The sequence below is a fragment of the Oryx dammah genome, unplaced genomic scaffold (genome assembly GCF_014754425.2).
Source record: "Oryx dammah isolate SB20612 unplaced genomic scaffold, SCBI_Odam_1.1 HiC_scaffold_21, whole genome shotgun sequence".
In the NCBI taxonomy this organism is placed as follows: domain Eukaryota; kingdom Metazoa; phylum Chordata; class Mammalia; order Artiodactyla; family Bovidae; genus Oryx; species Oryx dammah.
The window spans coordinates 41,389,746-41,446,074 of record NW_024070205.1 but is presented as its reverse complement, the minus strand read 5'-3'; the positions used below and the strand labels follow the sequence as shown (position 1 = coordinate 41,446,074).

Sequence of the window (56,329 nt, the reverse complement as noted above, 5' to 3'; positions counted from 1 at the left end):
AATAGGGGGTGTTAAATTTCAAATCTCGGCGGGGGGGGAAACAACTACTCATTACCAACTTCTTCCTCAGCAGCCCAGAATGATGTGGTTCAGGTGCTGTTTTTTTTTTTTTTTTTTTAACTTTCCTGCCAAAGGTACATTGAGGTATAATTAGGGAAAATAGAATGGCTAAGTAGGCCTCCCACACAAAGCAATCACTTTCTTAACCATAGGGAAAGGCACATGGGTACTCCTATGTATTCCAGGAATATCCCAAAAAAGCACCCAAGGCAGAAGTCAAGATCTTTTTATAACTTAGTCTTGGCAGTGGTGTTCAGTCAGTAAGTCATGTCCAACTCTGTGACCATATGCACCACAGCACGCCAGACTTCACTGTCCTTGGAGTTGCTCAAACTCCTATTCATTGAGTTGATGATGCCATCCAACCGTCTCATCCTCTTGTCACCCAGTTCTGTCTTCAATCTTTGTCAGCTCAGGATCTTTCCCAATGAGTTAGCTCTTCCCATCAGGTGGTGAAAGTATTGGAGCGTCATCATCAATCCTTTCAATGAATATTCAGGACTGATCTCCTCTAGCATTGACTAGTTTGATGTCCTTGCTGTCCAAGGGACTCAAGCACCACAGTTTGAAAGCATCAATTCGGTGCTCAGCCTTCTTTATGGTCCAACTCAAATCCATACAAGACTACTGGAAAAACCATAGGTTTGACTATAGGATCTTTGTTGGCAAAGTGATGTCTCTGCTTTTTAATACACTATCTAGGTTTATCATAGCTTTTCTTCCAAGAAGCAAGCATCTTTTAATTTCATGGCTGCAGTCACCATCTGCAGTGATTTTGTAAGCCCAGGAAAATAAAGTCTGCCACTGTTGCCGTTTTTTCCCCATATTTTTTGCCATGAAGTGTTGGGACCAGATGCCATGACCTTCGTTTTTTGAATGTTGAGTTTTAAGCCAGCTTTTTCACTCTCTTTCACCTTCATCCAGAGGGTCTTGAATTCCTCTTCACTTTCTGCCATTAGGATAGTATCTGCAATATTTTGGCCACCTGATGTGAAGAACTGATTAATTGGAAAAGACCCTAATGCTGGGAAAGATTAAAGGCAGTAGAAGAAGGGGACGATTGCCGGGGGCCAGCGTGAGGAACTCTGCCTATGGCAAAGGTCATGAGGAAGGAGGCTTGGCATACGCAAGGACGTGATCAAGCCTCAGAAAACCCCCTGTTCCCGAGCATCTACCCCAAAACCAGAGTCTGTTTTATGCTCTCCCCCATAACCGTTTCTCTCGGAGAAGGAGTAAACGTGCAGCTCCAAGGCAATAAAAATTCCTGGGCATGACAAGAGTGTTTCAGCTTACGGACTCCTCTGAAGGTTGTCTAGCCCACCTGTATAGGTTCGTCAGGCCACATGTGATTGTTTACAGCCTCCCAACCTGAGAGGCACGAGATGTTTCAGACTTTCTACAGGCAAATTCTTTTGGGGAGTTGGAAATTATTAGTATAGTGGGTTGGTTAGGAATTATATTGGTGAAGGGTTTTTCATTTGTTGTGCCAATAATTGCTGCTAATTCCCTACCCTGGGTGTGACAAGGGTGTTTCAGGTCAAACCTCTGCTGACAGACTAGCTTGTGTGACAAGATTATCCACACTCCTGCTACTACGCACATGATTGTTTACTACCTCTCAACCATAAACAGCACAGAGAGTTTTGGAGTATTTTGAGAGTCTTAATTAGCATAGAGCTTTTTCTTCTTGTTGAGTCAATGATTGTCGCCAGGCCTCCATATCCTTAGGCACCTGGGAATATATTAATCAATGTATTTGGAATATAGAAAAGGAAATATAGTAGTTTTTGATGTTAGCAATACTAGACTTTTTGAGTTAATATATTTTCTCTTTTGTACTAGATCACTGTGCTTTGTTATAAATCACTGTGTCCTTGCTATGTAAAAATGTAACTTTATCACTATCTTAAGACTAAATAGATCTTAAGGGGAACATTGGTGAAAGGATTTTCATTTGTTGGGCTGATGTTTGCTGTTAAATCTCCATATTCACTGCCCTTATAATGAATATAACTAGCATATAGGAGAAATAAGTATTAACCTTTAAGCATATAGGAGAAATAAGTATTAACCTTTAAGCATATAGGAGAAATAAGTATTAACCTTTAAGATTAATCATGTTAACCTTGGGTTAAATAAATTCCTTTCTTGATTGTAACTCACTACCCTCTCACCCTATAGGAATGCAACTTTATTTGGAGGGTGGTGCCTGGTTTAAGAAAAAACACCCTTGGAAAAAATAAGTTTTTTTGTTATCAGAAAGAAAGGATCATAAAATGTCAGCTGATCTCATGGCCAGAAGATGATGTAATATCCCTAAGACCTTTTTTTTTAGACATTTATGTGAAGCACCTGATTTTGATAAAGGTCAGGACTGCTGACCCCCGCGTGACTCTGTATTCATCCCTATATGTAACAAAAGGTATATAAGCAAACCCAAAAATAAAGAAATCGGATCAGTTTCTGGAAAGACGGATTCCCCCATGTCGCTTCTTTCTTGCTCCCCGTTTTTCTGGCTGACTTCCCATCTGGAACATGGATGCTATTCCACGTAAACCAAGTGATTCAGCCTCTTTTTCTCCACTAATTTTCCTACTACACTATCCGTTTCTAATCTCTCTATATATCTGTAATTAAATATATATTTTTCCAAGGACGCCGACTCCGTCCCCACCTTCGAATCACCCTGGATCCACCGGGGCTGGACCCCGGCAGACGATAGAGGACGAGATGGTTGGATGGCATCACCGACTGGATGGACATGAGTTTGAGCAAGTTCCAAGAGTTGGTGATGGACAGGGAAGACTGGTGTGCTGCAGTTCATGGGGTCGCAAAGAGAGCCGTGACTGAACTGATCTGCGTATCTGAGGTTGTTGATATTTCTCCCAGCAGTCTTGATTCCAGTTTGTGCTTCAGCCAGCCAGACATTTTGCATGGTGACTTCCTGGTGGCTCAGATGGTAAAGCATCTGTCTACAATGCAGGAGACCTGGGTTCCATCCCTGGATGGGGAAGATCCGCTGGAGAAGGAAATGGCAATCCACTCCAGTACTATTGCCTGGGAAATTCCATGGACAGAGGAGCCTGGTAGGCTACAGTCCATGGGGTAACAAAGAGTCGGACACGACTGAGCAACTTCACTTTCACTTTCTCTGCATTTAAGTTAAATAAGCAGGGTGACAATATACAGCCTTGAAGTACTCCTTTCCCAATTTTGAACCAGTCTGTTCCATGGTCGGTTCTAACTGTTACTTCTTGACCTGCATACAATTTTCTCAGGAGATAAGTAAGGTGATCTGATATTCCCATCTCTTTAAGAACTTTCCAGTTTGTTGTGATCCACACAAAGGCTTTAGGGTAGTCAATGAAGCAGAAGTAGATGTTTTTCTGGAATTTTCTTGCTTTTTGTGTGATCCAACGGATGTTGGCAATTTGAACTTTAGTTTCTCTGCCTTTTCTAAATCCAGCGTGAACATCTGGAAATTCTCGGTTCACGTACTGTTGAAGCCTAGCTTGGAGAATTTTGAGCATTACTTTGCTAGTGTGTGAGATGAGTGCGATTGTGGGGTAGTTTAAACATTCTTTGGCATTGCCTTTCTTTGGCACTGGAATGAAAACTGACCTCAGTCTTGTGGCCATTGCTGAGTTTTCCAAATTTGCTGGCATATTGAGTGAAGAACTTTAACAACGTCATCTTTTAGAATTTGAAATAGCTCAGCTGGAATTTCATCACCTCTACTAGCTTTGGTCATAGTAATGTATCCTAAGGCCTGCTTGCCCTCACATTCCAGGAAGTGTGTGTGTGGACTTCACATTCCACACTCTCTAGGTGAGTGATCACACCATCATGGTTATCCAGGTCATTAAGACCTTTTTTGTACAGTTCTATATATTCTTTCCATCTCTTCTTCCTCTCTTCTTCTGTTAGATCCTTGCCATTTCTGTGATTTATTGCGCCCATCTTTGCAAGAAATGTTCCCTTGGTATCTGTAATTTTCTTGAAAAGCTCTGTAGTCTTTCCCATTCCATTGTTTTCCTCTATTTCTCTGCATTGTTCACTTGAGGCTTTCTTATTTCTCCTACTATTCTTTAGAACTCTGCATTCCCCTTCTTTTTCACTTCTCAGCTATTTGCAAGGCTGAGAGATACCCTTGGTCTATGTTCCACACAACTAAGGGAGCCTAAGAGAAGTTTCAGTGCCCTTGTTGTAAAGTTAGTAATAATATTGATAGTTGTACATTTTTCTATTACGTTACAGAGAATATATATTCTCATGCTCTATTTTGTGAGTGGGAAACTGTAGTCATTAAATTTATGAGGAATTTGTGAGGGTTTGTGAGAAAAAGCTTACATTCATGGTAGTACATGAGGGGCAGTATGCATATATGTTCATATTCATCCTGGGTTTTATATATATATACACACACATGCACATATATATGGATATGTTTATATAGACATGCATTTAAATACTTAAGACCAAAACAGGGTTAAATTAGGGATTTTTACAAATGTTTTCTCAATTCTCACAACTGCCCTGGAAGAGAGTATTGCTTCTTTACTGTAACTGCAATATACTTGGTTTATCGTGTTAATTTCTGCAATACAGCAAAGTGATTCAATTATACACATACATATTCTTTTCCATTATGTTTTATCAGAGGATATTGAATATAGTTTCATATGCTATACAATAGGACTTCATTGTTTATCCATTCTTTATATTATACAGTGGTTTGTGTCTGCTAACCCCAAATTCCAGACCCCTCACTCCCCATCCTCCTCCCCCTTGGCAACCACAGTCTGTTCCTTATGTCTGTGAGTCTGTTTCGTAGACGGTTCATTCGTGTCATATCTGAGATTAGAGTGATATCATATGGTATTTATCTTTGTCTTTCTGACTTAGTGTGGCCATCTCTATGTCCATCCATGTTGCTGCAAATGGCATTATTTCATTCTTCTCTGTGGCTAAGTAGTATTCCGGGGTGTGTGTGTGTGTGTGTGTGTGTGTGTCTGTGTGTGTGTGTGTCTGTGTGTGTGTCTGTGTGTCTGTGTGTGTGTCTGTGTGTCTGTGTGTGTCTGTGTGTCTGTGTGTCTGTGTCTGTGTCTGTGTGTGTGTGTGTGTGTCTGTGTATGTGTGTGTCCGGTGTGTGTGTGTCTGTGTGTGTGTGTGTGTGACTCCATCTTTATCCGTCCCCTGTCGGTGGGCCTTTAGGTTGCTTCCATGTCTTCGTTATTATGAATAGTGCTGCTATGAATATTACTTCTCTTTTACAGGCAGAAAAACCTAACCTCATAAAAGCTAAAATTACTCGCTCCATATCATTTGGCTCAAAATTGAGAGTCATGAAATCAATCAACCCCTTTTATTTGAAAGCCAAAGCACCTACCACCTCAGCAGAAGTGCTGAGTCATCAGGAAGGAGGGGAAATCAATCATGGTGCTGCTGGGAGGAGGGGAGGACATGAATTAGTTTTTAAAATGTCAATAGGTAACAGGTCAAGATGTAATGCTTGCTGGCCTCCGTGCTTCCTCATTGCACATGTGGCTGAAGTCCCTTCCCCTGTTCTGCATTCAAAACCCGTCTCCTCCCTGCAACATCTTTGGGGATTTCTCATCAAGGTCACAGGGAACACCTGTGTCAGCTGTTACCTTCGAAGGGCATGAATCAATCTACTAACACAAGCTGCTGAGAAAGATTGACTACAAGAGGTTAAAAAGGTCCAGGAGGCAGTTGGCAGCAGTGAGCTGGTTTGGGCCTTTTCCTTCACGGAGGCTGTGGAGTAACTGATGTGTGGGAACAGAGTCTGTGCAGAATAAGGGTGTTTCTTTAAAGACCATGAGCTGAGGTATGGAAGGGGTCATATCCTGAGCTGATCTGACATCAAAGGTGAGTCTGTTGGGCTTCCTCCTAAGAACAGACTTTTGCAGGCTGGTGAGTTCAGGCCTTTGCAACTCCTCTTCTGAGAACAGCCATGTCATCTCAAGAGTGACCGGGTGTCCAGGAATGGAGATTCACTTCTCATTCCTTTGGAAATGGCTTGGCACTGAGGCAGAACTGGAGAGTTGCCTGGCTCTGCAGTGGTGTCTTTGAAGCCAGACTGACCTTAGGTTCGGACTATAGCTCTGTGCCCCTGGGGAGGCTGCCTAACTGCTCTGTTGCTGTTTCCCCATCAATTGCTTCAGTAGGGATCATAACAACTTATATTGCAGTTACTGTGGTTATCAAATGAGGTACTAGAAAAGGATATCCCACAATGTCTGACTCTTAAGAGCTCCCGCTGCTGCTGTTTCCCTTCTCAATATCAAGCCTCCAGTGCCTTTGAACAAGTAGCCTTGTCCACCCCATGTCCCTTTTTTTCCGGCTGTGCTAGGCCTTCGTTGCTGGGTGGGCTGCTCTCTAGCTGGGTGTGGGCTTCTCATTGCAGCGGCTTCTCTTGTTGCGGAGCACCACCTCTAGGGGTCGATGGCTTCAGTAGTTGTGGTGCACAAACTTAGTTGCACCGCGGTATGTGGGATGTTCCCAGATCAGGGATCAAACCCGTGTCTCCTGCATTGGCAGACAGATTTTTTGCCACTGAGTCACCAGAAAAGCCCCCTCTTCCTGTTCTTTAGAAGTGTTCCAGGAAGAGGGCTCTGTGTGCCTCAGTGATGCCAAACAGCCCTGTGAGGGAAGGGCTGTGAGGGAGTGGTGCTCGCGACAGGGGAAGCAGCCAGGACAAGGCCCAGCTGTGCAACCCCGGGAAAGACAGTTTACCTCTCTGGGCCTCTGTTTCCTCAGCTGTTCCCTAGGGGGAGCCATAGCTGCCCTCGATTTCCATATCACCAGGCTGGGGTAATAATACCGGCTGTATCTAATTGTGGGGAGACCTGGCTCTTCCCCAGGGCAGGGATTGGAATGGGAAGACATCTGCCTCATGATAGGGGTGGGGCAGGGAGTGGAAGAGGGGTGGGCCGTGGGAGAACCCACTGAGAAAACAGGCAGGGAGAGTCCTCTGCAAACCCTGACATGCTGGACCCAGACTGAGTCATTTCGACCCCTGAAGCAGCTTTGCTGGTGCTTTTGTTTTAGATTCGCAGGTGCTGGTGAATCTCAACCCTCTGAGTGCAAAGCCATGGCTGAGAAAGGCTCCACAGTGTACAGCATTAACCTCCCCTACAGAGACCTGGCCTCCGAGGTGAGGAGGCGCAGGATCACCATGACCAGGAGGTACTCCCAGGATCTGTGGTAGGGGCTGGGATGGAACACACATGCTGATGCCCACCAAGGGCCAAGGACTGCCTCTAGATTCAGGTTTATGTGAAGGCATCCATCCATTGCAGCAGGGCAGACTTTATGGATGAGAAAACACTTTGTCACCCACGGTGGGAAGCAGACCTTTGTCGCGTGGTCCTTCAGTAGACAATGATAAGGGTACTGGGATGGACTTCAGATCGGTGGCTCTTGACTGAGGGGTGAGGATCACTTTGACAACAACTTTGAAGTTTTGATGTGCCCTCTCAGTATAAAAATGTATGTTGCTGCAAGATTTGGGGACAGCTTGGATTCCCGGAAGCTCTTTCTCTCTCCCAAGTAGATGGTCAGCTCCCTGTAAGGCAAGAAATATTTGTCTCCTTCACCACTCTATGCCTGATGCTCAGGACTGGGCTAGCACACCTCTAGATAGGGGAGACCTCAGCAGGTTGTCTGGCCCACAGAAGAGAGTTTGTCTGCCTTGAAGTAGCTAGCCTCCTGAGCTGCATGTTGGTGTTCTCAAAAACCCCACCATCTGATGTCTTCCCCGGATGGTATGGTCAGTGGATAAAATACAGGATGCCTAGTTAAATTTGAATTTTATGTGAACAACAGAAGGAGTTTTTTTGGTCTAAGTTAATCTGTGTGGTTTGTGATATACTTACAGAAAAAGAGGGGAATTCCCAGGTGACTCAGTGGTAGAGAATCCTCCTGCCAATGGAGGAGACACGGGTTCGATTCGTGGGTTAGAAAGATCCCCTGGAGGAGGAAATGGCAACCCACTCCAGTATTCTTGCCTGGGAAATCTCATAGAAAGAGGAGCCTGGTGGGCTATATAGTCCATGGGGTCACAAAGAGTTGGATTCAACTGAGCACACACATCAAATACAGTAAAAAATGTTAGTTTTTATCTGAAATTTACGTGGACAACCTATGTTTTACTTTGCTAAATCTGGCAAGCCTACAATGTCCACAGTAGGCTGTTCTGTCTTCTCTCTGGTCCGAAATCCCCAGATCCAGTAGGATACCCAAGACATCTCATATAGAAAGATTTATAACAAAAACATTAGGACTCCAATTTCTATGAAAACTGAGCTCTTTTGAAATTGATGTTTGACTTGACTTGATGCTGTACCTTCACTGTGTGTCAGGAGACTATCCCGATGGGAGATAAAAAGCTGGAGGAAGTCCAGCTCTATTGGCCTGCTTCACTCACTTGTAGCACATGCTAACAAGTTGCAGTTTGTCTGGGTGGTTTCTGTGATTTTAAAGTTATAGCATCCAGTCTCAATGAATGTAACCCTCAGTAGAGACAAGTGGCCTAACATAAATTTCTGCCAAGAAACGTGGGTTGAAATAATTCTAATAATTCAAATATGGGTAAACAACAATTGGCAGAGCTGACACTTTTGAGTTCTATGGATATAGTATGAGCTTAAAAATGGTGATATTATAAAACCTGAAAAATCTGGCCAAAAGTAAAAAATTCGAAATAGGGACCTCCATCCAGTTTGTTCACAGTGCTTCTTGACTTCAGTGTTTATTGGAATGTAAGATGTTAGTGAATTGATTTTAAAAATCACGTGCAATTTCTTAGTTATCATAGATATGGAAGTGTTAAGGGCTTCTCAGATGGTGCAGTGGCAAAGAATCCACCTGCCAAGCAGGAGATGCAGGTTCAATCTCTGGGTTGGGAAGATCCCCTGAAGAAGGAAATGGCAACCCACTCCAGTATCCTTGCCTGGGAAATCCCATGGACAGAGGAGCCTGGTGGGCTATGGTCCCTGGGGTCACAAAGAGTCAGACACGACTGAGTAATACCCCCTATCATGGAGGTGTTACATTTTACTGATGGGGTTACATGGCAAATTTGACATGACTGATTAGACCGTAAGAGTGGGCATTGTCTCCAGGGGGTTGTGGTCACTATGCTTTAACATCCACTCAAGAAGAAAGAGGTTTCACAGTTCTGGGGCCTCTCCTGCCTTCCTTCCCTGTTACCCCCTCCCTCATTACCCCACACCCCCTCAGCAACATTAGGGATCAGCTCTGACTGGGAGATGCAGCACTGAGCTTGAGGTCAAGAGAGATCTGAGTTTGGATTCCAGTTCTGTCTTTTACTGGCCACATGACCTGGGTGAATCACCTGTCTCAGCTTCCTCAGCAAAAAAACCTAGTAGGGGTGAGCTGCCACTGAGAATCTGAATGTAGTTAGTTTCTAGTTAATTTCCAAGTCCTAGACCATAGCAGGTACTCCGGGAAATGTTAAATCTGAATCTTGAATCACTTGACTGGCTAGTTCTATTCCCTTGACGGCAGGGTTTGCCCAGCCCTGAGTAGAATGGAGATGCATGGTACATTCTAGCAAAAGGGGAGGAGAACCCAGCAGACTGGGTGTGGGGTGGGGAAGGGGTATATACAAGGTGGGGTGAGGTCTAGGCAGAAAGAAGAGCTGAAGTGAGCTAGGCTGAACTGGCCAGAGAATGAAAGTGGAAGTCGTGTCCGACTCTTTGAGACCTCATGGACTGTAGCCTGCCAGGCTCCTCCGTCCATGGAATTCTCCAGGCAAGAATACTGGAGTTGCTTGCCATTTCCTCCTCCAGCGGATCTTCCCAACCCAGGGACCAAACTCAGGTGGCCAGATGCAAATAAAATCCTGAGAGAGAGAGCCTACCCTAGAGAAACTACAGAGAGCTGGCTGGCAGGGGTGAACCCCAGCTACGTTGGTTCCGTGGGACCAGAGGAGATGGTTCAATTCTCTCTGAGAAGAAATGACACGCAAAGTGTAAATAGAGAGTATGTCATTTTAGGTAAGGCAAGATGTCATCTAAAATGCTGAATGTTCTCTTTAGGGGCTGAGATCTGGGTGTTCTTTTTTCCTTCTTTTTAAAAATCCCGGTTTTATTTAAATGACATTCAGTGTGCCTTTCCTCCCAGAGAAGAAAGATTTACCAAGCAAAGTGATGACGCTGGGGAAATACCTTCAGATGTGGAATCCAGACAAGCCCTTCCGAGTGCAGCTAGCCCCAAAGTTCCCGCAGCCCCACCTCCCTCTCCAGCTGAAGACTTCCTAAGCACCTAAAACATCGGTCATTTTGAACTGCACTTTGACAGAAAACAGTTTCTGCGAAATCATTGGGGTTGGTTTTGAAGAATGTTTTGGCAAATCTTGATTCTTTCTTCCCTAGTTTTCTTCAACCACCACTGAACACTGTTTACCCTTCCTCGTGCGCTTAATCTTTGGTCTCAAGCCAAGTCTCTGATGTTCATATTCACTAGTCAATTTTTGTTGTGCTAGAGAACAGTTGTGTAGTCAGTTGTGTTTGAATTTTTTTAAAAAGTGATCAGGTCTCCAATGTTTGTTAATAAATTTGGATGAGTGAAAATTCCAGGCCTCTGTGAATTTAAAGATCTGAGTTCCAGAGAACTCTGAGGGGTTTGGGTTTTCAAAGCTCAGCCTGGGGCACAAGTTTTATGTTCTTTTGTAGCTGCATCCTGTCTTCTGGGCTGGGACTGGGCTGTATTTCACATTTAAGGACAACATTTTCAAAATGTGCTTCTCAGAGGTTTAAGTGAACTTCAAACTCTAACAGACACTTAACTGGAAAAGCAGCCAAGTGCAAAGTGACCTAGTTAGGGAGGAGAAGAATACTGCTCAGATCCCATGCTCAAGACACTCCAAAGCACCTCTAAGGACTCCCAAGTGCTCTTGTGAAGAGTCTGAAAGCATCTAAGAGGTGATCATCCAAGTCCACATCTGAGAAATGTCCTCAGGTGCTGTTGGGGAGGAGGAAATTTCCTCCTCTATCCCTCTTGAGTTTCGGTGACTGGATTAATAAAAAAATTGATGCCAGACAGATGAACAGGAAAAAGAAAAACAAATTTTGATTCATGCGTGTGAAGGTGTCATGGAAATGGGACCAAAGCAGGAAGTTTTATAGTTTTTAGACCAAGAAACAATACATTTGTGAGGAGTGGACAGGACAAATAAATTTGGGTGCTCAATTAAAGAATCTAAACAGAGTTTGGGCTCTGAGTAGTAAATTAAAAAAAAAAACACACACCAATATTTGTTTATATAGGCTCCTCAGCTTGAATTCTCTCTCTGACCATAAAGATGTCCTTTTACACGAGAGGTTTATTTCCTGCTTTTAGGGTCAGACAGAAAGGAGGGTCAGAGTATTCCTCTTGCACTGGCCCCTTAGATAACTTTAATTCAAGATAATCCATATGCTATTGAGGCACATTTTGGGGGAAACTGCCCTAGGCCCCAACAAGGCCATCTTTCATTGCATTCACTTCTTTATAGAGCCCCTGTGGGTGTTCTCTCTCCAAGTCCACCCTTGTAAGTGCCCATGTCCCCCTCCCCACGTAGTCAGAGGGCTCCGCTATTGATGTGCAAGTCAGCTTCCTCCCCTTTGTGTCCGCTGCTGCAGCAGCATGGGGCGTGGGGAGCATGCCTGGAGCACTCATCCTTGCCAGCTGGGGACTCAACACACATCACCTCATCCTCAGTAAACATGAGAGAACACACATAGACACTCCAATAGGGTAGCCTCTAGCCACACGTGGCTACTTAAACATAAATTCATCAAAATTACATAAAATATAAAATTCAGTTCCTTGCACGAGTCATATTTTAGCCGTGCAATAGCTTCATGTGACTGGTGGCTACCATATTGTGTGTTAAGATAGCATGACTATCATTACAGAAAGTTCTATTAGCTCTGGAACAGGGATTAAGTGACTTGCCTAAGGTCACACAGCAGTTAAGAGTAGAATCAAGGAAGGGAAAGGGTGGGAAGGGGTACCCTTTGTGGTAGCTTTATTTCCAGTTTATTCTAAGCAAGTTCCAGGATATTTTTTTCTGTTGGTTTCTTTGTTCAAAAAATATCAAGTACCTACCATGTGAGCTGAGCCCTGCTCTCAGTTCAGTTCAGTCACTCAGTCGTGTCCGACTCTTTGCAGCCCCATGAATTGCAGCACTCCAGGCCCCCCATCCATCACCAACTCCCGGAGTTCACGCAGACTCACGTCCATCGAGTCCGTGATGCCATCCAGCTATCGCATCCTCTGTCATCCCCTTCTCCTCCTGCCCTCAATCCCTCCCAGCATCAGAGTCTTTTCCAGTGAGTCAACTCTTCACATGAGGAGGCCAAAGTACTGGAATTTCAGCTTTAGCATCATTCCTTCCAAAGAAATACCAGGGCTGATCTCCTTTGGAATGGACTGCTTGGATATCCTTGCAGTCCAAGGGACTCTCAAGAGTCTTCTCCAACACCACAGCTCAAAACCATCAATTCTTTGGCGCTCAGCCTTCTTCACAGTCCAACTCTCACATCCATACATGACCACAGGAAAAACCATAGCCTTGACTAGATGGACCTTTGTTGGCAAATTAATGTCTCTGCTTTTGAATATGCTATCTAAGTTGGTCATAACTTTCCTTCCAAGGAGTAAGCGTCTTTTAATTTCATGGCTGCAATCACCATCTGCAGTGATTTTGGAGCCCAAAAAAATAAAGTCTGACACTGTTTCCACTGTTTCCCCATCTATTTCCCATGAAGTGATGGGACTGGATGCCATGATCTTCGTTTTCTGAATGTTGAGCTTTAAGCCAACTTTTCCACTCTCCTCTTTCACTTTCATCAAGAGGCTCTTTAGTTCTTCACTTTCTGCCATAAGGGTGGTGTCATCTGCATATCTCAGGTGATTGATGTTTCTCCTGGCAATCTTGATTCCAGCTTGTGCTCCTTCCAGCCCAGCGTTTCTCATGATGTACTCTGCATATAAGTTAAATAAGCAGGATGACAATATACAGCCTTGACGTACTCCTTTTCCTATTTGGAACCAGTCTGTTGTTCCATGTCCAGTTCTAACTGTTGCTTCTTGACCTGCATATAGGTTTCTCAAGAGGCAGGTCAGGTGATCTGGTATTCCCATCTCTTTCAGAATTTTCCACAGTTTATTGTGATCCATACAGTCAAAGGCTTTGGCATAGTCAATAAAGCAGAAATAGATGTTTTTCTGGAACTCTTTTGCTTTTTCGATGATCCAGCGGATGTTGGCAATTTGATCTCTGGTTCCTCTGCCTTTTCTAAAACCAGCTTGAACATCTGGAAGTTCACGGTTCACGTATTGCTGAAGCCTGGCTTGGAGAATTTTGAGCATTATTTTACTAGCGTGTGAGATGAGTGCAATTGTGCAGTAGTTTGAGCATTCTCCCTCTAGAGACATATTATTGAACAAAATAATACCTGCCTCCATGGAATTTATGTTCCAGTTGGAGAAGACAGAAAAAAGTATTTAAAAATAAATGGAATTATATGTTAGGAGATGATAAATATAATGGAAGAGACATTTAAAAATAATAAGGGCAATTACTACTGGGCATATACTCTGAGACACTCATAATTCAAAAAGATGCATGTATCCCAGTGTTGATTGCAAGACTATTTACAATCACCAGAACCTGGAAGCAACTTCGATGTTTACTGATGGATGAATGGATAACGAAGTTGTGGTACATATACTCAATGGAATGTTCCTCAGCCATAAAAAGGAAAAAATTTGAGTTGGTTCTAATGAGGTGGATGAACCAGAGCCTGTTATATAGAGTAAAGTAAGTCAGCAAGAGAAAAGCAAACATCATACATTAAAGCATATATATGGAATCTAAAAAAATAGTACTGATGAACCTCTTTGCAGGTTAGGAATAGACATGCAGACCTAGAAAACAGACTTGTGGACAAAAGTGGAGGAAGGGGAGGGTGTGATGAATTTAGAGAGTAGCGTTGAAACAAACACTACCATGTGTAAAACAGGTAGCTAGTGGGAAGCTGCTGTATAACGCAGGAAGCTAAACCCAGCTCCCTGTGACAACCTAGAGGGGTGGGATGGGGTGGGGATGGAAGGAAGGTTCCTGGATATATGTATGCCTATGGCTGATTCGCATTGTTGTATGGCAGAAACCAATACAACATTGCAAAGCAATTATTCTCCAATTGAAAATTTAAAAATAACAAGAGTAATAATAGAAGTGGCAGGGAAGCACCAGGTGAGCTGCAATTTTAAATGTGGTGGTTTGAGTGTGTGTTAATCACTCAGTCGTGTCCTGCTCTTTGTGATTCCATGCACTGTAGCCCACTAGGCTCCTCTGTCCATGGAATTTTCCAGGCAAGAGTACTGGAGTGAGTTGCTATTCCCTTCCCCTGGGGATCTTCCCAACCCAGGGATCAAACCTGGGTCTCCTGCGTTGCAGGTAGATACTTCAAATTTATATCCTCAGCCCAGACTGCTCCTTTTCATAGAGGTGGCATTTAAAACCATGATGCTGGGTAAGATCACCAGAGGAATGAGTACATAAACCCTAAAGTAAGCCCTGGGGAGGCTGGGACTTTATGATGGTCAATTTCATGTAACTTGACTGGACCAGGGGGTGGCCAGATTAAACCTTTCTGAGTATGTTTGTGAGTCGGTGTTTCTGGATGGGATTAGCATTTGAATTGGTGGATTCACTAAAGTAAATCTCCTTTCCCAGGGAGGGTGAGCATCATACAATCCATTTAGGGCCTGAAAAGGACAAAAAGGTGGAGGAAGGAGGAATTCACTGGTTTTGCTCCCTGCTGGCCTCCCATGGTCTTCTGCCACTGCTCTGGGACTTATCCCATTAGTTCCCCTAATTTCCAGGTTTTTGAAAGTGAAAGTGAAGTCGCTCAGTCGTGTCCCACTCTTTGCGACCCCATGGACTGTAGCCCACCAAGCTCCTCTGTCCATGGGATTCTGCAGGCAAGAATACTGGAGTGGAGAAGCCATTTCCTTCTCCAAGGGATCTTCCCAACCCAGAGATTGAACCCAGGTCTCCCGCATTGCAGGCAGATGCTTTAACCTCTGAGCCACCAGGTTAGCCCTGGTGTTACATTTATACTCATACCTATATATCTCCTATTGGTTCTATGTCTTTGGAGAACCCTGACTAATACAGACTAAAAAGAGGAACCAGCAAAACAAACAAAACCCCAGAAGGAACAGTCCACAGTGGAGGAGTATCTAATGCCCTGGAAGCTAGGCTAAGAGTTTCCTTCTCCTTTCTGTTTCTCCTTTCTTCACTCTCTTCTTCCATCCCAAAGCTGGAAGCAGTAGCTGGTGGAAGGAAAGAAACGTGGACAGGGCTGTGCTCTCAGGGTTTGCCTCACCTGTGTGTGTGCTGTGACCACTCACTCACGACCCAAAGGTGTCTCCTCACCTTCCACTTTTTATTCAACACCTGGCAGCTAAAGGGGCTTAGAAGTGAATGGGTTCATGCACTGACTTCTGGATTTTCTAGTCTTCAAGAGTTTGCTACCAGTGGAGTAGAGTGGTAATACACAGTTGATATGGGTTCGATTGTCTTTCCCATCTGTTCATGTGTTAAAGTCTTAGCCCCCAGACATTGTGATGTCTGTGGAGACAGACCTTTAAAGAGAGAATTTAATTTAGGTAAAGAGGTCATTGAATTCCCTAGGTCTGCTCACCTGACGTCTTGGCTTTTGAAAGTTATACCCATGACAGCAAATAAAAACCAAAATACAGCTAGGGTGAAAGAGGGTAAGTTGGAGAAAAGATGGAAAGATTGTTTGAGAAGGACCAAAAGCAAAAGGAGATGGTGGTGGGAAGGAATGAACTCCGCAGTTTGCCTGGTGTCATCATGGGCAAGACCTCAAAACCAAGCACAAACCTTTCAGTTACACACACACACGTACACACACATACTACATAACTTTAGCATCCTGCAATCACCGCTCCCAACCCAAAGGAATTATCTGATGGTTAGAATCTGTACTCTTCTCTTCCACAAACTATCACACAAAGTTCAAGGAGAACATTGTGTAAGATTATTTTATTTCATGGGGCAAAGATTCTGTCATACACAACTGGATCCGCCTGAAGCATTAGAAGCCAACTACAGTAAACACATCTGATGCATGTTCATGCTGCCATAAGAACCGTCCCTTTTCCTTTAGAAGCGCTGCTTGTTATTGTAGCTCATGGTAACCAGGCAACATGCAAGGGCAGGCGCTGGCTCTGGGCTCCCTGTGGGGCAACCTGTTTTTCCCACCCTCCTCTCCAAACATATTCTTTAGCTAGTGAGGCCCATTTATCAAAAGTCTTGTGGTTTTCATGAAGAAACCCCCTACACATTATAGCTTTTGCCTCAAATCACCAGAAAACTTACACTCTTTTGGTTAAAAATCCATTTAAGAGCAGACAGAGGAAAAGCATATCTATGATAACATGGAATCGTCTCAACCTCCAGACTGCTCTTCCCGCCCAGTTGGACCCGGTGACCATGCACATTCTTCTGGGTTAATGCAAGCTTGGAGAGCAGAGGAAAGCTATGTGGGCCTCGGCTGACTAGCTCTCCCTTCAAGAGCCCTGAACATCATCTCCTTCTGCCTTTTCTGACAGCTTGGCAGCTTTTCACATCCGGGAGAGCTTGATGTCATAGGAGACCATGTTGAAGTTGTCCCAGGCGAAGAGCTTCCTCTCCAGGGGGTTGTAGTCGATCATGCTGCTGTACTTGTAGCGGTTCTTGAACGGGACAGTCAGGGCCTTGCTGCTCCCGGTGCCCGTGTCATAGGCGAAGTTGACCGTGGCGTCGGGCGAGGAGTAGCTGCTGACCGTGTACAAGGTGCCGCAGATGATGAAGGCGTTGGCAACCGACTGCTTACGGATGTTGGTCTCCCAGGTCCGTTCGAGCTCCAGTGTCTCGGGGTTCAGCTTGGAGAGGACGATGGCGCCTTTGGCCGCCTCGGTGCTGTAGATGACCCAGAGGCCTATCTCGTCCACGGCCAGGTCGATGTCGGTGTAGCCGCCCCAGGAATAGGGGAACTGCCCGTGGTAGCCGGCTCCGGGGATCTCCTTCTCCGCCTTCAGCGTCTCGGTGCGCAGGTCGTACCGGAGCACTGTCCTGGACTCGGCTGCCTGGAAGTAGAGGCTGCCCCGGTAGACCACGGCGCCCGTGCTCTCCAGCGGCCTGGGCAGCACGTGCACCTTGGACGGGTAGCCCTGCGTGAACTGCCTGATAAGGTCGTACTCAAATACCTGGCGGACGTCCGTGCCCACGGTATCGATTCTCCAGGTGGTCTCCTGGGTATAGGGGAAGGCGGCCTGGGGGTCTCTCATCCACACGCCGTACTTGCCGGTGATGGTTTCAGCTGTCCTCAGAGTGATTGGTTCTCCTACCCAAACGAGTTCTCCGCATTCTGGTGAATGAAAACAAAACAAAAACTGTATTCACCATCGTTCCAGGATGTGGAGCATGGCAGAGCTCGCAGAAGTGAGAACCCCAGAGGCAAAAGGTCCAGGTTTAAACCTAAGCTTTTTTTTTTTTTTTTTCTTTGTGTTTGTGTATGTGTCAGTGGTTCTGCTGCTGCTGCTAAGTCGCTTCAGTCGTGTCCGACTCTGTGCGACCCCATAGATGGCAGCCCACCAGGCTCCTCCCTCCCTGGGATTCTCCAGGCAAGAATGCTGGAGTGGGTTGCCATTTCCTTCTCCAGTGAATGAAAATGAAAAGGGAAAGTGAAGTCGCTCAGTCGTGCTCCACTCTCAGCGACCCCATGGACTGCAGCCGCCCAGGCTGCTCCATCCATGGGATTTTCCAGGCAAGAGTACTGGAGTGGGGTGCCTTTGCCTTCGTCAGTGGTTCAGTCGTGTCCAAATCTGTGACCTCATGGACTGTAGCCTGCCAGGCTCCTCTGTCCAAGGGATTCTCGAAGCAAGAGTACTGGAGTGGGTTGCCATTTCCTTCTCCAGGGGATCTTCCTGGGGATCCCCAGGGATCGAACCCACATCTGCATTGCAGATGGATTCTTTACTGTCTGAGCCATCAGGGAAGCCCCCTCAATTTTCAGATATTATAAAAATTCAGTTGTTGTTGGGGAGGAAACTAAGGCACACGACCCCCTAACCCAGGCCTCTATTTGCCAGTCCAGAGAAGCACAAATGAGTGGTTTCAGATTATGAAAAATCATTTTCCACAATACTCCAAACTGTCTTCAAAAGTTCTCCTCAAACTTTATCCTGGCTAATGAATGACATTAAAAGCTAACACTAGTAAAGTGTTAGTGAAAGTGTTAGTCGCTCAGTCTTGTCTGACTCACTGCAACCCCTTGGGCTTATAGCCCTTCAGGTTCCTCTGTCCATGGAATTCTTCAGGCAAGAATACTGGAGTGGGTTGCCATTCCCTCCTCCAGGGGATCTTCCCAACCCAGGGATCAAACCCAGGTCTCCTGCACTGCAGGCAGATTCTTTACCATCTGAACCACTAGGGAAGCCCCAACCCTAGTAAATAAAATGCCAAAAAACAAAACAACTAAAAAAAAAATCCTGGACTTTGCCACTTGCCACTTGTGTGACTTTCAATAAGTTACTTTACTCTCTAAGATTCAGTATTCTCATTTGTAAAGGGAGATAAGAGTAATGTTTTGGGTAGTAAGGTTGTAAGTTTTCCATGTAATTATACATGTTAAGTGCTTGGTATGGAGTAAAAATGCCCAGGAAATATTATTTGATCACCATGTAATATGAATCTGACCTTTGAACAACACAGGTTTGAATTATATGAGTCCATTTATATGTGGATTGTTTTCGATAAATACTTCAACTTGGTATTGGTTGTAAAGATAAAGGCTGCACAGAGCACTTCACACTATATTTGTATATTTTTCTAAACCTGGGCAACTTCTCATGGTGTTCATTATATTACTCTTTATGATTTTTATGTCTGGTTTATTTCATTATTTTAAACAGTGAGATTAAAATCAAGTCATTACAATAATCTCAATAAAAAAAGTTCTTCAAGCCCTTCCCCAATGGACCACATACTTCAACCATTATTTTAATACAATAAAATCTGAATATGATTTTTAAAATGAAAGGATAGTTGAGAACTATTTGAATCACAACACATCTCTGTATTATAATGGATATCTCAATCTCCTTAGAGAAAGTGGAAGCTCTTTGTTGCCCATATCTCAAGGAATCTTATTTTGAATATTGTAAAACTCCCCGTCCTCCTGCATACCTTTCTGTGCTAGCAATAACCCTGTTTCTAAAAGACACGGTCTTCATCATCTTAAAGTCAGGCTTTCAGGGAACATCTTGGAGAGGGGCAATGCTACTTTTCCTTAGCACCCAAAATTAAAGAAAGATACCTTTAGTTAACAATATGCTGGGATGGTACATGGTGTCTGTCTGGACCAAGATAAAGATATGAAGGATCTACTTGAAAAATGTCATTTTTCAGATGCAATCCATTCTATATGACAACCAAGTGGGAAAAACGGATACATCTCTCACCTTCCCCTGGGGCAGTGCAGTCTCCATGATAAGTGTAAGTGACAAAATACAGAGCTTTGCCAGGAAAGACTGACTCCCTGCCAGTGTACCCTGGAAAGGGAGCAGAAAAGGGCTTCTGTTCTTTTCCCCCTTTCCTGCCTCTGCTCCCAGGGAGGTGACTTGTCCACCTGCCTCCGTCACAGTGAACTGACCAACTCTGAGCACAGAACTAGACCATGTGGGTACAGAAGAGGAGAAACTTCACTCCATACCAGTGCCTCCTTCTTCATTCCTGGGATGACCGGACGGGCTCTCCTTCAAGATTTGGGAAGCAGGAACCTCTGTTAACTCTGACTTCAGTTCCAGGAAGTCCACGTTCTCCAAATTCCATTTAGCAACTATATTAAAAGAAAGAGGCAAGATTGTACCATGAGGAAGAAGGTCTAAGGCTAGACTATATTGAGGATGGGATTTAAATAGGATTTCAAAGATATGACCGTGTTTGAGATTTGTTTTAAGATAATAAGTGGGATTGGGGAGGGGGAAGGACAATGAAGCAAGACTGGGCTGTGCTGCCAGCTGTCACAGCCTGGTGATGGGTACGTAGGGTTTGTGTTATTCTACTTTTGTGAATGCTTGGAAAACTCCATAATAAAAAACTTGTGCATGTGTACTCAGTCGCTAAGTCATGTCTGACTTCTTGTGACCCCATAGACTGTAGCCCGCCAGGTTCTTCTGTCCATGGGATTTTCCAGAGAGGAATACTGCAGCGGGTTGCCATTTCCTTCTCCAGGGAATCTTCCTGACTTGAGACTGAACCCTCATTCCCTGCACCCCCTGGGAAGCCCATAATAAAAAGCTCACAAATAATACATTGGATAGCAACATGCCTAGCACAGAGTATAGTATTCAAAATAAAGTAAGCTTGTACACAGTTAAAATGGTTCCCACTAGAAGGTCTGACTTATGAGTGGGTGAGGTCTGATGCTGGGATGTTGGGAAGATCCTTAGCATCTTCCGGGATGCCTGAAATTCAACAATGAACAAATTCCCTACATGACTTATTTTTTTTCCCTTGCCACAATACAGATGTGTCTATAAGAAGTAACATGTTAAGCTTTACATGCTCAGCTGCAATATTCTGTCAGATCCCTTTCCAAAGCTAGTTGTGGACAAGGAAGGATTCCTACAGGAATTTGGTGGAAGGTTTGAACCATGGAGAAGGGGAGAGGTGTGGATGACATTGGTTAGATATTAAGTTACTGCCATTACTACTTTGATTAGCATTATGGCATATAGCAGCCCTTGAATATAACAGGAGCAGCTGTTTTAAAATGTAAGATGGATTGTAGTTCAGGTATCGTGAGGCCACTAGGCTTCCCAAGTGGCTCAGTGGTAAAGAATCCACCTGCAATACAGGAGTCGAGAGTTCAATGCTTGGGTTGGGAAGATTTCCTGGAGGAGGAAATGGCAACCCACTCCAGTATTCTTGCCTGGGAAATCCCATGGACAGAGGAGCCTGGCAAATTACAGTCCATGGGGTCAGTTACAGTCCATGACTCAGACTAAACAATAGCAATGGTGAGGCCAACAGATCAGGAGACATTGCCATTGAAGAGATAGTTGTTATACTCACTGATCTCTAGAGGAGGGGGTACGCCACTCCACAGGGGACCACCCAGGGTAGCACCAGGATGGTCAGGAGGGAGGGGGAACATGGGCGAGTACTTTACTGTGATTTCCAGGGGAAGGAATGAATGAGGCAGGATAAGCAGGTTTAGAATTGGTTACTTTGGATAATTTCTGCAAGGTTTTGAAGTGTAGGAGCTGTCCCTAGGTGTCTGTACCTGGCCCCCATTGATCAGGGTGGGGGAATAGTGGCCCTGAGTGTGAGTTCGAAGGAAGAGAGGGTAGGTTGTGGACTCTGGATTGGTTGGTTTGAATATGAAAGATGTGCTTACAGTTCAGTCATTTACTATCTTTAGGAATACTACCCTGTGAGGGGCAGTCCCTTCTGTAGCAGCAAGGCTGAGATGTCAAAGTATTGGAATAAAAAAGATATGCTTAAATAACCAGCCTTTTCTCTTGCTGACCATCTCAGGCAGTCTGACCTGGCTCCCAGCCCAGCGTTCCCAGGTATGCAGGACAGTGGAGAAGGGTGGTCAGTGCAATGCCTGAGGCTACAGCCCAGAAAGTCAGGAAGACATTCTCTGTCTTTCATCACTTGTTAGCTTAACCCTTCTAAATTGACCTCTCAGGTAATGGAACTCAACCCTCCTGGATGTGCTCACATTTCAGTAATCTTAAGCCACACATTCTTTCACATTTTCTCATGTCTGGAATCAAGGCTCCCTCTCATGGTTGCTGGTGTTTAGCTTCAATGAAACTCTTCCCTGGTGGCTCAGATGGTAAAGAATCTGCCCGCAATGCAGGAGACCCAAGTTCGATAACTGGGTTGGAAAGATCCCCTGGAAAATGAAATGGAAACCTACTCCAGTGTTCTTGCCTGGAGAATTCCATGGACAGAGGAGCCCGGTGGGCTATAGTCCATGGAGTTTAGCTTCAGTGAACTACAGTACTAGAAATGTTTCTCCCTGGAAGGAGGCAGGGAAAGCACCCAGCTAAGAAGCCCTGAGGCTTGGGCTGGGCCAGGGCGCTGGGGGTGGTATTTTTGTGTGGCCCCGCAGCACAGCCAGCCCTGACCCATCCTGATCCCCGATCCCAGATCCCAATGCAGTCTCCACCCTGCCTTTAGTGCAGCTGTTCAGCTGGCCTCCTGGAGACTGTGACTGCCCTGGGGGTGGGGGTGGGGGGGCACCATCCTCACACCTGGGGATGTTCCTAGACTGGGCTGCCTGAGGGGTTAAAAGCTCTCAGTCAAAATGTGTAACCAGCTGAGGTCATCCTGGTTATGCACCCAAACTCCAGGGGTAACTGGGAGTAGCCCTAGGGGTGTGGAAGGTCTTCATTGTCTGCAGCCTTGGCAGTTGTTGATCCATCCCGTCAGCCAGCCCCTCTGGAGCACCTATGAGGAGCAAGGCTGCTGCCGCTGCTGCTGTGTCGCTTCAGTCGTGTACGACTCTGTGCGACCCCATAGATGGCTGTCCACCAGGCTTCCCCATCCCTGGGATTCTCCAGGCAAGACTACTGGAGTGGGTTGCCATTTCCTTCTCCCGACGTGCAAGGCTAGATATGGAGAAAAAGGGTGAAGAAGATACAATTGGTTCCCTGGCTCCCTTCAGAATTCCCAGAATTCCCACAGTCTGGCAAGTCCTCTTGGCCAAAGAGTAACATGGGTTCATTTTGGGAATCAGAAACATTCAATCCAAATGGTTCCTTGGGAGTCTTGGTACATTAATTCGGTTCCCTGAATTGCCTCCCTGTCTGCAGAGCTGTGGAGGTGAGGTTTCAGGTGAGCAAGAAATATCGCAGTGGCATCTGTGCAAAGCTAGAGAGTTCCCTCACGCCTCCCTAGCTCCCCGCTCGTCTGCTCCATGACCCACAGTTGCCATCCATTGAGGGTCACTGTGAGCCCACCCTCCCCTGCACCCAGTTCCTTCCTCTGTGCATCTGACACAAATTATTTCACTCTCTGAATGTAACTAGGATGGTCATATAATTCAGTGAGAAATTTTACTGAAAAAAAGATGTATAGTGAGAAAAGTAGAGGCATATACCTGCCAGTCTGTGAGAAGAAAGTTAAGAAAAATGGGGGGCTTTCCTGGTGGTCCAGTGGTTAAGACTCTTTCAATGCAGGGGGACCCAGGTTCAATCCCTGGTTGAGGAACCAAGATCTTGCAAGCTGTGTAGTTCAGCCAAAAAAGAGAGAGAGAAATAAAAAAGAAAAACCCCATCTTTAGCCACAGGGAATAAAGAAATGTGAAGGGGGAGGAACCCAAAGTTACATGCATTTCCTCAGGTAACTTTCTTGAAGACAGCTAAAGTACTGGCACCGAAATACTGAAAAACAGTTTATTTGTGAAAAGAGATGATTAAGAGGTATTTATAGCTCCTTCCACATTTCAAAGCAGTTTTATATACATTATTTATGTGATCTGTTGCCTTCACAAGTTTTAGAGAAATAGAATAAGGCTTTAGAACCGCAGTCTGCGCCTAATGTAATTATGGCCACTTACTCAGTGCCTCCTATGAGCCAGGTACCATGCTAGGCTCTTCTATTCCACATAGCAGTCCTAAAAGGGAATATTATGATCCTCACTTTGCAGAAGAGGAAACAGGCTCAGAGAGATTAAGTTACTTGCCCAAGGTCACACAGCTGGTAAGTGGTGGGACTGGGACTTGAATCCACATCTCTCATGGCCACGGCAGCTGTGAACCTTTCCACCCTATGGTGGGGTTGTGTGTCAGTTACACATGTGTTACCTGTCAGTGCTGAATGCATACATGACGTACCCTTTCATAGATGCTCTCTAAAACACAAGGCATTTCTCTTCTAAAGTGAGCACAATGCTAAGCTTTCTCAGTAGAGGGTGCTGGAGGGACACTGCAGGGGAAGTGGGTGGGTCTCCTGCAGGGGGTGGGCTGGAGGACACCTGGTGGAGCCCTGCCCAGGCAGGAGTCCAGGACCTGGTTCCTCTGTGACCTTGCCACCTCAGATTGGCCATAACCTTTCCACAGCCCTCGCTACATGGCACCCCGAGTCCCTGCACAGGGACCCCCTCCCTACTCTCTGAACCTCTGCAAGCCCCCACGCTGGTTCTGCAGGGTTCCTGCAGCCTGGCTCAGACTCAAGAGGTGGCCAGTCCAGCTGCAGCTCAGGCTAACCGGCCAGCCTCTCTGCTGTCTCATGGGTTGAAACCCGCCTTCCTCCATGAAGCCAGGACCATTCCAAGTCTGTGCTCCCTCTGGTTCCCCTCACTCAGACCTAGGGTGCCGTGCAGAGTTTACTTTATCTCATAGTTGCTCCTCTTTCATCAGTTATTCTTTATGTGACACATCCCTGACCTAGTCTGCTGTGTGGTTTCTGACTCCAGTATGAACCCAGACTGCTACCAGAAGCTCTACAACAGCCTGGAAGATGCTGCTTAGCTCTTTGGGGTGGGGGGGTGACCCATGCCTGGAGCTGACTCAGATTCCAGCGGGTGACTCACACACACACAGCTCCCAGGCGGTACACCCGAAGAGCTATCTTGCCATCAACTCTTCTCCCCCTACACATGCCTGACTGGTTCCCAGTTCCTTTCCTGGTCCCACCAAGGCCCTCAGGGCTCTGACCAGGGGCCTTTCTCCGTGCCTCCCCCACCCCCCATCCAACCCCTTTAATCACTTTTTGCAGGAACCACACCTCATGGCTTTCTTTGGAGTAAACAAGAATCACAATAAAATATAATGTCAGAGGATAGCTTCCAGAATGATTGCAAGGCCAGTTCTCACTTGGCAGGTGCGATGGCTGGCTTGCAAGACTGCTGGCTGCTGCGTGGCTATCAGCCAGCAGCACCTGGCAACATTCCAATTCCCAGAGCAGAGCTGGGCATGAGAACTGGAGCCTGTGGGAGAGGATACAGAGCCCAAAAGGCAGGGGAGCTGTTATGTGAAGGGGCCTGGCAGGGCCAGAAGTCATACTTTCCTAATTCAGTCCAGCCATGTACCAGCTGGGTGACTTTGGACAAGTTCCTCAAACTCTCTGACCCTCAGAAGTCTTAGCTCAAACTGAAAATGAAATGGTCTTCAATAAAAAATGTAACAAAAAGCTAAAGTTTCTCTGGAATGTTTCAGAATCACTCAAATTTCATTCTGAATGTGTGAGGGGAAACAAAGAGGTTATGAAAAGATTAAGAACTATATTGTATCGGACAGCTAAAAAGTTTTAGGGGGTTGTTTCTGTGAAAATCCAGTCTTTGTATGGTTGAAAAGTTCATATCGGTTACAAAACTTTGGAAATATTTTCTTCATGCTCTCTCCTGACTCCACCACTGCTCTATAGACACATGCTAGAGAGCTTAACCTGAGCTGATTAACTTGCTTGCATACCATGCACACACACACACACACACACCCCCCACACACACAGAGGCAATATATATATAAGGTACATAAGGTTGCATAACATATATATCTATATGCAAATGACATTATAATCATTAGTGTAGCTATTTTCTATCTGCCTAAAAAGTTAGATCAGTATTATATACATGAAGAAGATGAAGAAAAACAAGGGTGCTGACGAAGTCACAGGTTGTCATGAATACTCTAGGAAACTGAAGATTTGCTAGCAGACTACTATCCTGAGTGCTGCTCCAACACCTATTGTCTCTGGAATCAATGCGTGTTACAGAAACGATACATACGTGTTGACATTTTGATCTATAAATGACATTTTTAAACCACAGTGGAACTCAAGCGAAGGAAGCCCTTCGTAGTTAGAGTCCATCCCCTGGCCGGTCACTGTGTGCCAAACACCTCAGTGCATGCTTTCCACTTTACCTCCAGTTGGTGGTCATTCTCTGCATCCTGCAGTGCAGGAGATCAGGGTTCGATCCCTGGATCGGGAAGATCCCCTGGAGGAGGGCATGGCAACCCACTCCAGTGTTCTTGCCTGGAGAATCCCATGGACAGAGGAGCCTGGTGGGCTCTGCAAGAACCAGCCTGGTGCCCCATCTGTGGATTGGGGAAACGTGACACATGCCATGGGATGATCCTTGGCCTACAGAGCACGGGATCCAGGGAGGAGTGCTCCCTTCCTCTGCTGCATTCCACTCCTCAGAAGTCTTGGGTCGAGCCATTGCTGCCCACCATGGGGACCCGCTGGAGAATGCCCATCACCGCCATCCCTTGTTGGTTCTCTTTCCTTCCCTGTCACATTCCCCCATCCCCGAATCTCCTCCCTGGGATGTGGTCATACAGACGCTGCCCACATGCTGGATTCTGTTCTCTGAGATGACCAGTCCAAAGCAGAGGAGAAATAAAGGGGGAACTGGGGCTTCTCTTGGGACTCCACAAGCAACTCTCATTTTTCTCTGGTAATCTGTGTTTTCTACTTAGGGGTTATTTAAAAGATTTCCAGACATTTTTTTTTTTTTAACTTCTGGGCTGGGCTGTGAGGCATGTGGGATCTAATTTCCCCACCAGGGATCGAACCCAGGCCCCCTGAAGTAGGAAGCAGGGAGTTTCAACTACTGGAGCACTTGGGAAGTCCCTCCAGACATCTCACTACAAAACTATTACTACAACACTTTATAAGTGTATTTTATTTCAACTCACACACACACACATGCAAAAGCAAGTGTCTTCCATAATTCTATGGAGACTTTTTCCCTATGTAACAATTACCCAATAAAGTGGTGGTGACGATTTGAATTACAGGTGGAGTAAGAAAAAGTCCCCCTTCTTAGTCCCCCCTTCTTTCCTCTGCTCAGTCAGTAAGCTCTTACCCCCCAGCCTCCATTCCCCAGGTATTGCCTCCCCTGCATATGTACACCCACACCGGAGGCTCAGCACCCAAGCTCTTTACCCTCAAACCTAGGACCATGAAGCACATCTTTTGTTCCAAGCATTCCTTTCCCTGTCACTTCAATGTAACCCTTTTGTCTTTCATCTTTAGGTTCTACAAACCAGAGGTCCCATCAGGGTCCTAGGAGCCACTGAACCTCTAGGTAGGGCTGAATTCTAGTCCCAGCTCTGCCACCAGTGGGCTGGCAGCTGGGGACCACTGAGTGACCTCTGGGCCTCAGTTTCCACGTCTGCCCAAATGAGCCAGAGATGCCAGATGCTCTCGAGGCCCCCTTTCCAGCTCTACATTCTTGTACTAATGTAATATCCTGCTCAGGAAAATCCCACTGCTAGAAAAGAGCTTCCAAGTCTGGACTTCACTCTAATAGGCTGTTGTCTTTAGTTCAAAAGTAGAGCGGCTGGAAGGACAAAAAGAAATATAAAATCAGAAAACACATAGAATAAATTTCCAAAGATTTGTTAAATGACCACAAGACAATAAAAAAAAGTTGCCTCCATTTTCATAAACACACACTGCGTTTGTTCATTCAGTAAACAGTCTAAATACATAATGCCTCATTAACACCTGTATTAATAATGGTTCTTTCATTAGTGCTCAAAGACTTAAGTTCAACAAATCTTAGCTCTATCACTGATCAGCTCTTCAACCTGGGGTCACTTGGCATCTTACTTTCCTTCACTGTAAAATTTAGGGGACTTCCTTGATGGTCCAGTGGCTAAGACTCCACGCTCCCAGTGCCGGGTGTCTGGGTTCGATCCCTGGTCAGGGAACTAGATCCCATATGCCACAACTAAAGATCCCGTGCACTGCAAACAAGACCCAAAGAAGCAAAATAAATATACATTTTTAAAAAGAAAATTTAGAACTGAATCTCTCCCAACTCTAGCAATATAAAATTATTAAAAATCCTTTATACTTTAGAGTCATTTCACTTGAACCCCACAAAAATCATTATTCTTCATAGGAATTTTCATTGCCATGTTATAGGTGAGAAACCAAGATGCAGAGACTAGATGACTTGCCCGAGGTCATACCCAAGCATCAACTCTTGGGTTTTCTGATCTCACACCTGCCTGTCTTTAGAAAAGTTTCCCATCATCTTATTTTGAAGATTTTCAAACCTTTAGAAAAGTTGAAAGAATAGTATTAATACAATAAATCTCCATGTGCTGTTCACTTAGATTTACCAATTGTTCAGACTTTGTCAATTTGTATTCTTTTTCTTTCTCTCTTTATATATTCATAATCTTTGTCAGACTATTTTAAACTAAACTGTAGACATTCTGACACCTCACCCCTAAGTACTTGAGTAAGTATCTCCTTAGAACAGGGCTATTCTTCATAACCACACTATCATCTCTCATCCAAGAAACTGAACATTAACCCAGTAATGTAATCTGACAAGCAGTCTATATTCAAATTTTTTCAAGGATCCCATACCTGTTCTCTGCAGCTTTGTGCCCCGGATGCAGGAGCCATTCCAGGGTCATGCACTGCACTTGGTCACTTCATCTCTACGGTCCCCTTCAATCAAAAACAAGGTCCCCCCCTCCCTTTTTTCCTTTCTTGATGTCAACGTCTTTGAAGACTCTGGGGTAGTTGTCCCATAACTGGATTTGCTTGTTTATTTCCTCAGGGCTGGAAAACTTATTAAACAGCAAATATTTGGGAGCACAATTTCACAAAAAGTGACAATACTGTCTTCTCAGCTACTGGGAAGAGTGCCCCCGCCCCCAGCCCAGACACTCAGGGACTCACCTTCTGGCACGGGCAGGATGAACAGAACAGTATCTAAGGTAGCAAAAGCCACCTCAAAGTGACTTAAAAGCAGAGGTTCTCAGACTGAATTAAGAGCAGGAAAATTTCCAGCATCAATCCTGTTAAAATGGCAATACTACCCAAAGCAATCTACAGACTTAAGTCAATCCCTATCAGATTACCCAAAGAGCAGGAAAACTTCCAGAACAACATAGTGAGGGAACACACAAAAGGGTTACTGCCTCTTTATTTTGCTAAGGAAAGACATAAAAAAAACCCTATTACCTATAATCATTTCATAAATAGAGGGCATTTTAACAACAAAAGGCAAGAATCAATAACCTCTGAACAAAGATTCACAAAAGGACACTTTTCTAAAAGGAGAGTTGGCAAGTTTCTATTGATCGTATGTATAGGCATCTCATCTGGTCCTTCTATTTCTTATTTTGCTGTGAATGGTGAAAACCGTCATGGGTGAGCACAAGAACCCAGAACCACTAACCTCCACAGAATTTTCAGGAGCTGATGTACTAGGAATATGTGCAAGTGGTTGCTTTGCCCTCCTTCATTTGTCTGCCTCATGCTACATGAGTGGTCTCCGGGAGAAAGGGCAGGGGAGGAAGGATAGGCCTGGGCCACCTATAACAGGCTACCATGAATCCTGTCACCTTCACCCCACATCTTTACCTTCCCTGGAGCCTGATGGCACGTCCTGAGAGCTGCTGTGGGCCTGGGGACACTGGCCCCTCCTCAGGCTTGCTACCTCCTGGCTGCTGCTTTCCAGCCTCCTGGCCAGATCCTCGTTCTCCGCCTGCAGCCGCCTCTTCTCCTCCTCCAGAGCCGACTTGTCACGGACGAGGTTGCTGTAGGCTGACTCCAGCTCCCGGGTTTGGGTTTCCAGCTGTTCTCGCTCTCTCCTCAGGGCTTCCAGCTCGCTCTGCAGCCCCTGCTGGGTCTCCAAGGGCCCAGCAGGCTGGCCTGAGGTCAGGCGGTGGAGGAGGGCCTCCAGGGAGCTGAGGCGGGCCTCGGTGGACTGCAGGGTCGCGCGCTGTTCGCTGCTGTCTCTCTGCAGCTCCTGGATGGCCGACATGGCCTGGCCCTGCTCAGGGCAGCTGGACTCACTGGGGCTGGCCACGCTGAAGGTGTACTGGCATCGGCCACTCCGGTCGTTGGCCTTCTGGAACTGGGCTGTCCTGGCCCCCACCCCCCCTACCAGGCAGGCCAGCAGTAGCAGCTGGACCGCTGGCATCTTGGGACTGTGGTGGCAGCGCTGTGTTCGGAGGCCTTCAGTGCAGAGCCTGGGCGAGGCTCCTCAGACACTCTCCCCTCGCCGAGAGGTGTCTGGATGGGTGGCCTTGCTGGTTCCTGCCCCAGCTCCACAGAGACTCATATATGCCGGGAGCCAGCCCTGCGTGGGGGGAGAACGAGGTGGCCACGTGAGGCCGGGTGGGGCCATGCACAGGCCGGCGAGGGGGTGTGTTTTCACACTGCCAGCAAGATTCTTAAAAAATGACCTTCCAGAAGTCTGTTTTGAATTTCTTTTAAAAAAGAATGCCCCACTTTCCGCAGCCCACACCCCCAACACAGTCCCTGTATCCCCGGCCTGTTTTCTCACGCACCCTCACACGTGCCCACCTCATCCAGCACCGCTGCTTGTGAGTCCGTTTCAACAAGGATTTCCTTCTAGTTCATATTTCCATGTACTCTGCAAACTTTCTCGAGAACCCGCTCTGTGTCAGGCCCTGTCCTAGAAAATGAGGATGCATCCATAGCTAAGACAAGCCCCTCTGCCCCTGTAGCAGTGACAGAGATGAAAGCAGCTGGGCAGGGTACAAGAGCAGAATGCCACCAGGTTTCGGGGAGTAGCCATCCTCTAAAAGCAGTTAGAAGCAGAATTCTTCCCCTGTCCCTCACTATAAAACAAGAGTGGGTGTGTCTCCGGAAGGACTTTCTGACGTCAGTCTTGCATCTCAGGCACCAAAGTCAATGATCACCCCTACACTAGTTCTCTTACTATGAGTGTGCACTCGTGCGTGTGCAAGTGCCATCAGTCTCACTGATGACATCTGTGGACCCCTTTCCAGCAAGATGTTTTTAAATGCATATAGGATTGTAAAGAAAACATATGATATTGAAATACTGCTACTGAAAGATTTAAAAAATTGAAATATTCATGTCCTTTTCATTAACATATTTAAAACAAGATCTGGGGGGTATGTCTAATTTCAAACTAGTTTTGAGTGTAAATGCTATTGTATGCTATCGGCAACAACTGTAATTTGAAATATAAAATGTCTGTGATCTCTACTGGTGGTGACAAAATCACAGATACTGCTGATACAATTTTGGATTTATGGAAGGAAATGTTAAAGTCTAATTTTAGTCTAAAAGTGGTAAAAAGAAAAGATGTAATTTTTTCCCATTTAAATTCACAGGTTTTCTGGACCCTAGGTTAATAATCTTTGCTTTATATTAATAAACCTAAAGAGAAAAATCTCCCCCCCAATAAAACAAAATCCATCAAGTATATAAATCAGAACATATGTAACAGCCTCATCAGTAACTTTTAAAATAATGTTTGCATTGAAGCAATTGATGTTGTTTGATACTGATAACATCTCCAGTATTCATGAAATAAATATTTCAGATGTGCCCTGGGGCAGACTCACCTCAAGATTGAAAAAATACATTTTGCTCTAAAGAGTCTATTCTTATTTGATTGGTTCTAAAGTTAGTCTTGAACTTGAGATACTTACAAGTAGGTGTCTGTTTACTGCTGACTAAAGGCTACTATTCTCAGCTCCTGAATCAGATAATAAACATTACCAAAATGACTTTTTAAAAAATACCTTTTAGTCAGCAAGAACCGATTCAAATCTGTTTGGCTTTACTCTTATGTACGTTTTCTTTCTGTTGGAAGGACTAAGATCATTCTTGGGCTGCCAGCTTCATGGAAGAGAAAGAGTTATGGATAAAGAGAAATGTAATTTTATTGCCTTCAGTTTGCTCAGTATCACTGCTTGTAAACGAAGAACACAGGACTGTTGTTGATGTTCAGTTGCTAAGTCGTATCCAACTCTTTGCGACCCCATGGACCACAGCACACCAGGCTTCCCTGTCCTTCAAACATAGGACTAGAAATCAGGTTTTCTGAACTTCCCTTATATTGATTTCCTTTTTGCAATACAGCTCTGCCTTGGATAATCCAGAAACACACAATCTGTATTTCTCAGGGCTTTACCAGTTGGTTCCCACTGCCCTGTAGTGAATTTTTTTATTTTTTTACCCACACTTCATCTATCTTTATCTTTATCTCCCCTAAGCTGCAGGCCAGTCACTGTTGTGCTGTGTGGGTGCCAGTCAGGGGTGAAGAGTTTAACAATCCCTGGCATTTTCACTTGGACCAACCCAGTTTTTGAATGCCAGGCGAAAGCAATCATTCTCAATATTCTTCATGGTTCCTGGCAAAAGTCACTGTGCTTAAGGAAAGAAATGTGACTGTTGGGTTGTTGATCTTTTTTCTATCACTGTGGTTCACTGTCCTGTCTTCCCCTGGAGCCTGATGTGATAAGAACTGACCAGGCCCCCACATCTCGCCTCCCCTGACCTACCACCACCTCCACTGGAGCTCTGCTCGCTGCTTGCTTCCAGCATCTCCCTCTCAAAGACTTCCGGGAACACTAGAGTCCCAAGGGTACTTCCAGATGAGCAATTAAGGCCCAGAGAAGGAGAGGAACTTGCCCAAGGTCACACAGCCAGTGAGTGGCAACCAGAACGAAAACTGAGGTCTCCAGATTCCAAGGTTTTCCATCTTCTCTCAAGAGCACACTAATTGCCCAGAATACATGAAAGACTCCAGACACTTCTTCCAGGAATCAATGCTCTAGGAAAATAAGCTACCTTGCTATGTGGACTAAGTCACTTCAGTCATGTCTGATACTGAGACCCCATAGACTGTAGCCTGCCAGACTCCTCTATTCATGGAATTTTCCAAATACTGGAGTGGGTTGCCATTTCCTCCTCCAGGAGATCTTCCCAACCCAGGGATTGAACCCGTGTCTCCTATTTCTCCTGCACTGCAGGCAAATTATTTAGCGGTTGAGCCATAGAGGAATTAGCTTCCTATAATCCCATTAAACAAAGGCCTTCAGTGAAGGGCTCATGCATACCTTGAGTTTTCACAGCTGATTTTAAAAAACTACATCCTTTCATGAAATATTTTCCTTAAAGCAGAGAAGAGGACTCACTAGAAGGCACAGCAGACGTTTGCTGCTGTTCCAGCCCCCTGAACAGCAGCAAATATCTGATCGGCTGCCTCCTTCTGCCCTTTTCACCACTCTGCCTTTCACTACCCTCTGCGACCAGCACCCCGACTCCCTGAGTCCCCACCTCCGAGAACTCTGGACGTGCAGACCCCTTTCTGTCTGAGGAAACCCGGTCCACTCCAGATTCACTGTTAAACTGTGTGCTCCAGCTCCTAGAACCTGGAGCCAGGGTGTCTCCAGCTCAGACTCTTGTAGCCAGGAAGGCGTGTGTCCAGCAGCCAACCACAGAGCTAAGCTTGTGTCTGGAGCAGGCACGGAAGGTGCTGGCCTGGGGCCTCTCGTGCAAGATGGGGCTAGCAGGGGGCGCTAGGGAGCAGTATTCTTAAGGCATATCCATTAATGCAATTCGATTCAAGTTTGTGTTTATTTCTGTCCTTGTAGCCTGGAATCTGGGTTTCCCTGGTGGTTCAGATGGTAAAGAATCTGCCTGCAAAGCAGGAGACCTGGGTTCTGTCCCTGGATTGGAAAAATCCCCTGGAGGATGGCATGGCAACCCACTTCAGTATTCCTGCGGGGAGAATACCATGAACAGAGGAGCCTGGTGGGCTACAGTCCGTGGGGTCGCAAAAAGCGGACACAACTGAGTGACTAAGCACAACCTGGGTTTAAGCTGACTGCCTACTGGTTTTCTTCTGCAGTTCTTCCAGGAGAAACTGGAACCTTCATGAGGGTAGGGCTGGGACTGTTTGGCTTACCATTTTGTCCCCAGGGTCTGGCAAATTGTTGTTGTTGTTCAATTGCTAAGTTCTGTCAGACTCTTTGTGACTCCATGAACTGAAGCACGCCAGGCTTCCCTGTCCTTCACTATCTCACAGAGTTTGCTCAGATTCATGTCCATTGAGTTCGTAATGCTAGCTATCTCGTCCTCTGTTGTCCCCTTCTCCTCCCGCTCTCAATCTTTCCCAGCATCAGGGTCTTTTCCAATGAGTCAGCACTTCAAATCAGGTGAAGTATTGGAGCTTCAGCTTCAGCATCAGTCCTTTTAGTAAATATTCAGGACTGATTCCCTTTGGGATTGACTGGTTTGCTCTTGCAGTCCAAGGGACTCTCAAGAGTCTTCTCTGGCACCAAAGTGTGAAAGCATCAATTCTTTGGAGCTCAGCTTTCTGTACAGTCCAACTTTTCATCCGTACATGACTACTGGAAAAACCATAGCTTTGACTAGACAGACCTTTGTCGGCAAAGTGACATCTCTGATTTTAATACAGTGTCTAGGTTTGTCATAGCTTTTCTTCCAAGGAGCAAGAATCTATTAATTTCATGGCTGCAGTCATCATCCACAGTGATTTTGGAGCCCAAGAAAATAAAATCTGTCACTGCTTCCACTTTTTCCCCATCTGTTCACCGTGAAGTGATGGCACCAAATGCCAAGATCTTTGGTTTTTGAATGTTGAGTTTTAAGCCACCTTTTTCACTCTCCTCTTTCACACTCATCAAGAGGTTCTTTAGTTCTTCTTCACTTTCTGCCATAAGGGTAGCATCAAGTGCTCAATAAAATTTCAATGGATTCATGGATGGGTACATCATTCAAGCAGAAATAGAAAACAAGAGAGCCCTCAGAGCAAACCCACAGGTGGTGCCATCTTCTGGGCTGCTCAGGACCCTCTGAGCACAACCCTGGAGTCTGCGTGCAAGGCTCTCTCAGCTGGAGAAGAAGTGTTTACTGGGGGCACACTCCTTTCCCCTAAACGGACATACATAGCTTTAATTGGGATTATATTTTGTATGCCTTTATTTCGCTACAGTTAAGGAGGCTTACTACAAAACACAGTGAACTAAAACTATAACTTACTAGCATGAGAAGGAGGCCCAGGGAAGGGACTGAAGAGAAGCAGTCTTGACTGGCCAGCTCAAGGCACCTTTCTCCACCCAACACTTTTCTCTGTTTCCCCAGGGGTTCATCATTCAAATGACTCATTGTTAAGCACCTATTATGTATTAAAGACTGGGTCGCACACAACTGTATAAGAAACAGCCCTCACCCTCAAGGATCTCTTAGGCCGTAACACTGTATGGCTAGTGGAGTAACCTAAGTGCTGGAGAAGCCTAGGGGCCACTCATGTCCCTCGTGAATGGAAGGGCTTCACAGGGGAGATGCATTTGTAAGGGGACTTAATTAGATGACATGTAAACAATCGCTCAGGCACTCTGGTTGTGGCTTGATTACAGGTCAGCCTTGAGTTCTTCACGTGTACATTGTGTCTAATGATGAGGCAGGCAGAATCACTTTCAGATTAAGCATGTCTATTTTCTTTGGCACTGCCTCCCACCATCCTTTGGCCCAAAGTACAAAAGAAGGGGAGATCTTAAGCCAGTGAACCTTGCACATTCTCTTTCATCCAGTGCTTGTTCAGGGGGGTCTAGTGCTGTCCAGGCGGGCTGGTCCTGGGCACTGGGGATGCTCTTCCTATTGGGGGAGAGAGAGAGACTTTCAAAGGCAGGACCCAGTAGCTGCAGCCACAAAGTATAGTCCAGGAGTTGGTCCCTCCCTGCAGAGGAAGGCTTTTATGAGGGCTGAATGTGTGTGGGGACAGCCCTATTGGCAGTTCTGAGAGCTCCAGATGTCATGCCAGCGTCTAATACTGTCAAATCACAGTTAAATGATTGCAATAACACTGTTGGCAATTTTCAGCCTACAGATTCTAAACCACTAGTGCCATGAACATCCCATAAAGTCTTATTATATGGCCTGTTATGCTGATTTTCTTCCAGCAATTAATGGGTAGGATTTCTACAGGGTATTGGGTATTGAAGTGGGGGTGGAATATGGATATTTGAAAGCAAGTACAGAAAGAGAAAAATGAGACCCTTTCAAAAGGCCAAACAATAGCCCAGTTTGAAAAAAAGCATCAGGCTTGTGTTACAAAGGCCATGATAGATCAGGGTGGGAGAGCTAGGCTTGGGAGGACAGTGATTTCTAACCAGTCAGTAGCTGGGATACGCCATTCGTGTATGCCTGACTTTACAAAACTGTTAGCCTTGTATAAATTGATTATGTATCACATTTTTATATTTAAAATTACTAAAATTAGTTCTCTTTCAAGAGATTCTTTAAGAAAACTGGACTTTTAAAAGGATTTAGGGTCCCTGCCAGCAGACCCTCGCTGATTTGAATACATCCAGCGTTGTAGGTACTTTTGAACAGTCTATGTTTTACCCTATGCTCTTTCATCTTTCCCTTAAAACCCAGTCAATTGTTTGTGTCTCCAGATACAAGGAGATATTATGAACATATTTAACCATGTTCTGCTATTAAAATCTCCTGATCCCTATTTGCTTCCTGCATTTGGAGAATGTTGGTGTTGCTTTGATGTTTACGTCCTTCACTTGCCTTACACTCCTGAGCATGCCTCCGCACTGTGACACTGTCTGTTTTTGTTTTGTTTTTTAAATAAGGATCCACTTTGGGATCTGATCAGATCATGTTTTTTATGTTTTTCTCATTTTCCTTTAAGTTTCCATGGAAGTCCCTTCCTAAGAAACAGGTACTTAATTATCAATTTGGAAATGTCTTTTTCTGAGCTGTTTTCCTTACTCACCAACCTTTGGTTCTCATCATTTTTTCCTGAAGTTAAAAACAAGGGAAAAGTTTATTTTCCATTATTATTTGCTCTCCTGGAATTTTCACATGGTCAAGTGCCATAAGGCAGTTGTGTTTGGTTTCTTAGCTCCTCCCTGATGGGCTTACCTTATGGGCCCTCATACTTCCTGAAGGTCAGCTTCTGTCAGGAGGAGCATCAGACACTAAAAAACAAGAGCAGACACAGCCCAAGTCTTCCCTGGGGTGTACACTCCTTGTTCAATTCTTTATCATTCAGCCAAAGACATATATCTGAATAAGGGCCAAAGAGTTCGTGGGACACTTTCACATCCTCATCTTATCTAACTTCTTACAATAACCCTGAAGTAAGTTGGGCAAAAGCCATTATTCCTCTTTTACAAATGAAGAAACTGTAGATTAGAGTTAAACTGTGCATTAACTGATTCATTCAAGATCATAGAGCTGGCAGATGAGACTAGGACCTGGATACCAGCCTTCCTACTCCATCCAATCTTTTAAATTTAATGGTGTTGCAGGGAAGCCCTCAAGAATGAACTCAGCAAATGTGCTTCAGGTATTTCCCCTCCACCCATTCTATCGAATGGCAACTTGAAGACTAGATTTGCCCAAACGTATATGGGGATGGCTGCTCTGGGCTCGCTCCGTAGAGTGGGCTTCTGTGTCCTACACCGTGCTGGCCGAAGCAGAAACATGAGCAGTTGTTCTGTGGCCTGTGATGTTCCTGGGGAGTCCTGGACTAACCCTGAGGGCAATCCAAGTTTCCTCCTGAGACTGTGTGAAAGCTGCAGATGTAATTCATCCTTTGGTTGAGCACAGAAATTCTCCTATTTTAGTTTCAAGGTGCAGATTCTCATTCGAGTTTCCTCAGGGTAGGGGTTGAGAGGGGCGGGTTGAAAGAAGGAAAAGGATGTGTGCACAACCAAATTCTGTAAAGCAGTTATCCTTCAATTAAAAAATGAAAGTAAAAAAGAAAAATCTGAGAAAAAGAAAGGATGTGTGCGATGGGAGTAGTGGGTAGGGAAGCGGAATAGAGTGTGTTCTCCTAAACTGAAACTGATCTTTTGAAACGTGACCAGGTGCACTGCTCTCCCTGCTTCTCAGGACCTGCAAGATCTCATTCATGGCAGCTTTGCTTCTCTTTGCGTCAGCTCTGTTCACTGCTTCACCAGCATCTTCCTGCTGACTTCAGCTTTCATCCGGGCCCCCATGGTCAGCCCAGGCCTGAGCCTACCTCCTAACATAGGGCCTTTCAGCTCTGCTTTCTGACTCAGCCTCTGCTTCCCAGACCATGTTCTTGAGAGATTTGACTGGTTGATCTGTTTCTCTCAAGCCAACCATAGTCAGAGGTTGTCCAGTAGCCTATTGAAGTTCTGTCCTTGAGACAGAAACTCAAATTTAATCCATTTAATTATGTTTTGTAGAGGGGAATGAGGGGACTATTTAGAATAGAAAAGCCTACTGGCAAAAAAGATTTCCTTAGAAGGAGATGTGAGTTAGCAAGAGATAGCTAGCAGTTCTTGTTTGGTAATACCTTTCTCACTGTGTTTAGGCGATATTTATTACCATGGGAGTAATCTTGGAGAGACATGGGGTATGTCCCCACTTAGTATGGAGGTTTTGACCCCCAAGGAGCCTCCCTGCACATGTGCAGACAGGGAAGTTTTTCTTGACCTCAGGAGTGGTTATCTTATCTCTGCTTCAGCAGAGCCTGGCTTCTGCCTCTACCTTTATCCTTAGAATGTCTGGTTGAGAACAGAGCTTCAATTTTACTCAACTTGACTAACACCAGCTGGGGCCCATCTCCCTCCTACTTCAGAAGGAAAAATGGTGGGACATTCATCTAATAAATATTCTAGGGCCTTCTGTGTGCCCAGCACTGTATTAGACATGGGACAGATATTTCAAATTTAGGAGTTAAGGGGAAGACAGAGACAACTTCCTAATGATTTTGACTTTCCTTCTTACCCACAAGGAGGGGAAAAAAATCAGGTACCCAATAGCCAATAGAAAGAGCCTTGGTAAAATAGACTTTTATGAGCTTTGGGGGACTCTACTTATTATTTACATTTAATAAGGAATAGTAGGAAAATGCCGAATTCTCCTGGCTCACATCAAAGAGAAAAACATGCTTCTTTTTTGTTTTACTTTTATTTTTTATTTTATTGAAGTATAGTTGATTTACAATGTCATCTCAGTTTTAGGTGTATAACACAGTGATTCAGTTATATATGCTAAAAGTTTATAAACTACTAATGGTGCATAATCCACTTGTGATCTTTGGGGTAGAGTCAAGGCAGTTCTTGAGTCTATTATTAATGAAATAAATGGTCAGTACTCAGTGGAGGGGGGATGAGAGTCTCAGAGAGCCCCATGCCGCAAGAGCAACACATCAGACTGAGCTTGGTGTGTAAAAACACATGAACCAAATCTGTGGGCTTTTGAGAATATTTACAAATAAATAAAATGCTGCCTTTTCTCTCTAAACGGTACTTTTGTACATAAACATATTTTCACATGTACCAGCTCATTTTTGTCTTGAACCTTATGATCATTCTGATAAGTGCCATTAACCCCATCTTACAAAGGAGGAAACTGGAAATTGACTAGTCAATCCATGAGCGGGTTACAGAGTCTAGCACCACCACCCACCACCCCACTAGGGCATCTTCCGTGCTCTCCTATGTTACTGCTCACCCCCTGTTCCACTTCATCAAAATCGTATAAAAATTAAACAGTTTTAGCCCTGATCTATATTAAGTTTATACTGATTTTTCCTGACAGGCAATTAATAAATATAAACTTTGTTTTCACAGAAAAGCAGAATATTTTCAATAGACAATGATAAAATGTTAATAAAATATTCCTATTGTATTACTTTTAGTCTCATAGTGGAAGATTAATCATCAACCTGAACTGGTTTTAAGTGATTATTAAGTAACTTAGCATTTAGCTTCCAATCTTTTTATTATTCCTTATATTTCTAATCTTCAGGAGTCAGTGCATGCATGCTCAGTTGTGTCTGACTCTTTGTGACCCCATGGATTGTACTCCTCCAGGCTCTTCTGTTCATGGAATTTCCCAGGCAATAATACTCAAGTGGGTTGCCATTTCCTTCTCCATTGAATCTTCCTGACCGAGAGGTCAAATCTGCATCTCCTGCATCTCTGGCGTTGCCAGGGAGATTCTTTACCACTGCACCACCAGGGAAGCCTTAGGAGTCAGTATATTATAGCAAAAGGAGGATGGGACCTAGATATCTCCACACGATCTGTTCACTCCTGTGTGCCTGGGGCACTGGTGAACTGACGTGCCTCCGTTTCTCGGGATTTAAAATGCTTCAGAAAGTTCTTGTGAAGATCATATGCCAGATTAGACTGAAGGCCTTTAAAGCATATTATCAGGGTCTTTAACGCTGGTTATTACTCAGTTGTGCCTCTAGTGGAGCAGGGAGACCCCATAAGGATGGAAGTTTCTCTTGAATTCTTTTCATGAGACATTGCTGGATGATACAGGAGAAAAGAATCATTTCCTACTAAAATGGCCCTGATCACACACTAGGTACAATCATCTTTCAACCACCCTATTAGATGCTTAGTAATTTCCCCACATAACTTTTGAATAAATTCAGTTTCTGAGTTTCAAAGAAAAACACATTTGGTGCTAAAGGGATCTGGTGTATGCACCCAGCTCTTCCTCAGGGTCTGGGCTTCCTGAGTGGCTGGTTTATTCCTTATTTGAGTGAAGTTAAGTAAATTTACCAGTTGATAATTCGTCAGTGTACTAAATGTACTAAAGAGTGGGATTTCATTACTGGAACATTTTCAGCCATTCGTTTCCTTTCTGAATTCTTTTAGTCCACAGAGAACAGAAAATCTCTTTCCTGCCAATCAGTTAAATCCACGGAACAGATTTCAGTAATGATTCAAAGGATTTTTAATTAAGAAATTATTGCAATCTATTTTGTTTTTAAAGAGGGAACTATGATCTCCCACCAGCAAAACTGAGAGATGAGAGAATGCCACAGAGGCAGGCACCACATTCAGTTACAGTAGGCAGTCTGGGTTTAAGTGAGAACAGTTTGTCCTTTAAAAGCTCAGTGCTGGTAGAGTATATCCAACGTTTGAGCGGAAGGGGAGGGAGCTTGAAAGAGCTATCTTCTTTGTGGCTTTTTGTCCTCTGTGAAAGTGAACAAGCATCCAGTATGGAAAATTAGGAAATGACCTTATGTCAGTGACCCCTGAGCATCCTTCTGGGAATGCTGTGCCTTGCAGATTATCTGTGGATGTATTTCATATCCAGCGAGCTTCCTAAACAAACTCCCAATCTCTCAGGAGTCTTTTCCACAAAATCGAGCTAGCCCATGGTCAGGGAACTCAGAATGATTTTACTGTTAGTAGCAGCAAGACTGAATAAAAAGGTAAATCTGCTAAAATAAAACTAAACACTAAAAGCAAGAACATAGTACCATCCAAGTTAAATGTAACTTTGCTTTCTTTCTTTTTTTTTTGAGAGTTTATAATATTTTCTATCATGGTAGCATTTGATGTTGATTCTGCAGTCTTTCTGAAATATTGCTTCACTCTTGTTGCACTAACACTGACTTTCCCTTGGTCTCTTATGACCTTCTGATTGTTCCTCCTCTGCCTTAGCTGAGTTCTTTCCTTTGCTCCATATCTGTGGGTATAGACTGCAAGTTATAATGCACTTTACATTTTAGGTAGTAACTATATCTCACCTGCATTGAGTTTCTGCAATGTTCCAGACAGTGTGCTGTGTACCTTATACGCATTGTCTGTTTTAACCTGATGCTGGGAGGGACTGGGGCAAGAGGAGAAGGGGATGACAGAGGATGAGATGGCTGGATGGAATCACCAACTCGATGGGCGTGAGTTTGAGTGAACTCCGGGAGTTGGTGGTGGACAGGGAGGCCTGGCGTGCTGCAATTCATGGGGTTGCAAAGAGTCGGACACAACTGAGTGACTGAAAAGAACTGAACTGATGCTATCCAGGAAGGCAGCTCTTCTCACTCCCAGCTTATTGATGAGGAAGCTGAGGTTCAGAGATGACAAGAAATTTGCCCATGGTAAACAAAGGATTTGAAGCTGTGGAGCCAGGATTTGAAAAGGTGACCCTCTGGCTCTTAACCTCCTGCTCATCCCCTGTGTCATATGCTTCCCCTGCCCCTGGGCTGTGGTCCGGTGGGTGGGACTGACTCCATAGGCCATTGACCTAAGCTCTGTGTATGCAGCTATGGGCTTCCCAGGTGGTGTGCTACTGCTGCTAAGTCACTTCAGTCGTGTCCGACTCTGTGTGACCCCATAGACAGCAGCCCACCAGGCTCCGCTGTCCCTGGGACTCTCCAGGCAAGAACACTGGAGTGGGTTGCCATTTCCTTCTCCAATGCATGAAAGTGAAAAGTGAAAGCGAAGTCGCTCAGTCGTGTCTGACTCTTAGTGACCCTATGGACTGCAGCCTTCCAGGCTCCTCCATCCATGGGATTTTCCAGGCAAGAATACTGGAGTGGGGTGCCATTGCCTTCTCCGTCCCAGGTGGTGTAGTGGTAAAGAATCTGCCTACCAGTGCAGGAGACACAGGAGGCGTGGGTTCAGTCCCTGAGATGGGCAGAGCCCCTGGAAGAGAGAATGGAAACCCACTCCAGTGTTCTTGCCTGGAGAATCCCAGGGACAGAGGAACCTGGTGGCTACCGTCTGTGGGGTTGCAAAGAGACTACTGGGCAACTGAGCACTGCACCCTGTGTGTGTGGCTAGGGGCAAGGTAGAGGGCATGAGCACAGACTTAACTGAACAGGCGAAAAAATTAAGAGGCAATATCTAAGGTCTATTACTTTTTTTAAGATGGAAAAAAACTTGATGTGTTTATATGCTAACGGGAAAGCACCAACAGAGCAGAAGGGCAAGTACTGACGATAACAACAGCTGGCACTTATTAAGCACAGCCGTGTGCCAGGGGCCAGGTTAAGCGCTTTAGCAGGATTACATCACTAATCTTTCATAACATACTTATAAAGTAGGTACTGTTATTATGATATTTTACAGATGAGAAGAGTGAGACTTTGTCCAAGATCACCCAATGAGGGGGATTTAAACAGAGGGGATCTGATCCACGAGGCTCATGAATGCAGAGGTAGATACCTTCCCTGGTGCAGGAGCCAAGCTTCTGTTTAAGAAGCGCACAGTAAATGCCAAGACGTTATTTACATTACTTTGACACTTAATGATATCCCTCACGGTAGGTAGATAAATACCTCCATCCCAATCCTCATATTAAAGAGAGAAAATTGAACCTCTGTGGCTAGTGACTTTTTCCAAGTCTTCATCTCTTCTCTTTAAACACACTGTCATGAATGATGATAAATGTAGAGCTCTACATCCTCACTTCATTATCAGTATTTGTTTCCAACAGTTCTCATCCAGGGAAAGGGAATGAGAATTCCTAGCTCAGGAACTGATGTTCTTGGAGCAATAGTTTAGGATAGTTTGGCTGCACTACCCTCTTAAGAAGGTTTGACTCAACCGTTGGAATAGAGATGCTCCTGGCAATTATATCTTTGCTTTTGACAGTGGAATTCTTTATTTGAAATTTATTTTATTGAGATAACAATGTTGTGTTAATTTTTCCTATACAGCAAAGTGATTCAGTTACATACATATATTCTTTTAATATTCTTTCTATGTGGTTTATCGCAGGGTATTGAATATAGTTCGCTGTGCTATACAGTAGGACCTTGTTGTTTATTCATTCTATATATAACAGTTTGCTTCTGCTAATCCCAAACTCCCACTCTACCCCTCCTCCTCTCACCTCTGGCAATCATGCGTTTAAGTCTGTTTCTGTTTCACAGATACGTTCATTTGTCTCATATTTTAGATTCCACATATAAGTGATTCTAAGACATTTGTCTTTCTCTTTCTGACTTACTTCACTTACTATGATAATCTCTACATCCATCCATCTAGGTTGCTGCAAATGACATTATTTCATTCTCTTCTATGGCTGAGTAGTATTCCACTGTTTATATATACCACATCTTCTTTATCTATTCATCTGTAGATGGAATTCATAATCTACATTTAATGATACAGGTATGGTACTGTTTATAGCACTCATTTCACTCAGTGAGGCAACTGATTTTATTTATTTTCTAAAAATTGCAACACAGTATATTTCAGTTTAATCATAAAAAGTTTCTTGGAACAATCAATAAGTACTAAATAACCGAAAAAATGTTGAAAGAGTATAAGAAATGTAACATAAACTTTTGATGAATGAGAAGCTTGGAGAAAGAAAAAGGATCCCGAGTAAAACAGCCTGCATGCTATTAACTTTATATTTAGTTGACCAGCAACTAATATCTGAAATGTTTATATTGGTTCCTATTTTCCAAAGCACAATCCCATATATACCTCATTTGGCCTTCACAACAACTGACCTATCAGTTAGGAATACTTTCATCTACAAATAACAGGGAACAGGGAATAGATGGAGCTTGTTTTTTTCAACAAGAATCTGGGAAGTGGCATTTTGGAACTGGTGTGGAGCCGAACAGTGTCATCAAGGATCCATTTTTCTTTTACTCCCACTTTACCAGCCTGAAAAAAATGTTGGCCTCTCACCCTCACAATGTGACAGTTGTTCCAGGCATCACATAGTAGTTCAAGGCTGGAAGAAGGAGGAGGTACCAAGGGAATATTTGCTTTCATTCAGTTCAGTTCAGTTCAGTCGCTCAGTCATGTCCGACTCTTTGCGACCCCATGAATTGCAGCACGTCAGGCTTCCCTGTCCATCACCAACTCCCAGAGTTCACTCAGATTCACGTCCATTGAGTCCATGATGCCATCCAGCCATCTCATCCCCTGTCGTCCCCTTCTCCTCCTGCCCCCAATCCCTCCCAGCATTAGAGTCTTTTCCAATGAGTCAACTCTTCGCATGAGGTGGCCAAAGTACTGGAGTTTCAGCTTTAGCATCATTCCTTCCAAAGAAATCCCAGGGCTGATCTCCTTCAGAATGGACTGTTTGGATCTCTTTGCAGTCCAAGGGACTCTCAAGAGTCTTCTCCAACACCATAGTTCAAAAGCATCAATTCTTCGGCTCTCAGCTTTCTTCACAGTCCAACTCTCACAACCATACATGACTACTGGAAAAACCATAGCCTTGACTAGATGGACCTTTGTTGGCAAAGTAACATCTCTGCTTTTTAATATGCTGTCTAAGTTGGTCATAACTTTCCTTCCAAGGAGTAAGCGTCTTTTAATTTCATGGCTGCAATCACCATCTGCAGTGATTTTGGAGCCCAAAAAAATAAAGTCTGACACTGTTACCACTGTTTCCCCATCCATTTCCCATGAAGTGATGGGACCAGATGCCATGATTTTCATTTTCTGAATGTTGAGCTTTAAGCCAACTTTTTCACTCTCCTCTTTCACTTTCATCAAGAGGCTTTTTAGTTCCTCTTCACTTTCTGCCATAAGGGTGGTGTCATCTGCATATCTGAGGTGACTGATATTTCTCCTGGCAATCTAGATTCCAGCTTGTGCTTCTTCCAGTCCAGCGTTTCTCATGATGTACTCTGCATAGAAGTTAAATAAGCAGGGTGACAATATACAGCCTTGATGGACTCCTTTTCCTATTTGGAAAGAAAAGCATAAAACTTTCCCACTGGCCTTTATTGGCCAGAACTCTGTCACTCAGCCATCCCAGCTGCAAAGTGAAAGTGAAAGTCGCTCAGTCGTGTCTGACTCATTGCACCCCTAGTCCATGGAATTCTCCAGGCCGGAATACTGGAGTGGGTAGCCTATCCCTTCTCCATGGGATCTTCCCAACCCAGGAATTAAACCAGGGTGTCCAGCATTGCAGGTGGATTCTTTACCAAATGAGCTACTAGAGAAGACCTAGCTGGAAAGGAGAGTGAGAAATCAATTATTTAGCTTTTCCAGCTCATCTCCAGTGAAGGTGAGCAAGAGTGAAGAATTTTGACAAGAAAGTCTCGTTAGCCAACCAATAGTGTGGGCCACATAGTATTCTGTACAGATGGGAAAGCTTAGCATGCATGCTTATCACTCAAGCTGGGGCACAAAGTTAGATGACCTGGTCTCAGCACCTAATTTCCACTGTTCTCCTCAGTCCCTCTAAATTTCTTTTAGGAAGAAGACAATACTTAAAAGTGTAGAGCAACAGGGATATATTCCAAACAGATCAAATTCAAACCAGTAGCTTTATATCAATATAGTATGATACATTTATCATTGTTGCTTAATGAAGTGAAGTGAAGTCACTCAGTCATGTCCGACTCTTTGCAACCCCATGGACTGTAGCCTACCATGCTCCTCTGTCCATGGGATTTTCCAGGCAATAGTCCTGGAGTGGATTGCCATTTCCTTTTCCAGGGGATCTTCCCAACCCAGGGATCAAACCCAGGTCTCCGGCATTGTAGACAGACTCTTTACCATCTGAGCCACCAGGCAAGTCCATTATTATTATTCTCTTTTTATAAATGTGTGTAATAACTCAGGTTTAAAGATATTGATTGAAGGATTGTTTATAAGGGCAAAACACTAGGGGGAATTCCTTAATTTTCTTTTTAAAATTTTTTATTTAATTATTTTTTAAATTTTTTAATTGGAGGATAATTACTTTACAATGTTGTGTTGGTTTCTGCTGTACAGCAATGCAAATAAGCCATAAGTATATACAGTCCTTCCTTCTTGAGCCTCCTTCCCACCTCCCCCATCCCCCCCTAGGCTGTCACGGAGTGCCAGGCTGGGCTCCCCGTGTTATATAGCAGCCTCCCACTAGCTGTCTACTTTACACTTGGTAGTGTGTATATTGTCAATGCTGTTCTCTGAATTTGTCGCACCTTCTCCTTCCCTCACAGTGTTCACAAATCCATTCTCTATGTCTGCAACTTAATTTTAAACAACGGGGTTGATTGAAAAAATCATATACCATAAAGTAGAACAGTCAGGAATAAAGTTTCAAAAGAATATTAATATTTAAACAATATTTTATTATATGAAAATTGAATTATAACATTGTATCTATAATGTGATGCTAAGTTTATAAGCCTATGTTTTATATATAAAAGCTAGACGTATACCAAAATGTTCATGGTGATTATATTTAGGTGATGAGATTATATGATACTTTGGTTTTCATTTTTGTATTATTTGGCAATATAATTTAATTTTTAAAAGCCAGGCTATTTAATGTGAATCACTATGTTGTACAACTGAAACTTATATAATATTGTAAATCAAGTATTCCTCAATTCTAAAAATATTCTAGACTTAAAAAAATAAAAGCCAGCCTATTGAAGTATAATTTACACACAGAAAAATTTACCCTTTTTATGTGTGTGAGTTTTAACAAGTCAACTGGCATGAATGCTTTTGAGATCATCCATGTTGCTTCATGTATCAGAAGTTCATTCCTTTTTATTAATGAGTAATATTCCACAGTACAGATGCATTTTCCTTTTACCACCTGGTAGACACTTGGGTGGGAGAAGGCAATGGCACCCCACTCCAGTACTCTTGCCTAGAAAATCCCATGGATGGAGGAGCCTGGTAGGCTGCAGGCCATGGGATCGCTAAGAGTCAGACACGACTGAGAGAGTTCACTTTCACTTTTCACTTTCAGGCATTGGAGAAGGAAATAGTAACCCACTCCAACGTTCTTGCCTGGAGAATCCCAGGGACAGGGGTGCCTGGTGGGCTGCCGTCTATGGGGTCACACAGAGTTGGACACGACTGAAGCGACTTAGCAGCAGCAGCAGCAGCAGACACTTGGGTTGTTTTCAATCTTGAACTAATAGTAATGTATTAATTTACAAAGACTGCCATACCAAAAGTACCACAGACTGTGTGGCTTAAACAACAAAAGTGTCTTGTTTACCACTGAAAGAATGACAAAAAAAAAGAAAAAAGAAATTCGCCAACTCAAGGAAATGAAAGGAAGTTTGAGTTTGTTCCCTGAGAAGACTTCTGAGGAACTGAAACTGTCTTTCACTTTGTACAGATTTGAGGGTTGAATTGATACTACCTGAGTGGTCCAGAAACCCCACAAGGTGAGAAATAATGTAAAAATGGATTCCTCATAATATTCTTAGGATGCTTAGCAGAAATGTATAACCAGAAAGCAATTTCTATGGGGTTCCCACAAGAAAAAATATCCCTCCTAAAGATAGTTTACCAATCAGTTCTCAGTTCAGTCGCTCAGTCGTGTCCAACTCTTTGCGACCTCACAGACTGCAGCATGCCAGGCTTCCCTGTCCATCACCAACTCCCGGAGCTTACTCAAACTCATGTAGGCAGAGCCCACTGGGTCCACTGCAGATGCCTGTCTGGCTGTGTGTTGCACACAGCAGGGGCACACGCACAACGATGAGAATGAAGCTCTTGGAGCTGTGTGTTGTGGTGGCCCTAGAAATCGTCTATCTTCAGCAAGAACCGGCAGGCACTGCAATGGGGGAAGAAAGCCCAAGAACTTCATCCTATTGTTTTAACACAATATGACTTAACTAAAAATATGTCTTAAAAAAACAGGTATTGTAAAAATAATTGAAAACTCAAAAGACTGGAGATCTTAAGAAAATACCAAGTTATTACTTTTTCAGAAAAGAAGAGGCAGATTTGAAAATAAACATAACATCTAAAAAATTACCAATACGGTCAAACTAAAACCTGAAATGTATAGGTTAAATAGCAATCAGATGTAGATGAAGAGAAAGCTGATGAGCTGCAAAGCAAATTGGAAGATATTCCAAGATGGGCACCACAGAGAAATAAAGAGAGAGAAAATGAAAGTGAAAGTCTGTCAGTTGTGTCTGACTCTTTGCAACCCCATGGACTATGCAGTCCACGGAATTCTCCAGGCCAGAATATTGGAGTGGGTAGTCTTTCCCTTCTCCAGGAGATCTTCCCAACCCAGGGATCAAACCCAGGTCTCCTGCATTGCACGCGGATTCTTTACCAGGAGCCACAATGGAAACCCCAAAATACTAGAGTGGACAGCCTATCCCTTCTCTACCAGATCTTCCCAACCCGGAAATCGAACTGGGATCTCCAGATGTGGCTTCTTGGCAGTTTTTTCATGATAGAATAGAGACTATTATAAGGCAATAATTTCCTTAGTTTTCTTTATTTGGGGAACTAAAAAAAGAAAATAACCTAGAGAAAATGTCTCCCAAAGAAATATGGACTAGGAATATCAGATTGCAACCCCATGAAAAGGCCTTTTATTAGAGAATTAGAATTATGATGATTTTTCTTTACAGGTAGTTCCTGGATCTTAATTTTTTATTTATTAAACTTTTTATTTTGTATTGGAGTATAGCTGATGAATGGGCTTCCCAGGTAACTGAGCTATAAAAATCTGCCTGAAATGCAGGAGACCTGGGTTGGGAAGATCCCCTGGAGGAGGGCATGACAACCCACTCCAGTATTCTTGTCTAGAGAATCCGCATGGATTGGACATGACTGAGCGACTAAGCACAGCACATAGCTGATGAGCAATGTTGTGATGGTTTCAGGTGGACAGCAAAGGAACTCAGCCATACATATACAGGTGATTAAATGAAGAATATAGTTGTTGTGAATATAGTTGCTATAATTAGGACAGACAGAATTTATGTTTAGGCATTTGATACCCACACTCTAAATGGAAAAAGTTAAAAAAATTTTATGGGAGAATGGGAAAAATGGTAGTTAAGTGATGATCATTAATGCTTGGGTTTAATGTGAGAAGAGAGCCTAACTTGTACCTTGGTGAATAAACTTCATCTTACTCCAAATATTTATTTATATTAAGCAAAATAGTTACAGGGAAATGGGAAAGTTATGCTCATGTTTGTACTTTTTGTTATTAAATCACCCTGATTATTACAGTCACATCTGGAGCAAGTTTACGATTAGGGACCCCTGCCAAACACTGCGATCCAATGTTTACTTGGCAATATCAACTATAATCACAAGCAGAATGCCAAGAAGGAAGTCATCAATCTTTTCAGAACTGACTTGTATTTTCAGTTATTACAGTACAACAAAGATCTGGTCACAATTTCCTTCATACATAATATAAACTATTGGTGGTTGGACCAAGGCAGGAGATACTTAGGATGAAGGCTTTTAGTAAGAAACAACATATTTACAGACATAGGACTGAGCTGCTTTTGGAAGTCATCAAGCAACAATGGCCTTCAACCAAGCTTTCTTGGAAACTAAGGAAGCAAGAAATCATTCCAAATCTTAAAAGTAGATTGGTAAAAATGTTAACAACGTGCTTCTGGAAAAGCTATTTTCTCTCCCCGTCACCTCCCCTCTTAAAGTAGGGCACACTGTTCAGAATTCGAATCTGCTGGCCAAGTTTCTAGGATAAACAAGACTTTGTGGTGCTAGAATGAGCCCTGTCTCGAAAGCTGACTTAGTTTGGAAACAGGGGTAAAGGGAGAGGAAGAGGAGTTCTTAAATGAAAAGGGATATGGAATTTAAAATTAATAATACCTGGATTTCATTCCTGGCACCAGTATTTCTCCAGGCGATTTTGGACATGTGTTATAAAATCTGAGTCAAGTTGGCTAAGCCCAGACCTGGCTGTAGATCTGAAGAAATCTCAAGTTGAAAGCCATCAAGAAGTGAGACTAAGGCTGAGGGTATAGAGAAGAGTTTTAGACAAAAACATAAGCTTTTGGGGAAAGTAAGATAATATATTCTTTGGGGAAAGCAGGAAAATATATTCTTTTGGGGAAATGTAATCTCTTTAGGAAAGGCATAGGAAAACTTACACTACTTAAGATACAGAATAAGAAAAATGTTCCATTGAATAAATCAGATAGAAGAGTAGGAGGTTAAGTCCCAGCAATGAAAGAGAAGAAAGAAAACGACTGGCATTTTCCATTGTTGCTGTTGTTGGCTAATATTTGCTTGAAATAGAGGATTTTAAAACTTTTCTTTTAATTCTGCCTTTACAATGATGAAAAGGCCCCTTGATTCAATGGAAGATAAGCAATAAGCATTTCATCGTAAAAAAAGTTAACAGGTTCAGTTTAGTGCTTGTCAGTAAAATTGAAGGTTAAAAGGAAAAAGTTACAAAATCGTGATATTTTCGCCAGCTTTTTAAAATAAAAGAAGGCATTGTTCATTGAGCTACTGTTTTTTAATTAACAAAATTATATTTTTTATAATGCTGAAAAATCTACTTTTTGGCAACCTCTAGGGTTAGAACTGGACATGGAACAACAGACTGGTTCCAAATAGGAAAAGGAGTACATCAAGGCTGTATATTGTCACCCTGCTTATTTAACTTCTATGCAGAGTACATCATGAGAAAAGCTGAGCTGGGAGAAGCACAAGCTGGAATCAAGATTGCCAGGAGAAATATCAATAACCTCAGACATGCAGATGACACCACCCTTATGGCAGAAAGTGAAGAGGAACTAAAAATCCTCTTGATGAAAGTGAAAGAGGAGAGTGAAAAAGTTGGCTTAAAGCTCAACATTCAGAAAATGAAGATCATGGCATCTGGTCCCATCACTTCATGGGAAATAGATGGGGAAACAGTGTCAGACTTTGTTTTTTGGAGCTCCAAAATCACTGCAGATGGTGATTGCAGCCATGAAATTAACAGACGCTTACTACTTGGAAGGAAAGTTATGACCAACCTAGATAGCATATTCAAAAGCAGAGACATTAGTTTGCCAACAAAGGTCCATCCTGTCAAGGCTATGGTTTTTCCAGTGGTCATGTATGGATGTGAGAGTTGGACTGTGAAGAAAGCTGAGCGCCGAAGAATTGATGCTTTTGAACTATGGTGTTGGAGAAGACTCTTGAGAGTCCCTTGGACTGCAAGGAGATCCAACCAGTCCATTCTGAAGGAGATCAGCCCTGGGATTTCTTTGGAAGGAATGATGCTAACGCTGAAACTCCAGTACTTTGGCCACCTCATGCGAAGAGTTGACTCACTTGAAAAGACTCTGATGTTGGGAGGATTGGGGGCAGGAGGAGAAGGGGACGACAGGGGATGAGATGGCTGGATGGCATCACTGACTCAATGGACGTGAGTTTGGGTGAACTCTGGGAGCTGGTGATGGACGGGGAGGCTTGGCATGCTGCAATTCATGGGGTCGCAAAGAGTCGGACACGACTGAGCGACTGAACTGAAGTCCATCCATGATGCTGCAAATGGCATTATTTCTGTCTTTTTAATGGCTGAATAATGTTCCACTGTATATATGTACCACAACTCCTTTATCTATTTCTCTGTGGATGAACATTTAGTTCGCTTCCATCTTTTGGTGGCTGTAAACATGCTGCAATGAACATTGGGGTGCATGTATCCTTTTGGATCATGTTTTTCTCTGGATATATGCCCAGGAATGGGATTACAAGGTCATATGGTAGCTCTGTTTTTAATTTCTTAAGGAATTACCTCCATACTGTTCTCCATAGTGACTACGAATTTAAATTCCCACCAACAGTGTAGGAAGGTTCCAGAAGGTGAAGTCTTAACCACTGGACCATCAGGTAGGTCTTTAAGATTTGCCTTCTAATTACAGTAGAAATACAGGTAAGTTTATTTTCTTAGTTGACCCTCTCAAGAATGGAGTGTTTGTGACAAAGTGACGAGTATTGAGATGTTGCATATAAAGCATCTGGACTGTTCCTGGCATGGCTTGAGTACTTTAAAAATATTAGCGATGATAACGATGGCTCCGAAGATGACAGAAAGAGAGATGGGACGGGAGGAGGGTGAGAGGGAAGGAAGGAGAAGAGAGAGAGTGAAAGGACGATTAAGACAGAGCATATGCTGTATTTCTCATGCTCAGAAATGTGTGACACTCGAGTGGCCCTGGGTCAGAACCCGTGACCAGGAAGAAGACAGCAGAAAATAGGGCAGTCAGGTGGGCATGAAGTAATTTGATGGGTATTTCTTCAAAATGTTGGTGTTCTTTGTTACAGTGATCTCTAAGGTTTAATTCCTTTACACACAGGGCATTTTCTGATCCCAATTAATATTGACTTGGCTTTGCTGGGGGAAAGAAAAATACCTATCAGATATGTTGGACTTATTTCCAGGGCAGATTGAAAGTAGATCTAATTATTCACTGATTCAGTTAATACTTTACACTTCCTATTAGTATATTTAGATTCTCTTGATGTCCACATCCATTTTGCATATAGATTCAAAAAATATTTATTGGATGTGAGGCACTCAATAATGTTAATTGCATGTACTTTTTAAAATTCCATTTTATTGGTGAGGACACTGAGGCCCAGAGAGGTTAAATAATTTGTAAAGATCCCAAAGTTATCAAGTAATGAAGTTGAGATTTAACCCTAAGTCAGATCTGTCTGCCTACAGAGCCAGTATATTGAACCACCATATTACAGTTTCTGCATAGGCTATCTTTCCATGTTGTTATAATATTTTAGTATTCTTTCTTTGAAAATGCCAGTGATCATACAAAGTTTTTGATGACTGCAAAGTAAAACCAAACTCAGTATTTTACACGTCATGAATCAAATGTGGAATATATTCAGAAAATTAACTAGAGTTTGCACTGAATAGTGTGTGTGCAGTCTAGTGGACTAAAGAATGAGATTAAAAATGACATTTTGATAGCCTTATAGATAAAGCTATTTGTTTTACTTTGTTGCAAAGTAATAGACTTAACTGGTAACCCAGTTGGTTTCATAAATATATGGAAGACACAGGGTTTAGATGGAGAAAATGAGTAACTCATAACAAATCTGTTGTTTTGACTAAAAAGGAAAGCAAAGTTTATGTCCCACTGAGGAGGTAACAGTAGTTGCATGCAGTTTATGAACTTTACTGCAGTGAAGAGTCTTCTGACGCGAATGTTGTCCTGTGCATTTAAAGAAGAGATAGGAGACTCAGAAAATGTAACCAAGTGAGTTAAGCTGTTGGGCTTCCCTGGTGGCTCAGACAGTAAAGAATCTGTCTGGAATGCAGGATGTGAAGTGTAGTCGGTCAGTCGTGTCCGACTCTTTGCGACCCCATGGACTGTAGCCTATCAGGTTCTTCCGTCCATGGGATTTTCCAGGCAAGAGTACTGGAGTCGGGTGCTCAGTCGCTTAGTTGTGTCCAACTCTTTGCAACCCCATGGACTGTAGCCGGCCAGGCTCCTCTATGCATGGGATTTCCCAGGCAAGAATACTGGAATGGGTTTCCATTTCCTTCTCCAGAGGATCTTCCCAACCTAGAGATTAAAGCCGAGTGGAGTTCAAAAAGGAGTGAGACAAGAACCCACTCCAGTGTTCTTGCCTGGAGAATCCCAGGGATGGAGGAGCCTGGTGGGCTGCTGACTATGGGGTCGCACAGAGCTGGACACGACTGAAGCAACTTAGCAGCAGCAGCAGCAGCAAGCGACTGAGCATGCACGCACAAGTTCAGCTAGTTAAATGAGTAGGTGAGTCCGGGATTATCCTCACATGGGAGCACAGGGCTTCCTGGCGTCCCACAGCTGCTCCTCATGAACTGTGTGCTTAAAACTCAGCACAGGCGACCCGCAGCTCCTCAGAGATGGCAGACAGCAAAATTTCTTCTCACACCTCTCTGGTCTTTCTTTTCCTCTATCCCTCCTTTTCAGTCCCTGAAGCCTCTCAGTAGCATCCTGCTGCTCGCTTATCAGAGACCAAGAGTTCATGTGGATTTCCACTTGAGTCTCTGAGGTTCTGAGATACAACCCTTCGGAGAGGTCTAAGCAAGCTGACTCCATCTTGGTTTTGCATCATTCAAAGAGAAGAAAAGGGACTCACAGCATGGCAGCAGGACCTTACGGTCTTGCCAAGTTGTAGATGTGAGTACCACTCTATTGATTTGAAATTGTTGACATATTTTCTTGGCTGCGCCAATTTACATTCCAACCAGCATTGTACAAGGATTCTTTTTCTCTACATCCTTGCCAATATTTACTTTTGGTCATTTTAATAGCCATTCTGACAGATGCAAGGTGATGTATCATTTGGTTTTGATTTATGTATCTCTGATTAAAGATGTTGAGCATCTTTTTATGTGCCTGTTGGTCATCTGTATGTCTTCTTTGGAAAAATGTCTGTTCAGGTCTTCTGCTCATTTTTTAGTCAGGTTGTTTGGTCTGCTATGCAAAATCTTTTAAATTTAATTAGGTCCTACTTGCTTGTTTTGTTTCTGTTTTCTTGGCCTTAGCGGACAAATCTAAAAAAAATGTTGCATAATTTATCCAAATCATTCTGCTTATATTTTCTCCTAGAAGTTATATGGTTTCTGGTATTACATTTAGGTCTTTAATCCATATTGAGTTTAGCTTTGTATACGGTGTGAGAAAATGTTCTAATTTCACTCTTTTACATGTAGCTGTCCAGTTTTCCCAGCACCACTTATTGAAGAAACGGTCTTTTCTCCATTGTAAACTCTTGCCTCCTTTGTCATAGATTAATCGACCATAAGTGTATGGATTTATTTCAGGACTTTCTATTCTGTTCCACTGTTCTGTATCTGTTTTGATTACTGTAACTTTGTACTATTATCTGAAGTCAGGGAATATGATATCTCCCTCCAGCTCTGTTCTTCTTTCTCAGAATTGCTTTGGCTATTCAGAGTCTTTTGTGTTTGTGTACAAATTAAAAACTTCTGTTCTTGTTTTGTGAAAATGCCACTGGTATTTTGATAGGGATTTCATTGAATCTGTAGATTACCTTGGAAAGTATGGTTATTTTAACAATATTAATTCTTCCAATATAAGAACACAGTACATCTTTCCATCTATGTCATCTTCAATTTCTTTCATCAGTGTATTATTGTTTTCCAAGGAGGTCTTTCACCACCTTAGACTTATTCCTAGATATTTTACTCTTTTTGATGTGATGGTAAATGCCATTGTTGCCTTACTTTCTTCTTTCTGATAGCTTGTTGTTAGTGTATGGAAATGTGACAGATTTCTGTGCATTAATTTTGCATCCTGTAACTCTCATCAAATTCATTGAACTCTAGTAGTTTTTTGGTGGCATCTTTGGATTTTATATGTATGCAAAAAGTGACAGTTTTCCTTCTTCCTTTTGAATTTGGATTCCTTTTATTTGTTCTCTGCTGTGACTAGAATTTCCAAGACTATGTTGAATAAAAGTGGTAAGAATGGGCATCCTTGTCTTGTTCCTGATCTTAGAGGAAGTCCTTTCAGCTTTTCACTACTGAGTATAAAGTTAGCTCTAGGATTAACATATATATAGGCTTCTTATTATGTTGAGGTATGATCCCCTGTACCCACTTGTTGAGAGTTTTTTTTATCATAAATGGATGTTGAATTTTGTCAAAAGTCTTTCTGCATCTATTGAGATGACCATATGGTTTTTATTCAATTTGTCAATGTGGTTTATCACATTGATTGATTTGTGAATATTAAAAAATCTTTTCATCCTTGGAATAAATCCCACTTGATTACAATTATGACCCTTTTAATGTATTCTTGAATTTGACTTGCTGATATTTTGTTCAGGATTCTCATGTCTATGTTCATTAGTGATACTGGGGAGAGAGGGGGGAGGCAAATATCAGCAAGTCAAAGGCAGAAAGACAGTAACAGGGTCATAA

The 56,329-nt window shown here is 43.6% G+C and overlaps 2 protein-coding genes across 4 annotated transcripts; one reads left to right on the top strand and one right to left on the bottom strand.

Annotated features, from left to right (window-relative positions):
* Nucleotides 1-5,228: 5,228 nt before the first annotated feature.
* Nucleotides 5,229-10,710, top strand: MYOCOS (myocilin opposite strand). 2 transcript variants are annotated; one of them, XR_005724991.1, is made up of 3 exons: nt 5,229-5,949; nt 7,132-7,269; nt 10,231-10,710. XR_005724991.1 is itself a non-coding variant. In XM_040263508.1 (2 exons), the coding sequence occupies exons 1-2, from the start codon at nt 6,977-6,979 to the stop codon at nt 10,373-10,375; spliced, it is 438 nt and encodes a 145-aa protein (XP_040119442.1). In that variant the 5' UTR covers nt 6,618-6,976; the 3' UTR covers nt 10,376-10,709. The 2 variants fall into 2 exon arrangements, 1 of the variants encoding a protein (XP_040119442.1); XM_040263508.1 differs by lacking the exon at nt 5,229-5,949 and having other exon boundaries at nt 6,618-7,269; nt 10,231-10,709.
* Nucleotides 10,711-16,143: 5,433 nt separating this feature from the next.
* Nucleotides 16,144-30,237, bottom strand: MYOC (myocilin). Of its 2 annotated transcripts, XM_040263506.1 has the most exons (3): nt 29,528-30,237; nt 19,884-20,009; nt 16,144-17,537 (listed from the first exon to the last, which is right to left on the bottom strand). In XM_040263506.1, exons 1-3 carry the CDS (start codon nt 30,087-30,089, stop codon nt 16,753-16,755), a joined length of 1,473 nt encoding a protein of 490 aa, XP_040119440.1. In that variant the 5' UTR covers nt 30,090-30,237; the 3' UTR covers nt 16,144-16,752. The 2 variants fall into 2 exon arrangements, with proteins under 2 accessions (XP_040119440.1, XP_040119441.1); XM_040263507.1 differs by lacking the exon at nt 19,884-20,009.
* Between the last annotated feature and the right edge of the window lie 26,092 nt (nt 30,238-56,329).

Bases quoted from the DNA above. Each gene is read 5' to 3' on its own strand.
- MYOCOS (XM_040263508.1), top strand. From the start codon at position 6,977: ATGATAGGGGTGGGGCAGGGAGTGGAAGAGGGGTGGGCCGTGGGAGAA. The intron at 7,270-10,230 runs GTACTCCCAGGA...CTTTCCTCCCAG, and splicing joins AGGATCACCATGACCAGGAG to AGAAGAAAGATTTACCAAGC.
- MYOC (XM_040263506.1), bottom strand. From the start codon at position 30,089: ATGCCAGCGGTCCAGCTGCTACTGCTGGCCTGCCTGGTAGGGGGGGTG. The intron at 20,010-29,527 runs GTAAAGATGTGG...CTTTTAATATAG, and splicing joins GCCATCAGGCTCCAGGGAAG to TTGCTAAATGGAATTTGGAG. The intron at 17,538-19,883 runs GTATGGAGTGAA...TTCATTCACCAG, and splicing joins GAATGAAGAAGGAGGCACTG to AATGCGGAGAACTCGTTTGG.